Here is a 71,734-nt window from a genome sequence, read left to right on the forward strand (position 1 = left end):
ATGTCTGGAGAGGGTTAGGAAGGGCTGTGTGGCTTATGGAGAACATTTGCTGTCACTTGAAGGTAGAGTGAACCTGCTTCAGTGCAGGCTCTGAGACCACAGCCGAGTTTAGGAAGATAGAGGAAAATATTCTGTTTTTTCATGCCTCCATCCTGAGCATTTGCCACTTTCCTGCATGCTCTATGATGAACAGGAGATGGCCATGGCTTATCTAGACATAAAGAGCTCATTGGAAATAGAAAACCACCATGTGTTTGGCTTCTGAGAGGTGAGTAAAATAATGTAGATCTCTACAGAAAGTAATGCCCACAATCTGGACAAAGCGGTTTCTGTCCAAGCACATGAACATTAACAGCCTGGGAAGCAGGTATTGGTCATTGTATATGGACTGATGCAATCAGTTCACTAAATTTGATGTGGTTTGGATTCCAGGTTTCGGTAGGGCATGTTGGCACTTTTTTGGATGTGTTGTCTGTTGTACAAAAATGAGAGGGAGAAGCTTTGACAGTGATGTTTGCAAATGAGAGGATTTGGACTAGAAAGGAAAATGGTTAGGTATATCTTTATTAATGCACTTGAAACCTGAGAGTTATTCAATTAATTTTTTGAAAGGCAGTACAAGGGAATAAATACACTTTGCCAAAGCATGGAGCCATCTCATACAATCCAGTGCTACAGGACAAACAGACATGATTTTGGTGTGGGTGTTGTGTTTGGGTTTTTGGTTGGGTTTTTGTCAGGGGAACTCCTACACACTTTTCCTTGCCAGCAGTAAGATGCCGTCACAAGACAAGGTGCATCAGCAATACAAAGATTTTTCCTCGCTAAATATATATATTTCTTTTTTTCATTGCCCATACTGTTTATACCTAGAATTAAGTTTCTTATGTATGTGATTTGGTATAGTTGACTTCAACACAAAGTACAATATTGTTCTAAAGTATAAGTAGAAAAATGTTCTGTTATGTTTTCTTTTGTTTAGAATTTTGAGCTACTTTTATTTTGGTGGGAGGAGCAGGGAGAATTCGAATCTCTTAATTCAGATCCATTAGAGAGAAGGAGCCTGCACCTGTAAATCAAAGGCTATGATTAACAGATGGTATTTTTCCTCTTGAGTGGCAGGCACACTTAGGCATCAGGGATACACCATTTTCAGCTTGGGAAATTGTACCTGTACTCGAAGTTTGGCAGTTCTGCTCAACCCTGGACATTTCTAGAAAACAAAGATGCTCCAAATTCAAAGATGTACTGCAACCCAAAATTGTAGAAGCAAATTATAACACGTACATAATTCCTATTTACTCACCTGGAGTGCCCAGAAATTTGGTGAGAATGGCTTAACCAGAGAATTAAATGGAAATCCTATCCTTGAAACTGCCTCCACCACTCCTCCATCATGCCAACATGACCAAAGTGGTGCAGATCATAGAATCACACAGTGGTTTGGGTTTGAAGGGACATTAAAGATCATCTTTTTTCAGTTCAACTGCTGTGTTCAAGGGCACCTTTCTCTAGAACAGATTGCTCAGGGTCCCATTCAGCCTGGCATTGATGTGTGCTCTCTTCCTGAAGTGTTAATTTAAACCAGATGAAGAACAGCTCTGGGCAGTCCTGGGCTGTCCCTCTTGTCTCCTTTTTGCTGTGGGGGAATGAGGACAGAGCCAAGGGCTTGCTCTGCCTAAAGGGGCTTAGTAACCTCTTGGCCAGGATGCCTTCCCAGGAGAGGGAAGCCAGCCAGGGTAATCTGCTCATGAAGAGGGCAGTGGAAAACAGTGCCTTGTATTCTTTCTCTCATAGTGAAGAAATTTATTTTTGAAATCTGGAGTTGTAAGACCCTAAAATGGAGAAGGTAATTTTATTTATTGCTTTTTTTATTACATCCCACACAGAAGATGACTGCAGGCAGACACCTGTTGCTGAAGCTGGTCATAATTTCAGTTGCTGGTATTAAATCAGGATTTATTCAAAGGCTGTATGGTACATTTTTCTTTATTTAAAGAGAATGACAAGTTATTTTTCAGGCTTATTTTTTGGCATCAGCTGTTGCAAACTTCTCTGCAGGATTATCTCTGTTTATAGAGGATTTCCTGCCATGATTGACAAAAAAAGGCAGCTAATGTATTGCTAAACAATCTTAGCAGTCAGCATATCCAGAGCATGGAACTTTGTAACCTGCATTCATTCTCAAATATTACAGTGGCTTCTAATTTGATATATCCAGTTGTAACAAGATAAAGGCAAAAACCAGACCAACCACTGCTTTAAAAAATGTGGTTATATTCCTTTTAATTCATTGAGTTTGGAAACTAAAGAAAATACATCAGGTATCAGTGACCACTTAAAAAAAAAAAAAAAAAAAAAGCAAAGCAAAAAACCCAACAAAAAAACTCCCAACAAATCAAGCTATAAAAATTATTCACCGAACATTTTCTGTATGACTTCCCTGCTATCTCTGTGTGTGTGTGTGCGCACATATATTTGAGTGACTTTCATTCATAAGGAAATCATTGCAGTGTTGAACTTGAATATTCAGGAGAATTGCCTTGCATAACAGTGAAGGTAGTAAATGTTTTTACTGCTTTGCTTTGTTTCCCCATCACTGCCCCTGTTCTGAGGCACAGCAAAGAGCATTTCATCTGTAGCAAACAGAAAAGGCAGACAGATTTGTGGACCTGTAGTCTTGCAGAATGGGAAGTTTCCCCTGCTGAAGTTAGCAGCTCCCTTGAAGGGATGTGAAGTGCTAGAACACTCCTTTCATGAAAATAATGAACTAAGAAGCCAAGGAAAACAATCAGGGGGTATCACTGATGGACTTTTCAGAGCCAGACTGCTGTGTCTCTGCAGCTGCCATGGGGGAAGGCATTGTAAAAACCCATTTCTGCTGAATTCCAGTGGTGTGAAGCTGTAGCAACTTGGAAACGCTTGGAAACCCCTCCTCTGGGTTCTGCCTTCTCGCTGTGGCAATGAGCAGAGCCCCAGGAAAGGAGAAGGGCAGGAGCTGAGGGACACACAGAGACCTCTTCTTCAAGAGGACCTGCTGGGCTTGTATGTTCATCTCCTTCATAGAGACCTAGAGGATTTGAAACTTTTCAAAGTTTAGGCTTCTGCTGTCCTGCATGAAAACACTTCCTCCACAGGTGCAGTGTCTTTTGAAAGTACCAATTCAACCTTTCTGATGTTTTTGTATCTATAATCTGAAATTTGTGTCTTATATGATCTAAATATAGAGTTTGGGATATAACTCACCCTCTATCTTGAAAATCTTTGCTTCTACTACTTTGTAAGTAACAGAAAAGAGACATCTTGATGGTTAGAGTACCCTGGGCTCTTCCTGTGACAGATTTAATCTTCTGGAGGGTAAAGAACAGATTGTTCCCGTTGACTTGTGTTTTGGATTCTGTGTCTTGGGGAGATGACAAGGAGGAGTACTTTAGTCTTTTCATAAAAACACTTTAAGAGTTCAACCAACGTCAGTTTTCCTGCTCCTGCACATTTTAGTAGCATTGAGGAGTCCCATCTGTGGGTTACCTCAGGTGTTTTCGCCTTGTTTGCTTATTAACTGTATTTATAACATGAATGACAGAAATAAGAAATCGGTAACTGTCCTACAAGAAACAATAGAAGAAATTAAAGTTTGTGGGGTTTTTTTATCTTTAAAAAAAAAAAAAAAAAAAAAAAAAAAAAAAAAAAAAAAAAAAAAAGTTTTCAAATGGCTCTTCATCCAGGGATCTTAAAGCTTGCCAGGAATAAAGGCTTCCTTTCAGAAACTGAGCAACTGAAGGCCAGACACACAGTTAAAATCCCTTGTAGAATACAGGAAAAGTCCTAAAACCCACCAGTCACTAATCCAGGTGCCCCCCTCCACCTGCTGCCTCTAAGGACAGTGCTTTGGAACCAGAAGCCTTTAGAGGAGTGTGAGACACACATGCAGAGTTGGTAAATATTTTGCTTTTCCCCTTGAATATCCTAGTTTTGTATTTTGGGACAGTATTCATATTGGACTATATTTGGGATGGCCTGCAAACTTGCTCTGCTCTCTGGATCTCTGCGAAGATTTTTGGTGAGAATGCCAGTGTTAATTTTGAGTTTGGTTTGTGATCTGGACACCTGCCTGTCAGGAAATTAGTTGGAACAACTTGGTCTTACACGGATTGAGCTGAGGGAGAAAAACAATCTGTCGGTTTCAATCAGTGCTTAAGTCATATTTCTTGATTTGTACAAGAATTAATTTTATAAAGTCCAGATTCTGAATTGATTGAGAATAACATCTATGGGTTTCAGTGGCAACAGGTTCTATTCCTGCACATCATAAACAGGAGTGTGTGAGGGCAGAGTAACACAGAATTCAAGAGAAGGCTGCTTCTACACTGTTTCCTTTACTGTTTTCCTGAAGAGAAAGCAGGTTTTTAGCAACTTGACAGCCCTGAAGCCCAGGGGTCTACAAGGCATCCTTTAAGAGAAACAGTGTCTTGTACATTTTCTTCGTTTTGTAGTTGGTTTTTTTCTTCTATGGACTAACTCACCTTCTGAAAAACACCTGTATTTGCAGCTTTGCCACAGCATTTGCTTTTAACTGAGAAAATATTAAGCAGAAGTTGGAACATTTTCTTATCTTTATTTATTCATGGTTTTGCTTTTTTCTTTGCTTCCGTGTAAGAGAATGTGCATTTGGAGCAGGGGCTGATGTGGCAAGCATTTCACAGTCTACCTTCTGTTGTTTTATGAACCACCAGCAGTCCATGGACTACAGGCTCAAAAACATTTCAGTGCACTGGGCTGGAGCCCTCTCCCTGTTTAACCATGCAGAGCAGCAGAATAAAAACTGGAGGGAAATAGAGGGAGAGATTTGACTGACCATATCTGCTGGTGTGCCAGGAGTCCTGATTTCTTGACTAGTAGGGAATAGCCATCTCATTCCCTGCACAGCTAGAACTGAGGTGCTGATTGGAAGGTGCACACATTACTCTGTGTGTCCTTGTGCCCATTTCCCTATGCTTTATCCAGCTTTAGATTCGTAAGTAGTGAGGATTGTTTTATAACAGTTCCTGTTTCCCAGACTTGGATATTTGTTAGGAATATTCATTTTCTGATTCTCTTTCTTTAAAGCATTCTGGATGCAGGTGCAGCTCTTTGGAATTGTAATTCTTTTCTTCATGAGCTGGTTATTTTCCCAAATCACTAAGATTCAGAAAAATGTTCTTAGAATTTGATATAATCAATTGTTGCTACTACAATATGCACTTTGCTGCTGCTCTTTTTCAAATTATATTGCTGAATTTCCAGGAGAGTAATTTCTGTCAAAGATCTACTTTCAGTGATCAAAAATGGTGATTATTTCTAACTCTGTAGTTGGGAAGAGATCACAGTGCAAATGAAAGAAAAAGCAAGAGACATGTCCCTGAGGGAAAGGGTTGGGGAAGTTAGCTGAGCGTCAGGAGCTTCCAAATCTAAGGAAATCCTCAGCAGGGGAAACCTGAGGATCAGAATGGTAAAAATAGGACAGATGGTGCTCCTTGTTAAAACCCTGCGAAGCTGTGGGTTTCCTAAGCATCTGAGCTCTGGTTTTTATTCTCTGTGCCTACCAGTGTGACATGCTTTCCTGATCCACAACTAGAAATCACGATCCATCTGAGAAGCAGCAGCCCTCCAGTAGCAAGAAAACTGACTGGATTTCCTTGGAAAAAATCTGACTCATTCAGCCAGTCATGCCCTTTGAAATCATGAAGATAGTTATCCATCTGCAGGAACACTTCAAGGAGAAGAAGCTTAAGAAGTTGTCATGTACAGTCACACAATTTAGAGTTGATCCTTGCTGTTGCCATGCTTTATATTCTGGAAGAGAATTGGGAAGTGTCATTATCTAACCAAGATGGAATCAACTGAAATATATTTAGACTCGATCCTGCCTTACTGAACCTTGAACAGATGAGGTCACTAAATAGCTGCTTGAAGTACAGTGATTTTTTTTTTTTTTTATGTTTCCAGGTGGACAAATATCAAAAATCAATGACTGAATACCAGATGAAGCATCAGTGGAGGGAAGACAGAGTGTATTAAAATGGATTCTGTGCATGAGAAAGATATTACAGAATGATGAAGGTAAATACAAGACCAACTGAGATGGTCAGAGGTTTGTCGTCTCTTATATTTATTTTTTTTTTACTGTATATAAACACTGTTTTCAGTTTTGCCTGGTAAGATATTAAAGAAGATGGAGATGTGAAGAGCCTAACGTGGTAACAGAATCAACAGAATCAAGAACAGCTGCCCTGAACATTAGTCCAACCCTTAAATTAAGATATTGATTCAGCACATCAACTTAGCAGCGTGGCACTGCAACTGCTGGAGCTGGAGTTCAAAACACACACACTCTTGCAGGACGCTTGGGTTGGGATTTTTTTTTCTGCAAGTTCCTTGCACAGTCTCTAAGTTTGGAAGAAATACTGTAGTGACACAGGACAGACCAGGGGACATAGACTGAAGCTGTGCCAGGGGAAGCTCAGGCCGGACAGCAGGAAGAATTTCTACATTGGAAGGGTTGTTAAATATTGGAATGAGCAGCCCAAGGAGGTGACAAATTTACCATCCCTAGAAGGGCTTAAGAAGCAACAGGAAATCTCACCTAGTGCTGTGGGCTAGTTGACCAGGTGGTGATCTGCCAAAGGTTGAACTCAGTGACCTCCGAGGTCTTTTCCAAGCTTAATGATTCTGGGATCCTAGGACAGCGATCACTGTAGGGATAGAATACCCTCTTTTCAGGCATTGCAAAGATTTATTCGGTGTTTACAATCCTTTTTCTGATTGTCTGCAGAACAATAAATCAGTGCTGAGCAGTGTTAGTTCACGTTTTTAACAGGTGTCCTACTGCTTTTAGGAAGTGAGAACTGTACCCCACATGGGATGCCACTGTCTCCTTGCCCTTGACTTTTCAATAGGAGAAGTCTTTTGAATGGTTCACTGACATGTCCACCACTCGGCTTCTGAAGCATTTCATTCTTGAAGCACTCTCTTCAAAATGTGAGTGTTCACAATGCCAGCACATGAGATGACAGTGTGTGCTAGGTGCTACTGTGATTGAAATAAATACTGTATTGAAACCTGAATGGACAAATTGTTATAATTTTGGTGTGTTTAATTGGATGGATTAAACTATTCCCACAGGTTTATCGGCTTATGATGAGATAGAAATGAATATATTAAGCTAAACATCATGGATAAAGAAACTTTTCTTCTCAGTGAGCAATATGCTCATCTAAGAGCAATTATGACTTAGTTCTGCAAGACATCAGATAAATATAGCTTTGAGACCAGTGATTTTTAAGATTTTTGAGTACTGAACCCTTTATATTCAGAACATAGTCTAAGCCTGAGAGTTTAACCCATGAGAAAATGAAGTTTTTCCTGTAGTTCTCTCACAATTTTTACTATTGATATGTACATGAGATGCTTCTATCAAAGGATTAAATCAAATACTTAGAGGCTAATTCTCTCAGCTTTACTCAGTCAGTCAGCTTGATTTATTGTTCTTGGCTTATACAGTTCTCATCAGTTAACTTATTCTATCAACAGGTGGTCACATAATTAAAATGGATTTTTATTGCAATTAAAGCATGCAGCTTTTTCTGTTTGCCAGGAATCATTCATATTTTAAACCAGTGTATGAGAGGAGTAAAAGCACTGAGGGTGGGTGGTGATGAGAATGGCTTGAGCGAGTTGGAGAAAAGTTTTATTCTTTGGAGTACCTTTCTGAAGATGCTTTTTAACTTTTTTTTCCTAGTGAAATGGAGAGACACTTGATAAGCAGGTGGCTGGGTTGCCTCTGAACTGGAGATGTTAACTGTGCAAAGAAATATTAATGGCTTTTCAGAGTTCCAGGGAGGGAACTTTCACTGAGAAAATGTGTATATAGGCCTGTTATGTCCGACCTGGCTGTTCTGGATTTGTTTTGTGGTCAATAGAGAGAAATAGGCACTTTTTGTTCCAATTCAACTCATCTGGGGGGAAAAAAGAACGTAGTCTAAAAATGGACCAGACGATTGGCCCTCAAGTACTTATTTCTCACTATTGATTATAAAGAGAGTCTGAGGTGCCAGGCCCAGCTTCTGGCATCTTCACTGTAGATCTCTAAAGCTAAGTGAAATAAATCAGCCTTGGAAATATATGGAAAATTAATCCCACTTTGGCCACAAGCTGGTTTGGTTCCTCCTGGCCCCCTATTCTTTACTCTGATTTTAACAACTAGGCTGGTTTTTTGTACTTTCCTCCACCCTGAGGTACCCACCCAAGACTAGCCAGAGGGCTGGAACCAAACTCTGCTCCTCTGGCTTTGTCTCTTCCTTACAATCTGTTGGTCTTTCGGGGGGGTTTTGTATTGTAGGATTTGGGATGGCTTTGAGTTAGCTGTTTGTTTGTTTCTGCTTCTTGCTGGATGGTTCATTTGTTTGAACAAATCAATTCTCCTAAATCCTTTTGAGCTGGCAGCTCCGATGGGCTGAGCTCACACTGCACCTCCCTTGCGGAGCTCTGGGCTCAGCTGCTTGTATGTTGTGTAGTCCAACCTGGAATAATTTGTACCACTGGGAGAGAATTCTTGGTGTGCCAGCAGATGTGCACACACAGAGCGCAGCTGCAGCAGCCTCATCCTGCCGGGAAACCGGGATAATGCTTTGCTGGGGCTGCTCCCTGCTGGCAAGAACAGCCAGAACCTGGTTTTCGCCTCCCACGGAAGCACAAATGAACTGCAAAACTACATGAGTATTTCCTCTGATTAAACTTTTTTTTTTTTTTTTTTTTTTTTTTTTTTTTTTTTTTTTTTTTTTTGTGTGTGTGTGTGTGTGTGTGTGTGTAGTTGGTTGGTTGTTTGTGTTGGGTTTTTTTGTTTTAGAAATTTGTTTTGAGTGTGGCTAGAGTTGCTTTTCTTGAATATAATTTGTGTGGGTTTGCTGCCTGTTTATTTGCAGATTATGCAAATTGCCAAGTATTCAAAGAGCAACACTTAAATTTTATAAAGTGCCAAGACTCAGTTCTAGTTTATTGAAGGTTTTTTTAGCCACTTTAACAACTGATTTTTCAAAGGGACAGACAGTCCTGAATTCAGCAATCCAGTTCAAACTCCAGGTTTTCAATTTGCCTATAGCAACTTCAGAGTGCTCATCCAGAGATGCATTTCAAAAGCTGGTCGGGGTGAAAGGAGCTGGGTTTTTGTGCCCAGAGTTGAAGCCAGCATTCAAAGGAACCTTGTGATACACAGCCTTTATTTTATCTGAGGGGGATGTCCCTCTTGTTCATGTATCAATTTTCCAGTGTAACGCTCCCCAGAGCAGGACTAAGGTGACAGGCAGGGGTAAGTCCTCTGGATTTCCTCCTGGAATTAGGCGTGACCACCGAGCAGCCCGTGTTGTTTGAGTCTCAAACTCAAACACACAAACTGCGCTGATTTGCAGGTTGTCACATTAATGGTGCTGCTGCAGCCCCTGTCCTGCTCCAGGGGCTCACTCTGCCTGCAGCACCTCTGCTGCCTTGAAGATTTTCTGCACCACATGGCACTGAAAGCTTAAATCCATGTTCAGATTCAGAGGCAAATAGTGCCAGAGGGCTGAGGAGATGTTCTCTACTCCAGAAAGGTGTGGGATGTGTGACAGCTCTGTGCTGGCCACTGCCAGCCTGCCCCAGGAGCAAATCTCATTTTCTTCTGCATAACATGGGTTTTGGCACAGCACAAGAATTGCCAGCTGTCTCCTGGCAGTTACTGAGGTAAAACCTGTGGAGTGTGTGCCATCTGCTGCTTGAGCAGCAATTTGAAATCTTGGGAAGGTGAGCTGGGCATAGGAAAGGTCTGACACATCCCTGTGGCAGCCACAGGGAAGGAGAGACTTTCCAAGGTATGAGTCTTGCCTTTTTCCCAATCTGGAAACGAAACTCGAGGTAATTTTAGTAAAGGAAATAATACAAAAGTGGATCTTTAATGAAGGCCTTCAGGAGCAGTTATGGAAAGATGTCCACAAAAGCCCACCCTTCTCAGGGTGAGTACATGTTTATAGTTTTTAAGAAATTAGCATAATTGATAAAATGCATAAATTAGGAGGACAAGTGGTGATGCAATTCCTCCCAGGCCAAGCCCTTTCTCTGGAGCTCCTCTTCAGCACTAGCTGTACTGTGTCCATGAAATGGATCTGGAGGAGTTGTTCTCAGCCTTGCTTCCCAGGGAGAACCAAGATCGCACTGGAGCCTTGTACATCCAAGGGCTTGGAGCTCTGGAATTTGTTTTGTCTCTCTGCTTAAGGAAAGGCCATGGAAAATACTGAGAAAACTAGCTACTGATACAATAGGAGACAGGGTTACAAATATATGTATGAAGAATGCAGAGAACATATAAAACAAAAAAAGCAAACCCAACCAGTGAAGACCTGCAGGGCAGGTGCTTGAAGTGGACTTGATGTAGCAGAGAGGTTTTACTGAAGGCCAGGAAATCTGTGCTCTCTGGTCCTGCTCAATCCCGTTTTCCATGCCTCTCTTTTGATCCTAAGCAGCACGGATTTAATGTTTGGTTAGATTGTGGATCTGGGCCCATGGGACAGTTCTGCAAGGGGGACCTACTTCTCCTCCTTTCTGTGTGGGTATAAGGCCAGGGAGCACACAAGTTTCTCTCTCTCTTGGTTTTGCCTTTTTTCCCCTCTCTCCCTCTTGCTCATGAAAGAATCATTTTCTACTTCTGTCCCTACCTTCCCATTGAGGTGTGTGGGCAGTGGGGATGAGGCAGGTGATTTCTTGGCTTTTAGCTGTTTCTTTAAAGACATTTGAATGTCTTTTTTTTTTCTTTTCTTTTTTTTTTTTTTTTTTTTGTCAAGACTTTTGAAAGTCTGTTCATTCAAAAATGTGTTGAGCCATAACCTGTTTATTAGGGCTGTTGAGACTGCCCTAGCCTTTGTTATGTTTGCTGTTCTCTAGTTGCCTGGCTTTGACACCTCAGGATCAAATATTTTTTGCTTAGAGGGAGTCTCAGATTTAGAGGGACATCTCAATCTCAGATGAATATTTATGGACACTTTCAACAATTCCACGTCTATGAAAGAGCAGGGGAAAATTGCTTTGAATTAAAAAGTCCCACCAAAACAAAAAAAAGCATCTTTTCAATTGCATCTATTTTTCTCCATGCTCAAAATTTGGAATAAGGATAGATGTCTTTTAATACCTTTGGAAACTGTTTTTAGTCAATGAAATAACACTGAAGAGACACAAAAATCCCTAAATCTCTGCATGTTAAAAGCATGCAATAATCTGTATTTATTAATATGTTTAAGAAGACAATGAGCAGCCATGATGAGACAGAGATATGGGAATATAAGAAAGGAGCAGGCTAGAGAATACAGGACAAGAAGAGGTCAAACATATAAAGAATCAACAGAGAAGAGCATCATATTTGTGTCTTTCCCAGAAGATGTTTGTTTTGATGTGATTAGGTGAAGGCATCCTTAGTTTTGAGGTACCCACATTTTGAGCTTCAACTTTGTGGATAAGGTGTGTGCCTAGGCTAGAGCAGAAAAAGGCTTTGATTTGCCTGTAGCTATTAGATCCATGCTAAACAATACAAGCGGATCCATTAATGCATCAGAAAACTTATCCTGAAGATAGGATTTATTTTTTTAAGGAGGATGTCGTGTACTTTCACCTGTACTTTAAGGGTGGAATGGAAGGCAAATCATTCTTTCCTTCATCGAATGCAGATGAGGCACCTCTGTGAACAACCTAAATAATTACCACTGAAGGCTAAAACTGTACTTTCTAAGAACTTGACCTATATATCATGAAGGAGAGGTATTCAGACAGAGCAGCTTGTGTGTGATGTTGGGAAGGAAGGAGTGTGGGACACTTGCTAAAGCAGGAGGTCGGCAGCTGGGTGATCTGTCTCCATTTCTGACTACCACTAATTATTTCGTGAATCATGACCTCACTTCTGAAGAGAAGTTTCTACCAACCCTTGGGTAACAATTCCTCAAATTGTGAGGTCATTGGGTGCTGGCACAGCACAAAGAATTTGTTGCTTCTGCCTGAAGCTGGCATGCAATTAAATGAGAAGGTAATGAAACAGACTGATAATTAAGTTTTACGGTATCTGATTGAATTGAAGGACTGAAACCTTGCTGAATTGTTTTATCCCCTGTTGTTCTTAAATGAAAGGAATAATGGTGCAGATGAACACCTAAAATCTCTGTGGGGCAATTTTTCTGGCCCTCTATGGAAAAGCAAGATGAAACCTACATGGAGTTGGACATTAAACTGACTATGACATTAATTTATCCACTCTGCTTTAGTTTGAATGGAGAGGCAAAATGCCTGCTGACACAAAGATCCCTTACTTTTGATTTATGATGTGCCAAAAATTCAAGCCAGTGTTATGGAAAGAGTACAATGCAGAGGTTTGTGTGTGTGCATAAGCAACAACGTTCTTTAATTGGTGTCTTCATAACAACTGATTCATTTTTATGCAATTTTTTTTTCTTATGACAGAGTGCAGTGTGTTGTCAAATCTGCAATTCAAGACATACTGAATGCTGCCAGCTACTTCTTTTTATGAAAGATGAATTTTGAAATAGATTTGAAGCTCCTTTTTTTAATTTAATAAGAAAAAAATTCTAAGTTATTTATATTAACCTTTCATTTTTTTCATTTAACTCCAAATCACAATCTTTTTCCTAGTTTTTTATATGAAACTTTGCCTGTCATGTGTTCATAGGTCCATGCTTTTCCTAGAGGTGACCTTCACACTGAAGTATCTGAGCATCTTTTTTTTTTCATTGATCACTGTGGTGGTGTTAATGAATGTTAATTCATTAATAATAATAATAAAAAAAATCTTAAGAATTTAATGCAGGGAAAAGTGATTCTGAGAAGCTAAGAGGGAGTTTAAATGAATGTGCATTTTACATTGGAAATATAAAAGTAAATGGGTGCTAAGTAAGTTTAATTTTGTGATCATTGTGTTGAAGTAGGTGCTAAACAATTTTGTGTGTTGCATAAATTAATTTTATTCTTCAGTGAGATTTATTCAAAGATTACACTTTGATATGACACTGAACCTCAGCTCTTGCTCATTTTTGAAGCATGTTTTTAAGTATCATATTTAAAGCTACAGCTGTCACTACCAGAGAACATAAAAAGGTGGCAAAGTTTCAAAATGGAAGGTTTTAAAAGTACTTTCTTCTTCACAGTAGTGAAAAACTATTACTTCAAATATTAACACACATTTAACTTGCGCTGCTAGAAGAACAGTAAAAAACCTTTCATGACAAATGGATATTTATAATCTGTACCAGTTATCCTGACTAACACACCCTGGTACCAGGGTTTGTTTCTCATGTTCTGTGCTTACTGATGTGGCCAAAATGTGTCCCAGGAATTTTATTTTATCATTCCACTATGCCATTTTTTTTCCTAATACTTTTGTTTCTTCAGATTTACTCAAAATTGCTAATATTTATGAAAACTGAGAGAATTGTTAGAGTGTCCTTTTGTGGAAGTAAAATCATCTCTATTTTGCAGGAGGCTTTACAGATACTGAACAGCTTCTGTGTTTCAGTTGTAATATAAGCACACAATCAGCTCTATCCCTCTGTCCAAAGCAAGCTGTGTATCCTTTTGCATATAAACAAATACATGCTGCAAGTTTTGTCCTTTTCCCCATGGATTTCCTGTGTTTAAAAGATGTTTTTCGATCACAGAAAAATTCTGATCCTGCAGAAGTCACCTTCTGAGAGCAAAGCATGCCGCCACAACTGCTTTTAGGTTGGTAGCCCTTTTTTTAACATGCAATTTAATGCAAGAACATGGAAATCCTCGCCAGATTTTTGATGTGTTTAAATCCAAACTCACACTAAAATGGTGTCTTGTCTCCCTGTTTGTCTATGACAAATAGTTTTGTGTCAGCATATAACTCCTTTCTACTATTCCTTTCTAATATCACTCTGGCATCTTTCACTACAAAGGGGATATTTTTGAAACAAACACAGCCCAGTGTGATAATTTGGTGGATTATAGAATTTTTAACCATTGAGCTAACAGTGAAAATTAAATAAGCAATCTTTACCCAAGAATGATTATTTAAAGCAAAGCTATTAATAAAATCCTCTGACAGGTGGAGGCACTTAGTAATATCAATTAGTTCTCTCTTTAGATATGAAGTATTCATTTTATAAATTTATTTATTCTCTATATAAAGTTTGTTGCCTCTTGAAAAATGGCTTGCTATTGGGAATGCATCTTGCTATTCATTTAGAAGGATATTTTGTAGGTGATATCGACAGGATTTCCACAGTTTGAGGGGAGAAAAGAACAAGTGGTTATGTTTTGCAAACATGAAGATGAGACTGAGTGTTGGATTAAGAAAGAGATTAAGAGATGGCTTTGTGGAAATCTTCTGTTCAGGTACTGTGTTTGCTATGTGGAGATGAGTAATTATCATAGCTATTGCTAGAAATGTATGCTTTTTCTGTAATTCCCTATTTCTTAGTTATCTTTCTCTGTTAAAGAAGATTAACATCCTTAATCTCTGTTTAAATCTTTTGGGAACTCAAAGATAATTTGTTTTAGGCTGGTATAGAAGAGTCATGAAAGGGCAGAAGTAGAATTTAATTGTAGGGACTTAATTCATCATTCAGGTTGCTCGGCTGATGATCTGTGTGAAAATTGTGAAATGGAATAAATAGCAATAGCTGCTAATTGTATCAGCATGGCGATGTTTAAAAAACTACATGCTTTGGGACTTCTTTTTTCCCCCCAGGCATTTTACAAAGTCACCACTCTCTCAGTGTACTGAAATAGAGAAGAGAGATCTGATTTCATGTTCCTTTTGCTCTGTTTTTGGGCTGCAAAGAGGGAGGCAAGCCACCTGTGTGCTCTACAAAGGAGCAGTCAGGTGGTGCACCAAGTATTTTAAGCAGCTCCAACAGGACTGGAGTTAGAAAGTTGGTGTCTATTCAGTCTAAGGAAATCTCCCTTCTGCAGGGAAAGTAGATATTTAGTCAGTCAGAGAAAACCAAAGGGTAGTTCTGCAAAAATTCCACTTATATTTTATGAAACTAGTGTCAAATAAAAGTGATTGGGATATGATGGTATTACTCTGATCTGCTTCTAATAAATGCTAAGAGGCAGAGAAAATGATGGTGGTTTTTTCCTTGAATACAGTTTTGTGATGAGGATGTGCTGAGTTTTTTATTATTTTCTTATTTCCCTTGAAGACACAGTAATCCACCACCCAAATTCACTTCTAGTTAAATATAACCAAGTCAGACTACGCCTAATCTCTGAAAAAATTGTGCTAATATAGACTTTCTTTCCAACATGCCATGCTTTTATTTAATATGCTGTATAATTTTGTTCAACCTGTGGTTTTAAGTTTCACTGGGCAACAAGAAAAGCATGTTGGTCTCCAATTCAAGTGATTTTCCACCATGTGGTTGAGTCAACTGTGTAGCTGGAGGGAGCTTGGAAAAGGGAATTATAGCCAATTCCAAGTCAGGGGGAAAGCAATGTCTGAAAAGAGAAGAAAACAACTAAGAGAATTAATAAGCTAACAACAGAAAAGGGAAAAATTTCCACATGTGTTTGATCATCCAAGGAGCTTTGGGAAGATGCACTCATCTGAATTACATTTTTCAGGGTAACATGTTTAGTATAGATGCGTAGCTTCAGGCTTTTCTTGTGGTTTATGATGGATCATGTCACAGGAAGGTTTGTAAAAGTGGCCATTTTTTTTCTGATTTTATTTTAGATGTATTATTTACTGAAGTTTGTTGGGGTCTCTTGAAGTTTATTTGTGTAAACACATTTTATAGTCCAGTGGTGAGATCATGGCACCTTATCAGCATAGACCTTGAGACCATAACGGACCCAGAGATGCTATTGACAGATCATGTCCCTGTGCTTGCTTCCCCTTTGCTTCTGAAAATACTCATTTGTACTGCTTTGAGGGGAAATTCTCTTGGAATTCTTCCTTATGCAGCGTTATGTGGATAAGGGGTTCCTTTTATTCCTGCACCTGCATAGCCTTGGTCCAGTGTGTGGTTAGGAAAATTTAGCATTTCCCTGTGTATAACACTTCTGGAGCATGTAGTCTGCACAGAATCCTCTGTGATGCTGACTTGTTATTCAGCATCACATGTGAATAATTATTATTCCTGTAAAATAAAATCCAGTAGTTTGACAGTGATTTATGAAGAATGTTATTCGTGTTAAGTTATAGCAAGGCTTGGCTTATGTTTTCCTTGCCATAACTCCTTTATTTCTCCTCATCCACCGCAACGTCCTGGTAAATGGTGTAAAAGATTTGTCTTCTTCCTTCCCCTGCCAGGAGAGGCTGCAATGACTGGTGGAAGAATTTCACTCTGGTGAAATCCTTGCCCACATAAGAAGGAGTGCACAGTGAAAAGTCATGTTTAAAATCCCTGGGTTTTGTGTGTTGTGCTCTGTACTCTGGGAACTCCCTGAATTACAGCAGCTTTTGCAAGAATGTCCTAACAGAAACATCATTAAAAGCCCAGCTCCTGGAGGTGCTGTGCAGTCCTGAGTTGGTCATGATCTGGAAGGTGAAGGAAAAGGGTATAGTCAGGAAACATCCATTCCTCTAGGGGCCACTTCAGGCACTGGGGAACATGCTGGGGGGAGCTTGACTGCTCTGGAATGGAAAAAAAAACCCTCCAAAAGGGAATTCCCACTAAGTTCTGTGGCTGCTGCACTTCTCATGTGGAATGTCAGAGTTCCTGGGTGGCTGTGTCCCGTGCTGATGCTCCCTGGCTGCTTGTGGCCTCACAGGCTGGTCAACAGCCCTGGAGCAGATGGAAATTGTCCCACTGTGCCTCTTCCTGATGTGGTGGCCTTCCTCCTGCACCATGGCCATTGCAGGGCAGCTTCAAGTGTGGTAAAAGGGAGGAGGTCACCATGGCTGAGCCATGCTGAGAATCAGGCTCCTTACCCACAGCTCCTCCTACTCTCCCTGCATGAGAACAAAGGGGGATTGATTCCAAAGATCTAAATGAGGTTGAGTTAAACCTAGGATTCCATTTCCCTGGAATGAATGGTGTAAGAGCAGACGAGACTCCCCCAATTCTGCTTTCTCCCTCCCATTTACTTATTTCAGTTGTGCGGTTTTTTGCTTTAATACCTGGAAGATGGTGTGATGGTCTTTTTAACTCGTGATTCTTTAGGTCAGACCATTTTCTGATGGAGAGAAGCTTATAGCCATAGGTTAAATGTACATGCTGTCAGACTCAAGTGCAGTGCTGGGATTTAAAAGGAAATTTCAAAGCCCTGTTGTTCCTGCCTCTGACTGCGGTGTCTGTGTGGTCGGGCTCTTCAAAGGGATTTAGCAGACCAGTGATGTTGTGAAGGAGCTGTAGACACAGATCCAAGGAGAAGCATTAAAATATTCGCCTTGGGGAGAAATGAAAACATCTGAACATTTTCAAAGAGTAAGTAAGTATTCTACACCCATGCAAACTGTAAATAACAGTTGTTCCAATCACTATTGTTTGAGTTGTGTTTTGCTTTGGGAAGCTCCCACTTTCCATCTTTTACCTGAACAATATTTTGAGAGGTGTGCATATACAAGTATAATTTTACTTCTCACCTTCAAAAAAGCCAGAAAGTCCCCTCTCCCTAATGCCCAGTCTCATTTATGTTGGAAAGGAAAGAATGCTCTCTCAGCTGTCAACTTGCATGGAGACTGAATCAGCTCAGGTCTTGGACAGTGGCTTCTGCATTGTGAAGACTGGACCCACATGGTCCTGGTGTGGACACACCCCAGAAAGTGGAATTTCTGAGTTCTTATCTCAACCTAGTGAGAGGTTTTACACTTTTCCACATGGCACAGGCATATGTTTAAAAGCTGCCCAGTTTTATAAGTGCAGATCTGATCGAAGTGTCATCAATAGGTCTGGCTGCTATCCCCAGGCTGGCCTCTGATTTCGTATTTTCTTGGGCAAGCTACTTAACACATGGTTTCCTCACCCAAAATATTCAAGCAATACCTTTTGGGGACAAAAAACCGAGATCTTTAGGTGACAGGAGACACTGAAGGGCAAAAACTCATGCTCTTCCATGATGATTATTCTTCTCTTGAGAAAGGTGCACTTTTCAGTTTTAACACTGCTTGGTGATGATTAATCGAGTTGTGTGGATTAAATTTTCAGTGAGAGTTACGAGATACTTTCCTGAAGAATAATGCATTTTAAATGTTATGTGAGATTTAAGAATTAAAATTTTATCTCATATTTCAAGGAATTTTAAATGACCTTCAGACTGAGCCAGCCAGTGGTTTGAATATGCTAATGAAATCACTTTGCTGGCAAGATGTTTTGTTTCATAATGAAACACAAAACTGCTGACCGTGTTGAGCTGCTGCTGTTTGTCTGTCTAAGACAGTAATATTCATCCATGCAGTGTGTGCAGGCAAAGTTCAGGGATGAATATAGATGACCAGGATTTTCTGGGAGCTCATGTAATGGTGTCCTTTAGGTTTTGATGTTTGTAACCAGCTGATGACCTTTATTTTACACTGATAATGAGAGAAAGTGGCATTACTCTATCACTCGTCTCCATGAATACAGAAATAATTGAGTTCTCATCACTAATCATTTTAGCAAAGCTAAATGTGGGCAGTAGATACAGGCACTTAGCCCACATCTTGTGCTTTTACTGAGTAATGCTTCTGAAGTATTGTGAGAATGTTTACTGCTTAATTCACTGTTCAGTGAAGGTATCAAAGTCTGACTCCAATATTTTGAATGAATTCCAGTCTTTTGGGGGTTGTTTTGTGTTTGTTTGGTTTTTTTTTTCTACTTGACTGTTCATTTTTATTAGACTCAACCTAGAGGAATGTAAGTAAATTTCCAGGTCAAAGTATGAATATTACAATTGTCTTGGTAAAAAAGGGCAAAATCTATCTGCACAGGTGGTGATCTAAAGTATTAAAGTTATTTTAAAAATTTAAAAGCCAAACCTCAGGAGATTCAATTGAATTAAAAAAATCCACAGATTTCCTTTTTATCTTGTGCCTTTATTACTGTAAATCTTACTAAGTAACATTGTATAAATTATCACAAATCTGGATTAATTCCAAAAGAGTGGATGCCTAAAGTTGCAGTTTGGTTTGTCTGGAAGGTTTTCCTCCCACAGTTTATTCTGTTTGTATGATTTACCTCATACAGGGCTCACAATGCTGCAGATCAAAAAACTTGGATATTTTTTTCTAAAATAACCTCAGGTAGTCAAAGAAAAAAAAAAAAAGAAAAAAAAAAAAAAAAAAAAAAAAAAAAAAAAAAAAAAAAAAAGCACTCACAAAAGATGCCTAGAGCATTAGGAGAGAACTTTGATACAGTTTTTTTGAAATTCTGAATTACTTTTTGTCAAAGATGAAAGCTTCCATTTAAATTTGTTGATTTGATTCTATGCCAAGACTGTTAAAACTGAAGACTTTGCTGTTAGTTTTGGAACAATTTTAGAGCTGAAAAGTGATCATCAGTTCTGCTGGTCAGACATCCAAATATAATTGGGAACATATCATCCAGTTTCTCCTTGCTGTGACACATAACAAGGGAGGAGAAGGGACAGGAGGCACAGAGCAGAAGGGAAGCAGATGAGCACAGCAGAGGCTGATTTTAATTCCAGGGGGAGAAGAAGGAGGGGGTAAAAAAGAGCAACCTCATTATTCAGTACATTTCCTGTGAATTTTACCACATCCTTGTCCCAAGCTTCCAATAAAATTGAACAAGTATTAACCAGTGTCACAGAACCTTATTTTAGTTGTTGCCTATTACATGCCCCTGACAGTCCCCTGGAGGGGCTTGGGCAGGTGAAGCACACACTCACCTCTGCCTGTGAACCACAGAAAGTTGCTGGCAGCTTTTAGGAAGTGCCTGAGATCAGAAATTTTCTTGGTTATTCCTTTTAATTGAGTTAATTTTTAAGAGCTGGAGCTACATATGTGGCATGGAGATGGTCATGAAGATTGTCATGTAGCAGAAAATTTTCTGTGACCCACCAAAGGCTGGACCAACACTGAGACCATGCAGTTCTTTTCCCCAGGAAAAATCAGAAGGTGCAGGCTGTTCAAAGGTGGGACAGGTTGTAATGCAAATGCATGTTGATGTGGCAAACAGCCATGGAAGAATGTTTTGAGCCTTTAAATGTACTGTGAACCTTTCAGGATTTTTGACCTCTGCAAGGAAACTTCTGAAACCCTTTCAGAAGATGGTGAGGGTGATATCCAATGCCCTGTCCGGGAACTAAAAAGAAATTTTGCTTTTGGGGACATGTGAAGTAAAAGACAGTTACAGGAAAAGTATCTGGGGGGTTGTTCACTGTCCTATTTTCATCTAATTGCTTGATTATGTAAGCCCAGTTTCCAAGAAAAAGTTGTGTTCAGTAGATTTTTGCGCTGTGGGCAGTGGACTAGCAGTATTACTTCTAGCGCTGGTTTTCTGACTGAAACTTTTTTTGCCAACTTAAGTAGTGAAAGGACAAATTCATAGCAGATATGCAGCAACAGATGATGTCTTCTTAGGTTATATGTAATGTTGATGAATTTCAGTATTATTGTGGTAGATATTCAAAGGGCTGACTTGGGAGGTTCCAAAGCATTTTCTAGGGCCAATTTGTCATTTCAGCAACCTGGCTTAGAGCTTTACCCTGGCAAAATATCTCCCTTATGTCCTGTTCATTTCCTGTACTTTTTTGCCCTGCTGGACTTACACTCATTCAATTTTTCTCTTCCTTCCATCTTTGAGCTGTCTCAGGGTATATCTGAAGGGGCATTTCTGTGGCATTTCAGATGTGAAAATAGTCAGCTTCCTTATTTCCCTTTTTTCCCCTCCCTCTTTTTAAATAAACAAGACTTGTTGATTAAAACCATTTGGGAAAAAAAATGTTCTGCTAATGAAAGTATAAAGTCAGAAGCAGGGGATGCACATTTTGCTCCATTTTATCTTACGTGAAGGGACCTTTAAAGTGCATGTGCAAGATTCAAAGAACCATTTGCACTGCATTCTGTGTACAGGAATACTTACCAAAGCTTTGTGGAAGCTAAGTTTGTCTTGGGCCTTGAAAAACAAAACTGTGAAAGAATTAATGGTTCTGTATCATGATGAAAACTTCCTGGGATTGCAGATCCCCTTTCCGAAATGACATAAGAAAAATGGAAAAATTCATTCAGAGAAGAATAAAAGCACTCCCTGCAAAGTTAGGTTTCTAGAAAGAGCATAATGTGGATTGAAATTCATAACTGGGTATATATATTTCTTTTTCTTTGTGGTAAAGTTCTGGTTTTCCAAAGGAAGCTGTGGGGGCAAAAGTCTTTTGCAGCCGAAGTTGTTGTTACATTGTCCTGAAAAAACTGAAAGTGAGTAAATTGTAATACATGCAAGTTTTAAACCTGGTCTTTAACAAATGTGAAATCACTGTCACTAGTAATATTTTGCAAATGCTTTAAAGTTGTTAAGCGAAAGTTGATTTTTTTCACATACTTGACTAAATTCATTCCTGGTATAGGTCCACTGCCTGGTTCCAGCCATGACTGTTTGCAGTTATGATCCTACCCAGTTTTTCACTGGAATAAGGCTGGAATGAGCTTGGATCACTTCCGTGAACTGTCAAGGTCTCCATCAGTATATTTACAATATTATCATTTTGAGGACCAGCAGTCTGACTGGGAGCACAAAGAAAAGCAGTGAAATTTGTCTCTGTTATTTCAGGTTGTAGCTCTTGTAGATAAGTTTAACCATATTTTATGATGGGAGCGGCTGCCCTGGCTCACTCAGGTTGTTGTTGGAGAGCCGTGGGAACACCACCTTTCTCTGCAGATAACAGATCATGTCTGTGCTGGACGTTCAGGGGGCTCTTTTCTGCAGAGGTGATCTAAAGTTGAGGACAGGTGGCTCAGAGAAACAAGTAATCTTATGTTCTTTTTGGTCTTTATCAAGTAGTCCCACTCGCTCTAAATCAGGCTTTAAGGCTTTTGTTTGCTCTAATGCAATTGCACATGTTTTACTCAGACTCCAGTGAGCCAGACTTTGGCAGCAAGACTGGATAAGCTTTCTATAGGTTTTTAAAAGCAAATTGCATTGTGCTGCTCCCTGGGAAAGTGTCTTCCTTGAAAATGTTTAATCCTCCCTCCCTCCCCCCGTCAGTTGTGAATGAAACTATCCGTGGCATACACTGACAGTTTGTGAGTCAATTTGTGTCTCACCTAAGAAAGAAGATTTATTTTCCCCCCTATGCACTGTGTTATGCACTTAGAGATGTCTTTTTCATTTACATTGTGGGAAGTAAACCATGGATCTATGATATCCCTCTGCCTTGTGGGGATTTCAATAACATCAGCATGGCCATTCCAGTTCAAGGAATTCCTGGATAGGAAAAACAACGGGAAAGTTGGGTGAACATGCAGATCTTTAGAGCAATTTTATAGTTTTTTTATCCAACCTAGTGATAAATGACCATGGAAGTTAGAGAAAGTTAGAGAAACCCGGGAATTTCAGTATTCTGAATAAAATGAAATGTGACAGAAATATTCACACACAAGTACATTGTACAAAAGTGTATGGGATGACAGGACACAAATTGCAGTATTATTGGGGAAAAAAAGAGGTGAAGATCACCCTCTCCATGTGCAGTGAAGGCAAAAATGAAGCTCACTTCTCAAAGAACCACAATTTCTCTGAGATGCATTGTTGGGATAGATAGATAGATAGATAGATAGATAGATAGATAGATAGATAGATAGATAGATAGATATAGATATAGATTGATCTAGATAGATATCAATAGATAGATAGATATAGACAGAGAGACCCTCACACCCACTCCTCTCCAGAGTGTAGATGTATAAATGAGTGCTGTTTCAGTGGGATATATTTCAGCTGCAGGACTTGTGCTTAGGCTTGTACAGACTTCCATCCCTGCAAGCTCTTTATCTGAACAAGCCTTAGAGTTTTCAATTTATCTACAAAAGGGCTTGGAGACCTGGGATGCAGCAATGTTGCTGCCGAGGCTTGCACTGTGCCAGGTTTTCTTTGTAATTTTGTGGTTCTTGGCAAAAGTGAGGCTGGAAATCCATGTTGTCGACCAGCATGGAATCATCTTTTGGGAACAGAAATGCTGTGCTCCTGTGGAGGAAAATAATGGTGTTCCCCTGGCCAGACCTGAGATCTTACAATGAGATGCTGTTTCTGAGCTGAGAAAACCACATGAAGAACCATCTTTTTGCCACTAAAACAGACAGTTTAATGCTGTCTTAAAAACCCTCACTGGGTTTTTGATGGCTTTCTTCACTATTTGGGATTCAATCAGGACAGATTTATGGGGCAAAGAATCAGTCTGCTGACATGAAATAACTATTGGAGTCAACCCGAGGAAAGATATTAAGGTAAGCTCAGAATTATCCAAAAAAAGGACAGTGTAAAAAAGGTTCAGTCATTAAAATCTTCTTTTTCCCCCATCCTCATTTTAGAAGTAATTGCCCCCTAAAAGCCCATGTCAACTGAGGATTCAGCAGGAAGCAGATGGGATTCCCTGCGACATTTACCAGCATCCAAATGGAGAATGGGCTCTGGGTTTCAGGGCAGAAAACTCCTACTGAACTTTTGAGAGCACTGGTAAGTGTAGAGAAGGAATGACCTCTTTCAGCCAGTGGCCCAAAATTCCTGCCAGAGGCCTTCAGCTGAGTTGTGTGCTGTGGAGCAGAGCCTTAAAACTGACCAAGAAATTACAATATGTGGAGCCACAGGGTAACTTTGGGCCAGGCAACCTGCAGCCTTAGCACAGTATCCACAGAGGGTGGTAACTTAACTTTATAAGAGGTGCTACTTGTGTTAGAAATGAGCTCTGATGAATGGGAAATTTTTCTAATACCTAGTATTGGTAACAATCCAGCTTTCCAGGATCCTCAAAAATTATGCAAAAAACCCTTTATCTGAAACTGAATGCAACTAAAGAAACTTGGTCATAATCAAAATGGAAAATAGTAAAGTTACTAGCAAGAAGTAAGTGATATAGCACAAACATGCAACATTAGATTTTTTTTTTTTATTTGCCACTATAAAACACAATAATGAATAACCAAGGCATGAAAAAATTCCTTTGAGGTGGCATCTGGAATAGTGTCACAGAGCACCTCTATACTGCACTCTGAGGGAAAGTTCAGTGCCTTATGACTCCTGGCTGAATTTACTTTCTCAGTCCCAATCAGTCCCAGCTTCTGTGGGTGAGCCACACCCATGACACCACAGCCATCCCCTCTAATGAACTCCATAGGTCTGGAAAACCTGGGCAAAGCTGGGCAAGCTTCTCCTGACCTGGGGAAGAAAAGGAAATCTGGAAGGGAGCTCCATCTTTTACTTGGGGACAGGCTACAACTTCTTTGCATCCAGACATGAGTTTGCAGTGAAATTGTAATTTTACTGTTTACTGAATGCTATCCACAGTGGTACTTGCTGGGAATTGAGAAAAAAGAATTGTCCAAGACAGAGATGTAAAGTTATTCTTTTTCTCACACAGCCTCAAAACTCTGGTATGTGGAGGGGAGCCCCTGTTAGATTTATCCTGCCCCTTGCTGAGGGAGAAAAGGAGGTGAAAAAAATTAAAATTTGAATATAAATCCACAGACATTAGGATATATTGAGCCAAGCCCAAAGTAATGCAGGTGGGAGTTTATTTGATGACAGGTACCCCTATAATATTACAATAATTATTTTGATGGGTTTTGTATATTTTTCAATCAGAACATGCCTGTATAAGAAGTAAATGACCACTGTTGAAGCACACGTGCAGTTTGCCATATGCAGTAATTCTGAAATTCCTCTACAGTCTTAGACACAGCCTTTCCCAAAGCACACTTAGAGATAATACAAAGGGTTCTGCAGAATGGCTCAATGCAATGCCACTTTTCTTCAGTAACACATGAGAAATAGTGTAACAATAAGTCTGATTGCTCCCATCTCATGTATCTGAAGCTGGTGGTGTCAAAATTCTAGTTCAGACATTTAACCCAGTTTGGAATATGAAACACATAAAAAATATTGTCATCTTCACATAAAATATGGCCAAACATCTTTGGTAACAAAAACCAAACCAAGCCCACCTTTGCTGTATCTGCACAGAATATGTGACTATAGTGTACTGCAGAAATTTTCACCATTTTTAAGGTAACCTGTATGCTGTTTAATGCTCAAAAATTATTCCAGTCTCTTGTCAAAAATCACTTTTCTTCTTTGAGTAAGGATTCTGATTTTACTTAGAATCTTCTAGAGAAGACTTTACATGCTGCAGTAGCATAAATGGACAGCATGGACTGTCAAGAGCTCATCTTAGATAAACATGTAGAGAAACATTTAGCAGATCATGCTTATGGAAAGTTCTATGTTCAAAAACTACCTTCTGGCTACAGCTGCTTCATTTTACACATCTCTGATTTATACTGTATAGGTCAAGACAAATGAGCACTGTGCAACTGCTGGGCATTAGGTTAATTCAGATTATTTTGCTATAGGTTCTTGACTGTTGCAGACTTCTGTTTGAGCTCTCAGACAGGTTGCCTTCCAGACAATTGCCTGGATGAAATTTTGGAGGCAGGTGTTAACTGTGGAAACTTACTCAGTATTAAACTCACTTGTCTGTTGCCACTGACTTTGGAGACGATACTTTTATTTATTTTTTTTCTGGTCATTGTCCTCCACAAAAGACCTAATTGAAAATATCTGTCAAATCATGTCTCTGGTTTCCCTCTTCTTTCCCCCGCCCCCCCATTAATTGGACACGTATTGTGTTTGTGTGGGAAGGAAGGAGGCTCTGTGGCAGGGTAGCAATATTGCTGGGAAAAGAACATTAAAATGGATAAAGGGATTTCCTAGTGGTATAAATACCTGCACACGACCTCCCTGTGCTCTGGAGCCCTCCTCTGTGTGTATATCCAGGTAAAATCCTGGAACAGACTTTGAGGTGCCATTAATCCTGTGGGATCTGCTCTGGTAGAATAGGGGACAGGCAGCTCTCTTGCCTCTTGGAGGGTATGAGCTGCCAAGCATTTGCTTCCTCAGACACCTTTGTGCCCTTGAATTCTGACTCTTCTCCCTCCCTGCCTCTGATAATGCATCACAGCGCTGCAGAGTGCCTGCAGGTCTCCAACCATGCCACCAATGTTGTGTCTACAGGTACTTTTTGAAAATACTCTTGCTCTCGTTTGTGATTTTTTTGGGTAATATACGAGTTCATCAAATTCTCAGTATTTAAAGTGTTCAGTATCAGTGTTGTGTATGATTGGGACTATGCCAAAGCAGAGGCAATTTCACAGAACTCTGCATTATGAGTGAATCAGGAAAAGCACAAATGTTCGTGTTTTAGCTAAATAAGTAATTTTCTCTAAGTTTTTTCAAGATTAGACTCAAATATGCTGCCAGCTTAGAACTGTCATTGTTGGTATAACTACAGTCTTCAGTGACAACTGCCATGTAAATTAATTGAAAGGTTGTTTATTATGCAACCGTAATTTAAAATATTATAAATTACTTTAAATAGGAAATTTATTTATTTATTAGCTTGGGGGAGTTTTAAAGAAGGAAAAACATTGATTTGCAAGGCATGTTGCAAACTGAATCAAGACTAAGGTTTAAGTGGGATGTTCAAAATGGGTAGTAGAAACCCTGTCAGTATTTTTGAATCTTGTATGCTTGTGTATATAATCCAATTAGATGCATTTAAACACTAGGACTATTTAATCACTGCATATTTGAGCCAAAGAGAGTTTTCTGGCAGCCTTAATACCGCAGAAGTGGGATTCTGGAATACTGGAATTGTTGATAGAAAGCCTTCAGAAACAGAAAAAGAAATATTTGATTTATTTGAAATTGCATTAATATTAGAATTTTATTTGGAGTCTTAACAAGAAACCGTATTTTTCCTGAAAAGCATTACTAATAAAGCATTTTAATGAAAAGAAAAAGCATATCAGTAGTGAAAACTGATTGTTGGTGACAGAAAACAGGATCATCTTATACATTAAGCAAGAGGCTCAAAATATCCTAATACAGCTGTGGTTTAGCAATGGTGGCAGGGAATAGGAGAATTTAAATTTTGCATGAGGTCAAATTTATGTATCTGTATTACAGCAGTATTTTCTAGATTGATCTGACTTTTAATGAAAGGAACATCATCAGGATTGGCCCAAAACATCCGCTCCCCTGTTACAGGTTTAGGTTTGGGTGTTTTGTATCTGCCACCCAAGGACAAATGCCACTGCCTTTGTCAGTGGAAATTTTGATTACAGGATCACATCCAGAAGATGATCCGGTGAGAAAATTACCTTGGGAAAGCAGAGACAGAGGGTGATAACTATAATGAGTCAAGATTTACAAATTTCATGTATAGATTAAGGAATTGTCATAAAAAGTGCCCCTCTGTTTAGTGCATGTGAGGAGAATTTGTGTAGAATGTAATGGTGAAAGGATTTTGAATAACAACTTATTTTAAATGTCAAAAGTTTTAAAAATGGATGTAACAATTCTTCATCACAAGAAAGGTGAAAATACTTCTGTTCAAATAGTATGCCATTCACCTGATGCTCTCCAGTATCCTCAACACTTTAACTGCTATTATTTCATTTAAATAGCATCATGCTCACTATTTAGTTTTCAATCATTATTAGCAAGTCAAAAACTGTATTTTCATGCATAAAAATTATAGTATGTGGATTATGAAATAGTGGAAAAAATGCAACCAGTAAAGACTCAGATCTTAAGAGAAAAATTTAATTGCTCTGCATGCCTTACAGTTATTAACACAATCTTTATTTTCACTGCATCTACGTTAATATAAGCATGGTTGTGTTAGCAGAATTTATATACATATATATATTATTTTATATATTATTTTTTATATACAAGTATATTTTAACAGAACACTTTACTGTTATAATTACTGTTGTAAAACCCAAAGATTCTACTCCCTAATTAAATAGATTGCTTTGAACAACAGGAATGTGTTCTTTAAAATGTGGGTTTACATACGTGAATGTTCATGAACATTAATTTTTAATATTCTGTTTTATTGCAGTTGTTAGAGGTGGCAGTAAATGCATTTTTATTCCTACTTATACATAAGAAACAGCCGTATCTCTATATTGCATTGGGCAAAAAATGGTCTCATTCTTCAGGCACTGGCTATTACTGAGCACAGATCCAAAATACCCCTGTGAAAACACCAGAGATAAATTAAAGCGTGTTTGTTGGTGCTGGGGGTGGAAAATGTTTATTTAGGCCTGACATTTTAGAGGAATCCATCTTGTTTCTCTACCACCTTGTCAAAAGACTCTGAAATGCTTTTTGTTGCTTGGTGCTCAAGAAATGGTGATTTTTGGACACATCAAAGCAAATGTCCCAAACTGCTGCCTTTGGAAACCCAGGCCTTCATTCACTGCAGGGTTTCCTTGACAGTGAAGGCAATTTCCTGAGACCACAGAATTAGTTTTTATGTGAGATTGAATGAATCAGCCTGTAGAAGCTGTGTGAGGAGAGGAGCAGGTCTCCTCCTTAACCATGCAATGCTTCCCCAGCTCAGCAGTTTCTGTAAACTGGGTTATGCCCATGGATTATGCTAAAAGCAACCCATCTAGACACAGAATGACAATTCCTAGTCCTGCCTCAGAGGATGTCCACTATTTCTAGTGACAGTGCTTCCTGACAGGTCCCTGTAAACCTGATGGTTGTGGTCCTGTGTTAAATGCTTTCAGAAGAAGCTACTACTGCAGAGAAGGCACTGCCTGCCTCGAGCTTAAAGTCTTGAATCTTGAATTCTTACATAATCACTTACAGAGTCCCATCTGTTTTCCCTTTGCTCCCTACTCGTGCCTGTTGGTGCAATGCCTCTGCCACGACAACGCTGGGACACCCTTGGCCAGGCCTTCACTACTCCGTGCCCTCCTGTCACTATGGGAATCAGCCTTCCACCTACGGGGTGATGGCAGGTAAGAGGCCAACCCTCAGCTGGGTGAGCTGTCAGCATGTGGATTTGAGCCAGTTCTCCTTTAGAGGGACCAATCCAAGCCAATTGTGTAAAGAAGGTGGGATTTGGATTAAGGCATTAGGAAAGGGGTTGGGAAATTAGGGGGCAATTCCCAGAGTTTCCCAAACCGCTGCATCTCTCATGAAATTACTCTGTATTTTATATCTCCCTTTTTTTCACTTTTTGAGGGACCAGAAGTGACATACCCAATGTATCTGTGTATTATTGCTACCTGGGCTGATGAAGCCCTGACTGCAGCTATAAAATAAAATGATGGCATAATGAAGGGATAGCTGAATTCAGCAGGCAGATCAGCCATGTGATCATGGATTTTTACTCTCATGAATGCATGCTAGCATCCTGCTCATTCTTCCCTGTCCCAAGCTCAGTAAGAGTGAGGCACTTTTATTCTGTGCAAGTGTAAGTAGCAGTCAATGAGGTAATGACATGAACCAAATTAACATAACTCCTAGGAAATAACTGGGACTTGGAAACAACCCAAGATCAAACTCAGAATTTTATTTCATTTAATACTAGAGTAAATCAGCATAGACTAATACATCTGCATAGGGACAGAGTGTAGACTTCCTTCATGATGTGCAAACTTCTAAATGCTCCTATTTTATTGCACATTTCTGTGTCTTTTGCAAACATTCTTGGCATTTTCCAGATCCCTGGGAACATTAATAAGTAAAAATAAATTATATTGCTCAGAAATTAATTGTCTCTAATTCCAAAATAAATACATTTTTATTTTTCTCTTTCTTTTCTTATTTTTGTTTTCTTCCTTTACCTTATTTTCTTAGGCATCAAGCCTGCCACTCCAGAGATGCTCTCAGCAAGTCTCTCCCAGACTCGCATCTTACAGACATGCAGCATGCCTCACCCCAACGTGGTAAATGGTGTCAGCACCCTGCAAAGCAAGTCCCCTTCTTTTAAAGTATTTTTCATTATATTTTGAGAATTTTTTCTGTGGTTATCCTGTGTGAAGTGAATAAAATAATTCTATGGGGTTAGAACCTCCAACATTGATGGGAGTATTGGGGCAGCGAAGAAAAACCTAACCCTAAGGAAGGAGGAAGCAGTGGGAACTTAATGAAGAAGAACTTAATGAAGTTCTTCTACACACTTTCGTGTAGTTTAGAAAATTGGGAAGGATGACCTGAGAACCTGGAAATTACTGGCTGCGCCAGATACACTGAAGAGTGTTAATATTTCTCCAATAACTGCCCCCATGCCTCCATGAAGTCAGAGACTTTTTAGCTCTATGTACAATATCTAGGGAAAAACCAGCCTTCACTCTTAACTGAATCTCCTTGTGAAATCTGACATTTGTGAACAAAAGGTAGCAAAAGATAGTTCTGTTCTTGAGCAATTTCTTTTTTGAAGGATCGTTCAGAATGACTTCTGGTTTGTATTTTTTTTTTCCTTTGAGCTCTTACCAGTGTACTTTCATCAAAGAAATTTTATGCTACAGCTAAGCCAAGACAGTATCTTGTCTGAGCACCAAATGGCATCTACATGGAAATATTCTCTGTACCAGAAAATAGAGACTGGTAAATTCTAAGTGACTCTAAATGACACAGATCCATCAGTCTTCTTGTGCCACTTAATTCCAACTTAGAGGATGGATTTTTATTTGTGTAAATTTAGCCAATTTTCCTTTCCTTTAAGTGCTTCACAGTTTGCTAAGTAATAGCATGGCTGTGGCTGGTGAAAGGGGCTGTTGATAGGTTTCCATTTGTTGGGACAAGAAAGAAAAATATATATCCTAGGAAATTCTAACTCCTGGATTCTCTCCTGCATATTATATTGATGCATTAAGTTTTAGTTTTCTTGGTTTTCAGATTCTGTGCTGCCTAGGGATGTAGTTCTGAGCCTTAATATGATTAAGTGCCAGTCAGCTCTCATCACAGAATAGGTAGACAAAACAAATCCTTTTCCTGATGAACACCAAGGACAATTTTCAGGCCTAAAAGCATAAATAATGGTGGACTGAAGGGAGGAACAGGATGGATGAGACATCACAATCTGAAGCTGTAATTGGACAATTAAACCCCAATATGCAAATGGACCAAAACCTATAAAAGTGTAAGACCTCGTGACCACTCAGCCATTTTGTGACCATTCTTAGTCCACCTTTGGTGTAGCCCTGGTCAGGCTCTTGTCCTGCCCAAGGTAGATCCTGAAGGCCTTTCAGTAAATATCTACTCTATTTTCTAGCTCTGTCCAGTCTCTGTTCCAGGTCAGCCTTCCCAAGGCGTCAATATAATTAACATGACCAGCATTACCCGGCGGCGAGGGGAGGCTTTGACCGCGTAGCAGCGGCGAATCCCTGCCATGAGCTTTCCCTTTGGCCTTGCTCAGGTGGCCTGACGCCGTGCCTCTACAAATTCCCGGAGCACGCCCTGAGTGCCAGCCCCTGTGCCCTGGGCCACGGCTTGGCCCCCATGGGCCAGCCCCTCCTCACCGACGATCCCGCGGCCGCCGACTTCAAGCAGGAGTTCCGCAGGAAGAGCAAGTCCGTGGAGGACCCCGTGGACATGGACTCCCCTGAAATCAGGGAGCTGGAGAAGTTTGCCAACGAGTTCAAGCTGAGGAGGATCAAGCTGGGTATGTGCTTTATGTCCTTGAGCAAAAGGGTGAAAGGTTCCAGTGAGAGCCCAATTATTTCTGAGTGTTTTATGGTCTGGCCTCTGCTGTTGGCTGGTCATAACTCTGATCCTGCCTTGCCCTGCAGAACTTTCTCCATTCCTAGAAGACTTGCATGGAATTAATGAACCTCAGCTTCTAATTTACAGAAAGGGAATTTAAGGTTTCCTGCCCTTAAATTATTTTCTGTTAAATGAGGAGAAAAGTTTTGCTGTTCAATAAATTCCATGCAGTGTCAGGTGCAATATTTTGCACAGCTCCAAATTATCTGCATGTTAGGGCAGGACATGCTCTAACCTCTCATAACCCTTTTCTTCCCCATGGAGTGTTTCATCTGATGGTGTGCTGTCATTTCAATATACACTGAGTGACATCCTTCACTTCCTTCCTGGTTTATTTTTTTGTGCCAGGACACAGTTGGGAAGCAATTGATATCTTTGTTGCTGTGAGATAACTGCTGAGGACAAACGTGGGCTGAGCCCTGTGGTTCTTCACATTATCACTTATAACATTGCATCAATACTATAGGGAATCCTTTTATTTTATAAACCTAAAATTATAAGGTTATTTGGGGTATGTGTGCACTATCTCAGTAGCTAGAAAGCCAGTATGTTTCATTTGCAGTCTAAACTAAAATAAAAGAAATTAGGGTTTCAAAAATATTTGGCAACTGATTAATTTTCCTGTATATCCTGTACTTGATGTCAGCCACAGTGATGGAAAGCATTTTCCAGGCCACACATAGTTAATCACTGCACCTTCATCCTGAATTTTTGAGAGAACAAAACTTCCTTTGGTAAAAGCAAATGGCATGGAGCCTGTAGAAAGAGAGAAATGCAGAATGCACAGGAAAAATAATCGGAGTTTCAGCTTTACAAGACAAAACAGTATTGGGGGTCTGAGAGACACAGGGTTAGTGCAGTCTAAAAGCAGGTGCCTAATGGGACACTGAGTGCCTTAAGATATCCTGCCTTGTCCTGGCACTGAAGCAGGAAAGGAGGATGAGGATCCAGTCCCACAGCCATGGCAGATCCACATTCATGGAAATAAACAGGGAGCTGGTGACGCAAAGTCAGAGTCTGCATGGAAACTGCAGCATTTCTCTGATGACTTCATCTGAGTTTTGCAACAAATAACAGGAGACCCGCAGTGCCTCTAGGGATTAGTTTATTGCTCTTGCACCATCTACAGAAAGACATAGGGTGTCTGGATTGTCCTCAAATCCCTAATCCTGAAGTGTGAAACTCCCCTAACTCCATGTCACACTCCACAGGAACCACCAGGAGACTGGACACAGCTCTGAGGTGAGCTCAGACACCTCTGCAGGAAGCTCAACCTGCAAGCACACGCTGTCCACGAGAGAGTGAAGGGCTGAGCATCTCAAGGAAAGCAACCCTCCTAGAAAGCTTCAAAGCTGCTTTTTCCTCTTTACTTCTGGCAGGTTATACACAAACCAACGTTGGGGAAGCGCTGGCTGCTGTGCACGGCTCTGAGTTCAGCCAGACCACGATTTGCCGGTTTGAGAACTTGCAGCTGAGCTTCAAGAATGCCTGCAAGCTGAAGTCCATCCTGTCCAAGTGGCTGGAGGAAGCAGAGCAAGTGGGAGGTAGAGAGCTGAAATCCTCTAAATATTGATTTGCACCTCAAGCAGAATCTCATATAAACATTTTAGGACTATTATATGTCTTCAGCAGACTGAAGATTTTGTTTGACCAGCTTTAAATGCTGAGGTGTGCTTGTGTTTTTTTGTGTGTTTATTTTTTTTGTTTTTTGTTTTTTTTTTTTTTTTTTGTTTTTGTTTTTGTTTTTTTTTTTTTTTTTTTGGTTTTTTTTTTTGTGATGAGCATGGAAGGGAAAACTGAAATGCTTGGAAACATCTCTTGGGCTGCTTGAAAGAAATTTCTTCTAGTCCCATCCCAGCAAACCAGTTCCAGTAGAGAGCCAGAGTAGAATCTGCAGGACAGCCCATTTAGCACTGTACAGGGATTTTCCACTAGCAAAGGACTTTTGCTTCTTACCATTTCTGCCTATAATCATTCATAATTGGAGGTAAAACAATGGCCAAACATCCTAACAATGGAAAAATCCTGTGTGATAGTTCTCTTATTCAGCAGCACTTTCTCTTGTGCTTTCTTCTTCCTTCAAAGACAGTGACTAATTTTTCTGGAAATGATTGTTCTTGTTTTCCAGTCCCTGTGGAATGTAACTGCCAGCTTTTGTTGTTTGGCTTCTTCTTTTTTTAATACAGCTTTGTACAATGAAAAAGTTGGAGTGAATGAACGGAAGAGGAAGCGCAGAACCACCATAAGGTAATAAATATTAAGGTCATTGCAGTTTAGAAACAATTTTGGATAAGATGCTTCTTTTCCTTCTGTCAGTGTGCTGTTTTCTATTAATGAATATCTACATCTTGTGCTTCTAAAAGTTTCAATATTTGGAAACCTTGCAGAGGAAAAAAAACCAGCATAACCTCCAGACCCTCCAACTCATTCCAAAGATACTATTTTTTCCCAATTAAAGACTTTTGTTCAACCACACACTTTCACATGAAAATCTATTTTTTTCTAATTCAGTCAAAATTTAGTCTATCTGTAAAGTGAGTAAGGTATCAGAGTACCTTTATTTTCATTTTGGGAGATTCTACATTGCACCAAAATAAATGGCAGGATGTTGGGGTAATAGATAAACATATAGATTTTGATACAATAAAAAACCCCATATAAATTTGCCAGAGAATTGAGGTCTGGGAAGTTTGAGAGAAAGCTTTTGTATATCCCATTGCATCCCTGTCATGGAATTCTTTGAAGTTCCAAAGAAACACTTTAATAAATTAGAGGAAAAATGTTGCAAGAGACTCTAATTAATAGGGGGCTGGACAGAGCAATGACACGTCCCAACCGATTCGGCCACCATGTCGTTCTCCCATTTATTGTTTTCCAACAGCAGATTATATAGATTCACAGTGTAGTTTGCCATTACAGGTCATACAAGGAATGCAAACCAGCCTTATTTATCTTAGTCTTAAGGTGGCTAAATTGCCAGTGCTACAATTCTACATTTAGAAACCCATTATTCTCCGGGACACCTTAATGTGAAATGTGAAATCTTGCTGCGCCATAAATGTGAATTTTTGCTGTGCCATGGAGGCCTGCAGGCCCCCGGCCCCAGGGGCCAAAGAGCCCACTCTGGAATTGCTCACCCTCAATCAATCCAAATATAAATCATGCCCTCGAGCTCTAAGAAACTCTGCAACAGGAAAAAACCAGAGTTGTTCTGGAAACTTCGTTTTCTTGTTTCTGACAACTCTGGTGGCCAACATCTACCACCTCTCGAGTCTCAGCTCCACATGGAAATTGATTAAGCTGGCAAAATATATTATAAGAAAAATATTACCAAAATTGCAAATGAGAGTGGAGTATTTCCTTCTCCTCAGATATCCCAGATTCTAATTAAAGGTTCCTCTGAAGGGATGCTTCTCAATTAGGATGGAAAAGTCCCATGAACTAAATAAAGGTAGACCACAGCAAAAACTTCTAAATTTGAATTTGTGGAAAGTAGTATATTTCATACTTTGCTAAAAACCTAAGAAGTTGTTAGTCAAAAGTAATGATGTTTCTATACTTCTGTATGTGCAGAATCCCATGCTATTAATTAGGCAGTTTTGTTAAACATTAGTAAATATTGAAAAACTGACCTGTGAATGAAAGACCAACAGATGAAATAACTAGAAATGGAGCAGATACTGTAGTTCTGTAGAGCAAGTACCTGCACCTCACTTCCAGAATAATGCATGAAGTGCCCTCTCGTGTCCAAAGAAATTACAGCTACTGCTGAAACTTCAGGGTGCCTCCCGGTGGCACATGTCACAGAGGTGTTTTTTAGAATATGTAACAGAAATTGGAAGCTAATTCTATCTGAAAATAAGAAAAAATAACGATATTAAGTTATTCTGTTTAGTGAACCACTCAACTTTGGTCGCTGCTGACTCTGAGAAACAGATGAGGGCAGACATTTGGAAAATGTGATGATGGCTAAAACAGCCGGCCATAATCTCTCTGATTTCTAGGAATACTCTAGTGCTGACTCCATAATTAGTGAGACGCAAACCACAAAGTTTTCCCAAACATAAGTGCTGCCGCTCTTCCTCTCTGTAAACCCAGATGATTTGATACAACCAGGTAACACCACTGAGGTGCATTTGCTGGTGCAGAAAGGTGGTCAGGCGTGCTCTAATTCCTGTGACCCTACTCATAACTAGTTAATAGCTGTGTAACCTAGATAATATCAAGAAGCACAAATATTTTATGTTTAACAGTGAAATGGCACTGATTATTTTTGCCTTTTGATCACCCCATGCCAAAATTCCGTGTGATGTCCTGCTGCTCACATCAGCAGTGAACTGAGAGTATTTTTAGTACTTTGGGTTTCCTTTACATAGAGAAAAACTAAAGAATCAAGTCACTGCCTTCAGTGCTGTTACTTGATCTTTCTCTTGAACTAGTGGTGAAAGCCTGAATGTACAGGAAAGTTATTAAAGGTGAAATTTTACCCCTGTATCCAGCATTGCTGCCAAAGAAGCCCTAGAGAGGCACTTTGGAGAACAAAGTAAGCCGTCTTCTCAGGAAATTATGAGGATGGCTGAGGGGCTCAATCTTGAGAAAGAAGTCGTGAGAGTTTGGTTTTGCAACAGAAGACAAAGGGAAAAAAGAGTGAAGACCAGTTTGCACCAGAATGCTTTCAGTTCTATTATCAAGGAGCACCATGAATGCCGGTGAAGTACAGATGTGGATTTCTGTTTTGCTTTTCTGTTATTATTGTAAATACTGTGTTGTTTAAAAACAAAACAAAACAAAACAAAACAAAAAAAAAAAAAAAGAGAAAATCAGTTGTTTCTCCTACAAGATACCATCCTCAGTTGCAGTGTTTGTGGAGGACCCAATATTAATGTAAAAAGTTGGAAACTCAATCCTGCAGTGTCTGTTTAACAAGTTGGAGGTCTCTGCAAGGAACCCATCATGCTTTGTTCAACTAGGAACGCTCCCCAAATTTCATGGCAGCTGCAGCTTCCCTGTGCTGTGCCTTCCTTGCCTCTGTGGTAGGAGTTAATGACTAAATGTGTGTGTGTTGGACAATCAGAAAGGTGGCAAAGCTCGGTGTCAGCAGTCCACGGGAAGGATTTTGCTGTCGTTAATTAGGGCATTGTGAGCTCACCAGGACAGAGGTGTCACACTGCTCCTACTGGGTGCTCTGTCTCAGCCCAACATTTGCTGTCTTGAGCTGGTAGAAGTGTTGTCAAGTAGAAGTGGCTCGGAGAATGCTTGTTACCAAAGGTAATTCTTTGGCCAATTTGTTCTGTATCTCAAAGTTTAGTTTGGGTAGGCTTAGCTATAAAAACAGGAATACAGTTTATCTGACCTTAAGACTTCATGGCCTAAGGGGAAGAAAAATAATTATCAGGGGTTTTATTACATTGGTCTTTTTCTGCATTGTACTTCTGATTAAAACCATGTGTGGACATACTTTATTTGACTTATTTCTCATCCTCAAGCCTAGAGATAATCGAGGGGAAAAATACCAGTGCCAGAGCTCCACCTATCAGGGAGGCACTGATAAAACTGAATTAATGTCTGTAGTACCCATCAGGGATAGATTATCCAGCCATCTCATCAGCCCTGCTCATTGTTATGGGAATTAGCCCATTACCATGTAAGTATTTTGACTGTTTTCCCAGGACTGAAATTAAGTGAGTACACACAAGTAATACTGGCCGGATACATTTTATTTTTCCATAAAACAAACCTGATGATTTAGAAAATGTCTGTGTAATAGGCCCACAGAAAGCCAAAGGAGTTTAATGTTCAAGACCACTTAGGAGCAGCATGTACAAGTTAAGTGTTCACTCTCTAGTGTACACTAAATTATCTCTGATACTTATTACAGTGACCGTAAGCGTATTCAGCAATGGAAATCAGGCTCCTGGATTTCTAAAAAAATACATTTTTATGGATGAATGCACCACTCTAAGCTCTTAACTAATAAGAAAACTTCAATTTAATAACTCAAAGGGGAGAAAGTGTGGCTATGTACTCCCTTCAGGCTGCTCTCATCACTAGCATAGCTCACCCATTATAACACAGGGGCATACTTTTATCTGCCACGGGTTATCAGCAGGTCATGAACTTTACAAAAGAAGTTCAGCTGAGAGGATCAACACTCAGCAAAGGTGGTGGCATGCATTGATTGGTGTACCTTTCATGTGATGTGGTCAAATGTTATGCATGCTGAAATTACTATCTGATATATAAAACCATTATTTATATTCTAAATTATTTTCTTAATTATAAAAGGCTTCCTAGAAATGCTATCAGCCTGTACTTCCCAACTTCCTCATCCAATAAAGTGTTCCTATACATTTGGCACTCCAGGCAATGGTTTGTAGTTCTGTTTTGGTAACACTTTACTCTTTTTAGCTGTGTGTCATGCTAAAGTGTATTTTAGAATGCTCTAAGTTTATTCCTCACTGGAACGTGGTGGTCTCTTGCCCCTCAAAAAGTCTCACAAAAAGTGAAAGTTAATTGCAGCAAGAGTAAAATAAAATGAAAGGTGACACATAACAAAAGTGTCTTGCAAAGGCCTGACAAGAGTCCAGCTGGGGGAAGCAGCCACCATTTAAACACATCTACCTGCTGCCACAGAAATACAAACAAATTAGAATTATTTGAAGAAGAAAAGCTGAATGAAATCAATTTCAACTGCTGGAGCTATTATTTTCAGAAAGTGGCAATCTTTTTTTTTTTCTCTCTCTAGGAACAACTTAATTACCACCAATTACTCTTGATTGGGTGGGGTGGGCAGAAACCAACCTGTATATAAGGTAGGATTTTCAAGGAGTAGTTCTATAAACCTGCAGGAGTTTAGCTGGCCACTCAGCCAAGCTGGGCTGCACTGTTTTTCTTTGAGATATTTGTGGGGTTTTTTTCTTGCTCTTCTTTTCCCCTGGTAACTTTAGGCAGAGTGTTAAAACCACACTAGAGGGCTAAACAAGGTGTTATCACAACCTTTAAATCTGAGGTTCAACTGTCTCTGAAGAACTCTGTGATGTGCTGCACCCTCATGAATTATGCCCAATTTTGACAGTTTTTTAAAAAAAAATCCACTGCACACTTCATTCAGGGAGGACACAAACACTGGTGTGCAACCAAACTACAACCAACCACTAACATTTTATCCCTGTGTTCACATTATAATTTTTCTATCAATACCACAAAGCAGTACCTGGGCATGAGGTTCCAGACAAGGGGATGCAAACTTGAACAAGTCTTTACTGAATATTGAGTCAACTGCAATAAATATTATGGTGCTTTACAGCTCAAGTCAAAGGAATACATCAGAGCTCACAAAGAAAGCCTAGTAAGAGAGGCATGTGTAAGACTAACCCTACAGAGGACAGAGTCATTGTGGAATAAAAAGCCTTTTATTAGATTTTTACAAAATAACTTGTAAAAAAAAAAAATCCACCCCGTATTGGATATATGCAATATATTAATTTACACATTCCTACCCACTACCTGACAGATTCAGTTTGTCCATTATTTCTTTGAAAGACAGAGAACACCTACAATTCGAGGCATAAAACCTGAGGCTCTCCTATGAATTCTCTGCTGACTTCAGTCCTAAACAGTAGATGGTGCAACAACAGTAGATTCACTGAGGTTTCCTGCTACACTTGGCCAAGCAGCAAAGTCTCCTTATGAGGTTTGTTCCCCTCCAGTTTTCCTGGTTTTGCATTTGGGAGGCATTTTGCTTTTCTCTTTTTAAAGCCAAGCTGATTGTTGTTTCTGTTCAATGAGCAGCACCACTAAGTCAACACTGAGAGGTAAATATCTCCAGCGGAGTCAGGGCTGAGGACTATCACACCATCTAGGAAGTAATAACTGGGAACTGCATTCCCAATTTTGTTTATTTCAAGTATCAACAGTTCTTATTCCTTAGCACAATGCACATTCCACTTAAAGCTAGAATTGTGTTGATGCAGTTCAGAGACCATAGCAAAACCATCACAGAACCAGAACGCTTTTATTATAGTGTTTAGGCAAGTAGTTATAACTTATGATCCAAAATTGTTCTCAAAACTAATATTTAGATTTAGTTTATCAATGTGATCAGTTGCATCGTAGCAAACAATACAATTATGCACAGTTATCTTCCATTAAGAAATACTGTAAAATATATACAAATGTTGCTTCAGGCAAATGTCCTTTTTGCAAGTGCACAAGTTGCATTTCTGAATGAGTGCATCTCTCCAGCACTGAGTCCCATCAAGTGTACAGAGAGGTCTCACCAAAGCGTTTTGTGAAACCACCTTAATTATCAAGTTTACTCACCTTTTAAAGACTCATTCTGAAAGAAAATCACAAAGGTACAAGATTTATATACATAAAGGCACAGCAATTCTGTTGAAACCAGCTATGTTACAGTACAATGGAGTTCAATCAGTGCCTTTCATGCAACAAAGTTCACTAACAAATGTAACTCCTCTTCCAGAAAATTCACTGCACGAGGAGTGTATCCTTCCCTTCTGGTAAGAAGAATAACAAGCTATTATTTCATCAGCCCAAAAGGAATTTTGAAGAAATACATAAAATGCCTTTTCCTTCTGCCTAAATTAGCTAGACTTTCAAACCTATTTCTCATGGAAAAAACAGTTTCCAACTAAGAGCCAAGCTGAAGTTTCGTTTGTGCTAAGAGATGACAGACTAAGAATGTTTCTACAATGATAGTTTTGTAAAACTTATAAATATTACATAGGTGCTGTCCTAGGAAGTGGCATGATCAGCCACAGAATAGCCAGTTCTTGAGATAGATCAGGAACTGAGATGGAAGAAAACTTTCAATCCAAAGGACAGATCTGGATCATGTGTAAGGGAATTTATTGTTAGAACTATACTCCTGGTTGGTCTAGAGTCAAAAAGACTCCATGCAATGGATGAAAAAAAAAGTACTTTTCTCTTTAAATTGATCCTCAAGTTGTCATTTCTGAGACTTCATGGTTTTCCTAGAAATCAGTTGCATTGAAAGAGTATTTGCACTTTGCACATGTGTCTAGAGCTGAGCACCCAGCAGGCAGACTCTGAACTGGATAAATTAATCCACTCCCAAGGCTTTGAGCTGGCGCTCGATCTCCTCATCCGATATGGTGGTGGTGGTGGATGCTGACGCAGATGGCAAACCTCTGGCAGCTGAGGGAGCTTTGGCCATCTGGAAGGAGACAGAAGTTTTCCTCAGTCAGAACAGTGCAGGTTAAGACAAACTGACTTTAGAATAAACTATTTTTAAGAAATGGAATGTAGGGGGAAAAGCACATGAACTGTGCAGAAATAGCCGTACCTTGCCAGAGATTTCAATCCCGATCTCATCAAGAACTTGGTTAACAATATCTTGGCTTTCTTCCTCTTCATCAGAAGCATCAAAAATATCATCCAGAGTATCATTAACTTAGAAAAAAAAGAAAAAAAAAAGCAGAGTGCATTAAGCAAAAAGATGACTTAACAAGACCTAGTACCACCTTTCTACCCTCCCAGAACACAGCAGAAATACCAAAGTGTAAGATACCAGCAGAAGACACCTGGGCTTTAGAGAGGCTTTCTTACCTCTGCCTTTCAAAGCCTGTGAGCACAGCGCGGGCAACAACAGGGTCAGGCATGGCTGCTTTTACAAAAATGTTTAGCTCAACTAAAGGAGTTCAGCTGCTCTATCTCCCCCCATATTAGGTTTTAACATTTCTGCAAGAAACCTATAGTTTCATAAAAATCCCCTTCCTCCCTTCTTCCTCCAAGAACGTTGCAAAGTTGTTAACTACTCAGATATCTGTGTGCAGTTGAGGTGCTTCCAGATTGGTCAACAGCATTGGTTTGAGTCCACACTACTTCATATGACCAGGAAAGGGGCAGGAATTCGGATGGGAAGAAGACTGTGACCAACACCAGGAATTAGCTGATAGTGAACTCAGGAGAAAAAACTTGGTGCCTCCCCAAAAACTTGTTTGTGGCCTAATTTGAGAAAAAGGAGACAGAACCACCATGTGGAGAAAGCTGACATTATCAGCATCTAAATTAAGGCAATTTTTCAAGTCCCCCTACCAGTTATGCCATCAAGGCCTTGAACGGGTCCCAAACCCTCTTTCCCCCAGAATGTTCCTTCTAAAAATATTATGAATATTTTGAAGAAGATAGGAAGGAATGGACTCTAGATTTAACACCTAGAGCCCCTAAAAAGTCTAAGGCTCAGCTTTCCTGCTCAGACATACATTGTTTTGTTTGCTTTACGTTTTTGCTGTCAGTCTCATTAACTATAGAAATAAACTTCAAACATCAATGGTTTTAGGCTGGTTCTCCCCTGCCAAGAGCAGCCAGCTGCCCCGTGCAGTGCAGAACTTACTCATTTCTTCAGTCATTTCCATCTTCATGTTTTCCTTCTGGAAATTCTGCATAGTTTGTAGCGTCTTTTGTGGATCCATTTTCTTATTAACTGCTTGCATTGTCTATTAATATAGAAAAAACTCTTAAATCATATGATGAGACATTAGTAAATATCAGTGCATTCATTAAGAAAAACGCTTTAATCCAAATTTCACTTTCTCTGTCTCTTTACACCCCATGAGAACTGTTGGTAAGTGACAGATCAACACTGCACTGCCTGCGCTTTGAAAGAAACACTGCTATCTAGTGTCCTAATTAATAGATAGACTTTTAAATGTGTGCCTCTTTCTTGCACCATGACCTTCCCCTGGCCTTGCGTTAGGAAAAATTTGACTGATCTGAATGAAAAGAATGGAGAACATTTCCTAACTTGAAGGGTACACACATTAAAGAAGTAAATGGCTGCAGGTTCTTATTCAGAAAGGGCCATTTATTTGAGCCACCACTGGAGGACTGGCTTAAATTGTTTCTTAATGTTACAATTTAATGGAAAAATTACTTTTCTCTGGAAAGAAAATATCTAAGTGTTGAGGAAGTACTTGTTTAGGGTTCACCAGTGTGATGGCTAGAGATCTTGCTGTGACAGTGAAATAAACTTCACCCATTTTACTACAGGTCTACAGTGCTGCCTTTGTGGGCACTGCTATGGGGTACTTTCCTCTTCCCTAAAAAGCAAGTTATTGATACAAGATTTCAGAATCTAAATACAGACATGAGCAATTCAAATGTAAGATTTAACCATCTTTGAGAAGATAAAATACTTGGTTAATTAAAAGAGGTGTTATCAACCCACTACAGGCTTCACAGAAGGTCTTCTGCCTTCCTGTCTGAGTTTGTTCAAAGTGATAATGTATTATGATACTAATGTTACTTGAATTTCAAAGACTGTACCCATGGTCACATTATTTGAATTTAAGAAGTTGTTCTGGAAATGGAAGGTGTTGGTATAAATGGGTATCAAAACTATCTGCACTAATAGGGATTTTATACATCTTCAGAAAATAAGGGTCAGATGTATGATTAAAATAAACAGGTAACTTAATTGGACTTTACTATGTTCAAAATTAGCAACATATATGCTAAGGATACACTGAAATTACTTCGAAAGCTTTGCATTCACATATTTGCTTTGCTTGTTAAGGCAACTGATCCCATACATTTTTCACTGATATTTTATGAGATTAACAATTCTTTAAGCTTCCTATGTTAATAAGCAAAATAGTCACTTAAAAAGTGATCAAAAGAATTTAAGACCTTTCTCTCCAATAATGTTACACAAATTACAGATACAAGTACCTGCTGTGTTTCAAAAAACATAATTTTTCTGAATGCTGGGTAATTGTTTAAAAAATATTTTTGGATTTCTTTTTCCTACTGACCTAATCTTCATAACTAACTTCAGTGACACTTTGCTTTTGAGAAATTTAATCCAAGATCTATCACAGACAAAAAACAAGTCACCCATGTAATAATTAAAAAGCAAGACCAACTTGTTCACATGAGCCCTGTTGTCTGAATACTGAGTAAGGTGCTGAACCTGATCAGTCAGACAAGTCCAATTTGTAAATTTGCTGCAAAGCCACAATTCTGTATCACTCATGCTGTGTCTAAAAGGCACTTGACCACCAAGCCTTTGTGGTTTCTGCACCGAGTTGCATTGCTGTGTTTAACTGGATTTAACTTGGACTGGGATCAAAGCCCAGCTTGGTCTACAGTGATGCATACTAATTCTGCCTCCTGCACCTCGAGCTGAACAGTCCTCCTTGCCAAAAGCCACATCCCTCTTTATCAATTCAGGGAAAGAGGGGAAAGTTCACATTTAACACGGAAAACTGAGATTTTTCTCTCTTTTATGACATGAGATTTGGGAGAGAACTTAATGCAATACTCCTTTCCTGAGAAAGCCCAGAGAGAATGACAGCGAACTCCAGATTAGATTTTTTTAGCAACTTTAGATCCAAAGCAATAACCTACTTTTTTCAAAAGCCATAAAGCTACTGTGACACACTGCCTTGATTTCTAAACTAATCATGCCCTACTTTTTCCCCAGTAAAAACTGCTTGTGACAATAAATACAGGCAAGGCATTGTAGCAGGGTTTGGGGGTTTTTATGTACTAAAAGAGTTCATTCATTTGCACTAATTTATTTTTATCATGCAAACACTTCACAAATGTCTAGCTCAAGAAGGTATGTAGGTGCCATGTGGGTAGACAGACCAAACAAAAATGTAATAACATAAACTCAAATTCTATTTCTCTACTGTATCCTCACCACCCCTGTGCAGTGAGTTTTAGCCCTGCAATTACCCAAGATAACACAATTTTTGCAGCCATATGCAGCATTTGAATATAAAAGAATATCCTGTGGTGCCTTACTTTTGCTGTAGCTGACATAGCTCCTGCCATCTTCATCTGGGAGTTCATGACCTTGGTCTGAGTGGACATGGAAGTGACTTTGGAGCTCACAGCATAGGTTCGATTCTTCTGCTTCCTCAGCTGCACCAGCTGCTTTGCCAGCACTTTGCAGGCCTCTTTGTTACCAGTCTTAGCCATTTTCTTGATTTCCAGTTCCTGTGAAAAAAGGTGTCAGATTAACTCCACAGAATTTCCATTTGCGCAAAGACTATAATTAAGCCTTAACACTAACAATTAAATTCAAAAGCTAACTACCCTCCTGAATCTTTTTTAAGACATTTTAAGTTATATAAATACTTCTTTGCTTTTTTAACAAGGCTGTTTAGTGGAATCAATGTCACGCTGGTGTGATCTGACCACAAGGAAAAATCTCAATAAAACTGAATCATAGTGTGGTAGCACACAGCTCCCTCAAAGACTTCAATTTCTGCATGATGTCACATTCACTTCTATGTGCACACTCAATTCTATATCTGGATAGGCAGCCACACTTCAAAAAAAGCCCCCAAAAGTGAAGGAATTTTACTATCAGCTACTGGTACCATTACTCTAATCAACTTTGATTTCTTACAATCAAACAACATCACCAAGTAAGAAATGGAGAGCTCTTTTCAACACTTTTTCAGCCTCAAGAGAACCTCACAGCCTTTTTGGGGAAGAAGTAGAAAAAAGTTAGATGACCAATAATTATAGGCTCTTCACCCTTAAAATTTAGCTGGACTTAAATCATAATAAAAATAGCATAATTTAGCATGTGCTAATGCTGTAAGAAAGACACTTCTGTCTTAGAAAACCAAACCCCAATCTGTCAATTCAAAGAGAAATAACAATCTGTTTAGCCCAGAGGTACCAGGAAAAAGCCTGGCACAAATAATCTTGTCAGCTGGGACTCTTCAAAGCGTGCCTTCTGATTTGTGACTTGGTAATGTAAGCTTTGCAACTAATTTTTTCCTTTACAGCCTTTTTAAGGAGGTCTTGTCACAGTGGCTCAGTTTTCTGTAGATGACCATTAGTCCATTTTGATTTTTACCATTAAGTAAAAGCAGCTTTTAAAGACCACATTTCTGCTGGATTTTTCAGGAGAATATGCCTGCCACAAGTATGCAGTGGCTTCACTTTATGTGCACTGGTAATCCAGAAAACTTCACTCATAAGAAGCTATGAAAGGATAAATCCTAGTCACCAGGACATGCAGAACAGTCACTTTTAAAGGTGTAAACTGGCCCACTGCATTATCCTGACTACCAGAAAAGTTCATAGTTAAGTTTATTACAGCGATGGCTCTGGCACAAAATCTCCTCTGCAGATTCATAACTTCTAAAGGGTGTGTCATACACACTATTTTTAATCCAGGAAGGTACCGAGTGGCAACGACTCAGCATGAGACTGTTAGAGGCCTGAAATAGAAGTAAAGCTGTGCTCTTTGAAAGTAGCTCACAGAAGCCACAGAAATTCCTATAACATCACCAGAATATTATTTCCTTTCTTTTTGTATGTAAGGTATTGTGAAGGTTGGAGTGATTAGTCTGCACCTCAGAGTTTTCACAGCAAACGTTGGAAAATAGGGATTTTCTCAGGAAGTTGAAAGACCTACATAGCATTTATAACCTGATTTTCTTCAAAGCAAAATACAAACCACTGCTAAATCACTGCAGATAATCCACCTGCAGAAAACAAACCCTATATGCAGATGATTTTATTCTCAAAAATAATCTGGTTAAATTTGGGGTATGTCATCTGCTTTTGAGAGGTCTGGGGCAAGCTTACTGAAGTCAGTTATGTTCTTCTGGAAAAAAAAAATCAAAATTCATATAGTTATATCAGGTTACTGAACTGAAACAGAACTGTCTGCATACATTAAGGTATTTTTATCCATAGAATTAATATAACTGTATAACTGGGTTTTCTCAGAGTAGTACCTTAATATTAAGGGGGGAAAGAAAGTCTTTTTAGAGAAAGCACATAATGAAGTGTTTTGAGATTGACTGATAAGCACCAGATCCTCCTTCACCTGATCTGACACTGAAAATTAATATTTATTGTCCATTGCTCCTCTCATTCCAGCAGCAAATTTTAACTTTTTCACTGCTATTTCATATTCATATCAAGACATATTTCACTTCTCCTTTCTTCTTCTCCTCAGAAATCCAACATTTCTGAAATCACTTAATGTGGTAAGTAATCAACACTTCAGCCTGAATAGTCTCTAAAATTAAGGTTATTTCCATATTTGGAATATTTCATACTGGAAAAATGCCTTATTTATGAGCAACCTACTATATCTTACATGTCTAAGGCTTTCAGAAACATTTTTTCTGATCTTTTAGTTTATTATTTCCAGCTCTTGGTATTCATGCAACCTGCTGCCATGAACCACCACCTCAATAGCTGCTGGAACGGGCTGGATTTGCACAGCTTTTCCCACAGTATGAACATTCTTCATGCATCAAACCCCACCATCTGGCACATCCATTTCTCCTCTTAGAGTGCCACACACAGGTGCAGCATTCAGCCACTGAGTACTTACTTACACAGTAAGTTCTGAATACATCCTAATTTAGGCAAACAGTCCTACCATTATTGGCCAATTTTAGGGAAGTTTATCTGAATGAAAATAACTCCATGGGGTATACTCATGATATCCTGTGCTTTTTCAAGTACTCTCTCCCACTGGACAGTCATGACACCATGTGATAGCACTTCTACTTCTTTTAATTTTTACACCACAAGACAACAAGGATTTACAAACCTTTTAGAAAAAAAAAAAAAAATTCTGAAGAAGAGAGAATGCCAGGAATTGCAGGGAAAACCCAGTGTGGTTATTTTATCTAAACACATTGTTTCAGGACTTTCCTATGTCAAAGGCCGAGAATCTCTCTGAGACAGTAAATATTTTCCAACACAATTTTAACAACTGAGAAATGAAAAGGGGAAGACAACTTTTTTAGTATTCCATTATTATGCGCTGATTTGTATCTTTAAAACCTTGCAAAAAAACTTCTCTATCAAGTGTGTGTGTGTGTTTCAAAGAGCAAAAGAAAGTCCCCTGTCATACTTACCAGCTGTTTTTCCTGTTTTTCAAGTGCTGCTCTATCTCTGCTTATAGCCCTCTGTGTACCTCTTAACTCTCGATTTTGCTCCTTTATTATATCTGGAAAGAAAATATCGATATAGTTGGGCAAAGTTTTTCAATACTCCGTAAACATCTGCTGAACACCCTGCAGACATGCAGCACGTTTGACACCTCCCTTTGTTCAGAGTGAAGTGGCAGCATTTCAGATACAGAAAATATTAGCAAAATACAACTTGGTGGATACAACATCATTGTGTCAGCAGTGTGGGCTATTTCCTGTTAAAAAAAAAAAAAAAAAAAAAAACAAACCTGTTTTACCTAGAATGTTACTTTGCACCATAACCATAGCAAGAGCCTTAACCCCACAGTAAGACATCTGTATACACACTTTCCTGCAAGTCCAGCACTAACTCAGCAATATCACAGCCACTGCCATCCCACTGCTTTTCCCCCAGCCAGGCCTAACTGCAACAGGTAGAGCAGCTGAAGGAGCTCTCAGAGCAGGTGAGGGGTTCCCAGCTCCACAAAACAGTGAAAATAATCCCAGGTGCAAGTCCTGGAGCCTGCTCTTCTCTGTCCTTGTTCTGCTCTGGGGGAGCTTCCTCTCCTCCCCATCTGTCTAGCCCTTCTTCAAGTCAGTCTACAAAGAACAGTCTTGGAAACTTTTCAATTAGGAGATGCTTGAGAATAGTTAGGTAGGAAAGTGGAGGATTTCACAACAAATTTCAGTCTACTGACAACAGACACAGCAAACAAAGCTTGAACCCTGTCAGGTGAAAACCTATCATCCTTTATAGGAGTTTTATCAAAAATTATACACTGGTAACATCCTCTTATTAAAGCAAGTATTATTTACAGTCTAGGCAGCAATCATGCTAGCTGCAACTAACTTTTGCTAGGATTTACAGCACATGCTTGGGTGTGATTCACCTGGGCAAAGGCAGAGCAGGACGTCTGCATGTGACTCAGCATCCCCTGACCTTCACAGGGGAAAGCAGTTATTATCCAGGAGAGATCCACCTACTCCTATTCTACGTCTGTGCTTTGGGTGGGAGTTTGAAAGGAGCAGACTGCCACATAAACTTTCTTTAGGACTCATGAAGGATAAATTCTAGGATTGCAGGCCACCCTTTTTCATTTTTTAAGGTTTGAGGCAATTTTTCTACAAACAGCGAGGAGCATTCGCATTCTTAATTCCCAAGGCCAGAAATACTGTAAAACATCCATTGCTGAAATTATTTAAATGGCAATAAGGTTTGAATCAGGAAAAAATGTCCCAAAACTTCAATGGCATTTTAAAGACAGAATATACAGTTCCTCTTCCAACCTTGCTGGAGATTTGCTCAGTTCTTGGGCAAAGAAATATATATATTATAAAGAAAAATGTGAAAATGACACGTTTTTACAATGCTACTAACTGCTGTGAGTACTACACGAAAAGCATCTTTGGGACATGCAGACTTTTCAGTGGACAATAACTAAGAATTGAAAGATGGCACGGAATATAACTGCATTCTTCACACTGGCAAAACAGCAGAGAAAATCATTCTGAAAGTGCTACAGGCAAGTAATTTTGAAGGCAGATAAATGTATATTACTTGCACAGCTGCACTTGGTGAAATTGAAAGAAAAAGCTTAATAGCTACATACAAGACTAGGTTTTCTAACTAGACTATTAAAAAAAATCCTTAGTATAGTGAGCTTGAGAGGTAGGAACTTCAAGGTGATATCAACAAGAACAGTACGATGCTTATTTCTGTAGTTTCTGATCCCCCATAATGGCTTCAACTAAGGACAGCAATAAACTGAAAACAACTACCTGCAGTTACAGACTGTTTAATTTGTATTTAGAAGTGAGGGCCAAGATAAGAACCTGGTTCTTGTTTCTCTCTGATAACCGAGGGAAATTCCCAGCTACCAGAGCAGACAGAATAGGACAGGTCATTCTGAGCTAGCATTACACCAGTCGCCACTCCTGTGTGTCACACACACCGGGGCGAGCAGGAAGCAGCTCCATTCCTGAAAACAGGCTGGACGAGAGACACCCAGCAGGGCCTGACCTGGCTGCTGCAATCCTTCCTTGGGCACGGAAGCTAAATGCCAACTCCCCTTCTTCCCTTCTCAGGTGCCGCATCCAAGATGGGAAGAGCCAGGAGGGACCTGTGCGTGTCCCCCCCGGTGACACGACTGGCGGACGAGCAGCGTCATTCTCCGCGATCCCTTTCCAAAGGCGGAGCCGCCGGATCCGACACGGGCACCCGAAGTGCCCGAGAGCCGAAGCGGGGGCTGGCCAGCCCGGGGGCACGGCGGTGTGGGGAGCCGAGCATCGCCAGCGGCCTGCCGGCAGCTCAGGCATCTTTTGGGCTTTCCTTGGAGGATTGTTATTGCTGCTGAAGTTTAAGCCTTTTGATGCCGGACTGGCTACAGAGAACAAGGCCAAGTTGTTCCCACACCCGCGCGGAGCCCACGCCCGGCGGTGGCGGCTCCCAAAGCCTGGACGTGGCTCCCGCACAGCGGCACCGCTCGAGTCCCGGCTCCCCCTGGGCCCCAGCAACTCCTGGCCGGCCTGTTTGGTCTCCCTCACAGCCGGCCAGAGATGCCGCTCCTCCTCCTCCCTCACGCAGCTCACCCGGGCCGGCCGGGCCCGGCTCCCGCCCCTCCCGGCGCGCCGGGCATCCCCCGCCCGCTGCCAGGGCCGGCCCGGCCCGGGGACTGCCCCCGAGCCGCCGGGGAGTCACGGCCGGGGCCTCCTGCTCCTCTCCTGCTCCTCTCCCTGCGAGCCCCCGCTCCGCCGGGACGCGGGGCCCGAGGCCGCGATCCCCGCCGGGCTCCCGCTGCCCCGGAGCCCCGGCCGGGACCAGCGCCGCTCCCGGGGCCGTGCGAGGGCTGGCGGCGGCCGGGCCGCGGCGGGGCCTCCTCGGGCGAGCACTCACCGTCCACGGTCTTCTTCTTGAAGAGCGAGGCCATGGCGACAGCCGGTCCCCGCGGCCGCCTCGCCGGGCTGCTGTCGCCTCCCGCTCCGGTGACCAGGAAGCGGCCGGGCCGCGATCGCCGCCCGGCTCCGCCTCCCGGCTGAGGGCGGGCCGGGGCTCCGCGCTGCGCCGCCCACCCCGCGGCATCGGCCGGCCATGGGGCGGCGAGATCGGCCCCGGGCTCGGCTTCCCCTCCTCCCTGCGGGGTTTTTCTGTCTGCCCGCCCCCGTTCGGCCACCCCGAGCCGCGGGAGAGGTGCTGCGGGACCGGCCCGGCCATCCTGGGGGCGAGCCCGCAGCCGGGACCGGGCGGTGATGTCCCCGCTCCCCGCCGCGCTTTGGGCTCTCTCCTTGTGCCTCCCATTGCTAAAGATTACAATGCAAACATGTAAAAAGTTAATGCGGCAGCGTGGTGCTCTCCGGGTTCGCCGCTTGGTTTTCTGAAAACACCAGTCTCGTTGGAATTAGCAAGTTTTCGCTGTTTTTCATGTGACCCCTTTAGTTATTTTTATATTTCATTTATATGAAGTTATATGAAATCCAGCTGGTGTGTGCACAGACACTATGGGAATTCAGCGAGCTATTACAAGGAAACCTGGTGCGTGGGCACAGCTCACGATTAAACCCACAACTGAGCAGTGGGGTCCCTGTCTGTCTGACAGATGAACCGTGGGGTTCAGGATTTTTTGTCCAGGAGCATCCCAGCTCTGGGCCCTCACCCCAAGCCATTGCTGAATCTGGAGAACTGATGACATGTTAGTTTTCCTGGATATGCCTTTGTCTGAGGGTCACAAGCACCGCTGTGCACAAGAGTATGGAAAAAGGAACAATAATTTTCTTGGGTTTCAATATGTAATTACAATCCTTAATTTTTAATAAGGTAGTTTATAACATAGCTGTGGTTTCATCGTTGGCGATTAGCTACATATGCATCATGCCCTTAGAAAATAAAGAGGACCTTTATTAAAAAAGACAGAGCTGTAGGTTTAAATACCGGCCAGATATAACTTCGCTTACTTTGAGGTGTTGGGAATGATTATGTTAATGTGCAAGGAAAAAAAGAACTGACTGGAATGTAGTAATGCATTTTGATGGCTAGATATAAATTCAGCCTGAGAAACAATTGTAAGTTTATGGTTGCAGTACCCTAATAAACCACACTTTTATAACCTTGCATGGAGAGACAATCTATCAGAATATTGTAATAGCTGTGTTAGGGTGTATGTAGACATGGGAAGGTACAGATTATGTGCTTGCTGTCAGTATTTCTTGATTTTCTGAGGACACTCAATTTTCTGAGTACCCTAATAAACCACACTTTTATAACCTTGCATGGAGAGACAATCTATCAGAATATTGTAATAGCTGTGTTAGGGTGTATGTAGACATGGGAAGGTACAGATTATGTGCTTGCTGTCAGTATTTCTTGATTTCCTGGGGACACTGATTTTGTTGTAAAGAGCAAGTTTTCATTGTTCTGCATGTGTCCCTTTAGTTATTTTTCACTGATTGTTCTAGGCTGAAATCCAGACCATGTGTGTTGACACCGATACTGTGGAAAATTGGTGATTCTCTATGAGGCAAGTTAAATAGAATACACTTTACAAGTTTATTCCTGCACATCTGTACTCTTTGTTAGGTTAGATCAGTCAGACATGGGTTAGTAAGCAAGACTGAAATCCTGTTTTGAAAATGCACAGATGAGGGGGAGGAGAGCACTTGTAATTTAGATTCAGATCCCCACTTTCCTTGAGAGAGAGGCTGGGCAGCTTAACTACAGGGTACTCTTAAATTGTGCTAATTAGCTATGAGACCAGAAATGCATTTTTCCATAATACTTCTTCATGAATGTTTAATTGTGATGAGATAAACAAAGATGTCTGTAATAGGCTTCATAACTGCAATAAATACAGTATGTCCGAGCTTTTGCTTGCCAAGACTTACTTTTCTGTGTTGTAAGCCTGGATGCTGGAATGCTATTGTATGTATTGATAGTAGTGATCAGAGAAGCTCTCAAATTTATCTTTTAAATTAATAATGCTTAAATATCAGTGTTTCTTTTCGATTCTGACTTGGTTCAGGATCTAATCACCAATCAAAATGTAAAAAAATATCTTAGTTCTTTTTGCTACAGACAAACTTTAAAAATCCATCAGATGGAATAAATAACCTGTCCTTAGTGACAGTATGCAAATATCACTACCGGAGCAGGGACTGTGTGTTTCCTGTTTGCTGGATTTAGAGTGAAACTGGGACACAAAAACTGGTTTAGCAGGATAATACAATAACCTGTATTAATTTGAAAATGGAAACCTTCAAGTTAGAGTATGAAAAATGAATGCATAACAAAAACAGATTAAAGATGGTGTTCAGTGTTCCAGAGTTGTACTTAGAAAATGACAGGAGGGAGGGTTTGTTTTTAGAGATGGAGATAAGCTATTCTAGCACTGGTGCACTGGAGTATTTAAGCACATAGTTAATTTAAACCAGGTGATGAGGTTCAGTCTGCTTAAATCTAAACATGTTCATGTGTTGAGATAAAATAGTTGCGCCTGAAGAGACCGTTCAAAACTGGTGCTTTCAGATACTCTTCTATAGAATAGCAGATAAATTGTCTGATGTGAAAAAATATTCTTTCCTGACCATGCTCTCAGGAGAAAAAGGAGAGGTGAGCTTTCAGACGTGTGAGCCTTGAAGAAACTCTTGAGGTCATGCTTTAAATCTTTTAGCTTTCTGGTCTAATGAAAGTTGCCAGTCTTCTCTATCTCCTTTCCTACTGTGAGTAAAATGTTGCAAGTGAACTTACACTGACAACTAAGGCAGACTGTCTTGGGATGCCTTGTGGATTATGACCCAAATCCAGCACTGTTTGATCTATTCTGGGCCTGTCTAATTCCTGCTCTGCAGATATAAGGAAATTAAATGAGGTTGTGTATAGTGAAGAATGAAGTGGTTAAGTCGAAAATTACAGAGGCCTGAGAAAGATAAATGATCAAAGACTGTATAAATGTATTGCTATATGATATGCACAGCACTTTACATGGGAAATAAAGTTATGAGGAGAAGTGTCTTTGGTGCCTCAGCAAGCGGCGACTTTCCAAATTCTGCAATGCTTTACCTCATCCTGGGGGAGTTCCATGGGAATCAAACTGCTTACTTGTGTAAGAGTTTGTGAGATTGTGCTAAAGGCTCCATGACTTTATACCTTGTTGTGTGAAGGTGGGCTGAGCTAGGAGAGGGGCAGAAAGGAAAAAGCAGGGAGAAAATTCCAGACCCTAATGAAGCTCAGGCTGCAGTTCACCCCAATATCTGGATCTGCAGTGGTGCCACGGGAATGTTGTGGCTGTATTGAATGTGGTGGTGGTGTTAAATGTGTAGCTCTGCTGAAGTCTGGGTGCACGTCATTCTGTTATCTCTAATTGCACTCATTAATAATGGAACCTGGAAATGGGACTGTGCTCTCCCATGGCAGGGAGGGCATATAAATACAGAGGCACAAAATCTGGGAGGATTAGAGGAAGGTGAAGCAGAAAAGAGCAGGTGAGGAGTGGTGGCTGGCACAAAACTGGGGTGTAAATTTTTGGAGAGTAAGGAGTTCAAAATGGTAGCAATAAATTAAAATAGCCCTAGGAAAGAGTGTGGAGAAGGTGAAGAAGAGCAGTCAGGGAAATGCTGTGGCTGTAAGAGCATGGGGGTTTCCTCTAGGGCTGCAGTCTAGAGGGTTCAAATGAGTTCAGATTCATTTGCCTGCTTTATTAAAAAAGAAATCACTTATTTATTTGTGCAAGTGTAAAACCGTGTTTTATACAGCATCTCACCCTTGCCTTGCAGATTAGACCGCTTTCCAACAATGTTTGTGGAAAGCTCATGAGAACAGAAAAATACCTTATTTGTAGTAGGAAAATGAGGAGTCACATGTAGCAAACACACAGGTATGAAATAACCTTTATAAATGCTGAAAGTGAAATTATTGAAATAAATTTCATAAGAGAAAATTAACTGTCTAGAAATAACACCCATAGTGAATTGCTGTCCAGTAAGAATAATGTCACAATCAATGAGGTGGCAAAGGGAAACAAGTGAGTAAGCTAAAGATCAGTGGACTGCCTATTAGGAAATAGCTTATAATTCTACACACATAAATTTTTAAAAGTGTGTTTTTATCGACCTAGAAACATATTGAAGAATGTGGTGAATCTGAAATATATGAGAATGTCTTCCTTTCCATCTGTTCACAATTTAAGTTGAACTGGGGATGTGTGTGAAGCAGTGAGTGTATGGTTGGTTTCATTCATAACTTAATTGGTTTTTTGCTTTCTTTGCCTAAAAAGAATCAATAGCCAGTAGACTGTTACTCTTCTAAGCCTTACATCACACAAAGTGCAAGGAGGAGTAGAGGGAAATACATATTTAGGTGTGTAAGCATGGCTTGATTTAATTTGTTCTTGTGAGTACTTGCTGACATCTATGGAGATTGTCTTTTTATGAGAGAGGGTATTTGTGATGTGCATGTTTTGCTTGATACTCTGCTAAATTTGCTTGACAGACCTATGAATAACTAAAAACCAGCAAGAATGAGTAGAAGGAAAACTGTAGTGCCTTAAATGTCAAAGGTTACTCTAGTTTGCTGAAAAGCTTTTAGTGAACTGAAACCTTGAACGTATGAAGGATGTTGTCCTCATCTCAATTTTTTTTCTCCTAAAGGCATTTAGGAACAATTCTGGGGGCAAAAAACTGTAACCCAAAATACCCCCCATGCCTAAAGAAATCCCCAACATCAAAAAGAAAACTGCCAGACTCCCTCATCCTTAATATATGGGAGGGTAGGCATGTTTTTTCTGTTGCACAGTTAGCCTAACAAAGGAAGATACTTATGTATGCAAGAGTACACCTTACTCTTAGTCACTTACAGCATCTTCTTACTAAAGTAAGAGTACTTTGAACTGTTTATTATGTGCATGAAGTTCAGTACTTCGTGAGGCCCCTTAAAAGCCTACCCCCTCCTTACAGAAATCTAGTCTTAATTATCACCTTGATTGGTGCTAATAGGACACTTTTGACTTGCAGACTGCATCTTTTATAACCTTCATGTCTGATTACAAGGTTTTTGCTTCGTGCAAGAGCAAATGCTTCACTATAAAATAGTGCCATTACTTTATACAAGCAGAGTCAGTTTTGCTTCAGTAATCAAGTACAGTAGGACATCAAATTTCTGTAGGGCATTCATGAAATCAGAGGTTATACTTTTAAGAGCTTTTGCTTGCAAATATCATTTCTTTAAATGACTTTTCCCAGGGAGAAATGGAAATACAGGCTAGCAACAAAATAGGTAAATACTGTTAGCATTTTATCACAAGCTTCAAGACTTCCTCAAGGCATCAAGTTCAGAAAAAAATAGAGTAAGATATTATGGGGAGGATATTTATTATTACAAACTGCAAAGTCAACAGGGACTGCTAAATGTTCTTGCAGCCATAATAGCCTATCTCATGTTAATTCTAGCCCAAAGCTCTGTGACTCTTTATGTGCAGAGATAATGGGGGGTAAAACTGTATTTTTAGTTTAGCAGCAGATTCCTCCCAACCATGGAAAATAAATTAGGGAGCTTCACAAACTAAAAATGATTTGGGCTTTGGAGGAATTCCCAGCAATAATATACAAGACTTATTACCCTGGGTAGTTAGAGGGTCCCATATGTTTATGGCTGATAGTAGTCATTTTGATGGAATATTGCCTCAACAACTTGTTTTCAAATAATTTCCCTGTAATCCAGGGAAGAGAAGATCTTAGGATCGTAAGAGAAGATCTTTTTGGTAGTGGTATTCTTGTTTGTACTCCCTATGTGTCTCTTAGATAAAATACAGTGTATTTTGCCCAGGAAAAATGCTGCATTAATGGTCAAGTTTCTATATTTAATTTAGCTGGAGTCCACTACATATCAAAGTTAACACATCAAGGTTATATAGGTTTAGATTTGAGAATATGTATATATATATACATGTGTGTATATATATATATATATATTTTAGTTAAAGACACTACAGGTAGTTCTAAAATAATACCTTAAAAACCTAGAATATTTAGCTTAAGGTTATTGCTGTTCCTTATTTGTTTGACCTTATCTAGGAACATGGCTGCTTTGGATTTGGAATACTGTATACTGTTGGGGGGAAATATCAGTCCATCCCCCAGAGAATATATTGTCCCAAAATAGTAAGAAATAGTATGTGAATGTCAACAAACTGGACAGTGCAAAGAAAGCAGAAGTTAATTTATGTAGCCTTACATATCATCTGTGCATAGCTGTCAAGGTAAAAATAAATTTAGCTTAAGAAAAAACCCTATCAGTAAGAGGAAGACAGAATATGCTTGTTAGAAGCAAAATTGATGACAGTGTCCTAAAAGCTTAACAATAATTGAAGGAATCAGTGTGGCCTGTGAGGGTGTGGAGTCTGGGATAGGCCAGGGAAAGCCTTGAGGACACCTACACTGTTTGTGTTGAACAACCAAAGGAGCCACCTGGAAGGAGGCAATGAAAATGGCAGTGTGGTCAAAGAAATGATCTAAAGAGATGATCTTTTGGGGTTGCGTTTATTGAGTTGTGATGGTATTCTTGCAGCCATGTGAAATAAAGTAATTTTAATTGTATTTAGGAAAGTTAACATTTCTTTATATTAAATATTAAGAGAATAGAAAACTATCTTTTAAAACTGGAAATGCCGGTTCAAGGAGCTCTTATCTTGGTGTTGTTGGTAATGATTTATATTTTCCCTGGGATTCAGAATGCTTGTCATTTACACTGTCCTTCGGGTACAGCTATAGCTGCCTATTGCCCAATCCAACAAAAAATATGTTCAGTTTCTTTCTGAAAAAGTGTATATAAACCTCAAAGTCAATAGAATCTGCTCCGAAAGCATACACTGCCAGAAAGATATATTTTATATTACATTGGACCCTAAAGTGTTATAAAAAATGGCATATCCCTTTTTTCCTTTTTTTTTTTTTTTTTTTTTTTTTTTTGGTAGCTTTATGACCAGCAAGACAGCATCAAGCAGTTTATTGCAGACCTGGTTTATGCCTTGCAAGAGAGCAGTGGAGTAGACCCTTGTGCATGCTTTGTTTTCAGCACCAACACTGGAAGCAATTTTGAATCTCATTTGTTTTTATTTGAATCTATGCTCTTTGTTGTCTGTGTGAGAGCCAGTATTTAAAAAAAATAAACTAATACTGTTTTCGTTGTTTAAAAAGGCATTTAATTTATTTTTATTATCCTAAACTGTATTTTCACATCATGCTTAACAGTTCCTTTCTTAACCCTTTAATGCCATCGTCACTTTATACAGCTAGGATAAAACATATACCATTTCTAGGGATGGAAATGTAAATGAGGATTCAATCCTACAAAGCCAGGAAAGACATTTGGGCACATTAATTTCAGCAGGAATTCGATGGATAATCCCTACAGAAGTTAATTGGGATGTTTCTCCTTCTGGGAGGCTCCGCTGTCAGTGACAGAGGAGGTGTGAGCAGCCTCAGTTTTGCTCCTACAGCATCGAGTCTCCCAAGCTGAGCCTTGGAATCTCATTAGATCCTGATTCAGGGAACTCCTCTGGCTTAACCTTTAAATTGGTTCTGGAAATGTGTCTTTCTGTGGTGGCTCTCTTTTCCTTTGAAATGGGTAAAGTGGCAACTGTTTCCGTATAAAATATCATTGTTAATTTCACTTGCTTCTTGATTCTGATAGAGCTGTAATTGCCAAAAAAGTGACAGTTATAGACCTTGGTCCTGTTTTAGAGGGGGAACATGGACCACAGACAGTTCTGATGTCCCAGTCCCTTAAAGTTGTTCTGAACCTGCACTCCTTCTTTCCGCAGAAAAGTCCTTTTATTGGGACTTGCATTATTTTCTTTGCTGTCCTGGAGATTTGAGGCTCTCCAAGTAGGAGAGGGTTTTGTGGCTGGGGAAAATGCAGGTGGCTGGGAAGTCGGGGAAGAGAAATAGATGTGATTTGCTTTTTTTTTTTTAATACAGTGATTTCTGATTGTAGCTGCTCCTGGGAATTAGATATTTTGGTTTAAAGAATAGTCCCTGTATACCAGATATTTTACAAGACAGCGACAGCATTTTGCATGGGCTGTTTTGTTCAGAGTTCTGATGACTACATCATTTAATAAATGATGTATTTCATTATAAAGTGCCTGATCAGAACCAAGGAAATTTGTAGCGTTGGCCAAATTCACTAACTTACAGCTTAGCTGTCACTGCAGCATCAATTACAGATGGTTCTTGTGGTTTTTGTTGCCATTCACATTCATGGAATGCCTTAATAAAGGGAATAAAAAGAGGATTATCATACACTTTCCTCTTGTAGAGAAATAGATGATACAAGCACATCAATTTTGTCTCACTTATAAATAGCTCCCGGAAACAGTGGTCTGTGAGGGAATAGGGCTGATTGACTCATTCGTTGTGAATAATTTAGCCTCAAAGATTAGCATTTTTGTACATGCATTATCCATGGAGGACTGAATTCATCTATTTGTTATTATAATCTTCCATTTAATAGTTTATGAATTGCTGTCTGAAAATTTTGGAGATGTGCTTAATTCACTGCTTTGTTATATGTGGTGTGTGATGGTCCTCTGAGTCATGGAGGATTGGGACATTCAGCTAGAGGACAATGACAGGGTCCACAGTTCTTTGTGGCCACATGAGGAGATGAAGAGGACCCATATGCCAGCAGTTTTAAGGAAATGATTGTCATGATGAGGGGAAACTCTTCAGACTTGCAGTGGTTGTGAGGGCTGTTTTGCAGTGCCTTTTTTAAATTCAAATTTGTGCAAGACCTTGCACAGAGCAAGTTCCCGTTTCTTTTGTGAGGATGCAGAGCATCAGTGTGGGACTGGGAATGTGAAGTCCAGAGTTCCAGCTCCCAAGCAGGAAGCCCTACATAAAGAAATAATTGAGAGCTTCTGAGGAAGGTAGTGCAAGTGCCAGAAACAAGCTGTGTACATTAGCATGGTATTCTACATATTAAAAAATAAATCAGACTTCTAGTTCCGGAATTTCTCAGCTACCTGAATTGAGTTGTATTTTGTGTGTGCACGGTGTGTGTGTTCTTTGTAAATACACAGGCATACAACGTATATGTGCCTCAGTTTCCCCCTCACTCATTTCTGCTCTGGGTGAGAGTGGCCTTGTTTTTCAGCAGCAAAAAGTAATAGCAATCCTTACCCACTTCCTTCTCACGATTGTTATACTTTAGTCCATATTTTTGAGGTGCTCTGAGCATGCTGACCATTGGTATGGAAAACCCAAAGGTGCTTTGGATTGCCAGGGTGCACTGAGTATCAGGAGGAATTAAAGTTATAATCACACAAGCAAATGTACAAAGCCACTGAATGTTAGTTTTATGCACGGTTACAATCGATGTCAAAGCTATGAGATGTTGTATAATCAAATAATTTATTAGGCACAGCTGGTTAAGTGCTTACAGCAAAACAACCTGTAGCTTAATTGCTCCTTCTATTGCACTGGTTTTCTGCATGGTCGTTCTGGCCCCAATACCCAAAGCAGAAAAACCCTGCCTTAGGCTTCCTGAGAGTTGTGCAAGACACTGTGGGTCATAACTCATCCATGTCAAATTAATGTTGTTGTCATGGGGCACCAGTGGCATAATGAAGGGAGAGTAAGGGCATTACGGAGAGTTAGTCCTTCAGTAGGACTTCCCTTCTAATTTCATTGATATGCTAAATAGAACTGTATCTTTTGGGGGGTTTTTTCCCCTAAGAAATGATGATTATGTTAAGTAAATACTGTGAGGAAGAGATGTAAACCTTGTAGTTTTAAAGTGTTAATAATTAGTTTGTTTCCATGCAAAATGGAATTGTTCTATACATTTAGAAATGTAATAAGGAAAGTTGCTACATGCCATCAATTCTAAAATTTCTTTTCCTCTAAGGTTGTTGTTGATAAGTTCTATTACTTTACTCTATAAAGTACAAAGATAAATGTCCTGCCTAACCTATATTCTGCAATGGCTGTTTCTCATTTTGTTTTCACTATATACAGCCAGGTAGATGAAGAATGCTGGTCCTTAGTCACTTGCATGCTTGGGGATCACTTTGAGTAGAACCAGGAATGTCCTTGATTGGCAATGAGAGGATTTGAGAAATAGTGCTTTATTTAATAATTAAAAACTTTTACATATAGTGTTGGATTTTCATAATAATCCCCTGATTAGGTGCATGAGTCTATTGTAGGGACAAGGGATGCTCAGTCAAACTTATGTCTTCAAGTTGTTAATTTACTGTAACACCAGAAACAGTTCTTCAGTCCTATGGTATAATGGTAAATAGAAGATAAAACCTTTTCCTGCTTTACTTATGTCTGTATATGAAGGTTATGTCAGTTTACCTTTAGCCTTCACCATTAGACATTTCAGATTTTGTGGATAGCTCTAGTGCTAGATGTTGGGAAAAATGGGACAGGAAGGGTTTATGGATATGATTGTCTGGTAAAAAATACTGGAGATGTAAAACTTGTGAGTGAAATAGAAATGAAGGCCAGCTTTGAGATGTAGGCATGGCAGGCAGGAAGACGGTGATTAACTGGAGATAGGTTGAAGGACAGAAAACAAAAGGACCCAAGAATGCAGCCCCTCTCCACCCTGCAAAGGCACCTAAGAAAAAGTAGATAAGAAAAGCAGTCTTTAGAGTTTAGAATATAGGATGATACGGTAATTTAGTAGTTCTCATAGGTTGCATGCAAAGTTTGTAAGTTTTGTATCTTGAGCCGGTTGGTCACTGTAAATTAGACTATTCAACACAAAAGGAAATATAATGTATTGTAACAAGGTCCTCATTCTTCTTGTTCTACCTCCCTCTCTCCTACCGCCCTGACCCCGGCACTCTTCTTACCTCTCTTACCCCTTGTAGCTTTTTTACCTCCCTTACCTCATACCCCCTCTCTCTCTCCCTCTCTCTTTGGGGCTTCCCTTCAGCCAAGGCTGGTGGCTGAAAGCAGCCCTCTTTACACACGACCCTTGCAATAAGACCACTTGCTTCTAGAATATCTCGGGTCTGCAGAGTTCCTTCTCCCTGCCATCCACAGATGCCCCTATAGCTAGGTACTGTTGAAAGTGTGTTCATACATCTTCACATTTTCTGTCTTCGCGTTTAGAAGCAGTGATTTCTTAAACTAGTAAATACATAGGGATAGAAATAAAATGTAACACTGTATCAGGTAAAACTGCTTTTCATTGCTGTTTTTATTTTTGCAATGGTCATTCAAATGAATCTATACTAATTCAATGGGACTGTGAGTTCCTACTGCTTTGCAAAAACACCACTTGGAATGGGAATTTCTTCTGCTACTGAACATTGGGATTGGGCAAGATCAGTTCCCACATTTCTTGTCTATATTGTATTTCCTAGCCCTCCCTCGTGACATTTTTACTATATGGAAGCTCACCCTCTGTGCAGACCACTTGGCACCTTTTCCTCATGTTTTGTTCAGCTCACATACATGTATGATTCTCCAGTGTAATTTCTAGGTCATATCACTTATCACTATCTTGTCTCTGTAGAACCAGAAGTGAGAAGCTGTGAACTCCATCTCAGCACTTGCGCAAAGACGCCCTGAAATTTGATCTCATGCCTTTTGCTTTTACAGATGTGTCTGCCTTGAAAGAATATGGCTGTGATCTTGAACGTTTGGTGGCTTCCTAGTTTTCAAATATGCATTTAAAGGAAAGGAGAAATAAATTGAAAATTTAGTTTTCTGGGTTAAGCTGACTTAAGTAGTTGAATATGACTAATGTACTTTGTAATTTATTTGTCCCTGCTAATTTCTTCCAAGATTCGCTTTTATTCCTGAGAGGTGTATTTGTTTATTTCAACAAAGGGCAAGGGGAAACTGGAAAAAAATCTTCCTGTTCATTTGCATGGTGAGCTGTAAGTGGAGTGATTTTGTCAGGAAAAAAGTAAATATTCTTATGTAGCTCTTTCCAATTTGTTTCCAATTTGTTCTACAGGTCCCTCAACAAACCTGAGGCCTGTTTCTAGCACATCCACAAAAAGTTGGTCAGAAAGATAAGCTCTGGTGGGCTTAAATTGGTTTTGCAAGTGTTCAACACTTTTGTGGTAAAATCTTTAATGTGGCTTCTAAACAAAAAGTGGTTGTGAGCCAGAGCAAATGAGTTGGTGATGCACACCAAAGGCTGTATGTGTTTTACTTATCTGTGTATTTTGTGCAGCAAACTTAATGGCAATATCAAATGATAATAATTTTCCTTTTGACTATTCTTCTTTATCCTTGAACTTTTCTCAGTTGGAGACCCGGTTTCCCAGTTTTTCTAAGTAGTTTACCCAGTGTAAATACTTCAGCAGATCTCAAGGAGATCGAGCCATAGATTTCTCACATAGATTATTTGCCTTTATTTCTCTTCCCTAATTTCTAAACAGGAGGATTGTTCACAAAGTGCTGAGCTCGGAGTGCCACGAACACAGCTCAACAAAACCGAGTTAAAAATCACATGAAAGGGGAGAAAATAGGTTAACATGCTGTAACTAGTCCTGAACAACAAACACTGCCCTTAAAGATATTTAGAAGTAGATTAGAGGGAACACAGGGAAGTAAAGAAGAGCTAAAGGGAATAAACTGCTGCAGAGGGAGGATGGGGCCACATGATTCCTCCCTTTGCTGGTATCAATGGATGGAGGAACAGTGTGATATATTCAGCGTGCTAACATTTGCATTACAAATGCTGGTACTGGGTTTAGAAAAGACCTAACAGATTGTCATTGCCCAGAGCACTGGCATTACAGTGATTGCTCCAATACAACACGGGCTGGTAAAGTTTTTCTTAACCCTTGTGCTACCTCCGTCCAGCTTGAAATAGAGTTGTTTGCCCAGAGTTGGCTTTCCTAGACAAGTGCACATTTTCGTGCCCACAGAGATCTGGATAAAACGGATCTGTTAATCACTGGCATCTGGGATATTGGGTGATTTGAGATGTGTGGATTTTCTCAAGTGCTGGAGTAATAGATGATGCACAGCTCACTCAGAGCACTGCTGAGATTGCACCCTGGGCTGGCGGGAAGATGAAGTATTATGCAGGGCTTTTCACACATTCTGTGTTTCTTGTATTGCCTCCAGTTTTCTGAAGGCTGTGGCAATAAAATTAACAGCCTTTTTCATTTCTGCTTTTGTTACAATGCTGCCATTTGGTTTAATTTCTGTTGTTCTAATTTAGGTTAGTGGAAACTGGAAGAGAATCTTCTCCTTTGAATGAATACATCTGGAAAATTGTGAGGGCTTTTTTTGTGAATATTTTATTTTTATAAATTCTTCTGTTAATGAAAAAAAAAATCCCAAATTTCATTTGCCTTGAAGTGCTACACCTAGTTTAAAAGCAGTGAATCCTACAAAATTTTTAACTTGGTGTTTGGATCTAGAATCATAGAGTGGTTGGGTTGGAAGAGACCCTAAAGATCACCTCATTCCTACCTCCCTTTCATGGGCAGGAACATCTTCCATTAGACCAGGTTGCTCAAAACCCCATCCAACCTGGCCATGAACATTTCCAGGGATGGGGCATCTACGGCTTGTCTGAGCAACCAGTGCCAGTGCCTCATAGTAAAGAATTTCTTCCTAATATCTAATTTAAACCTGCCCTCTTTCAGCTTGATGCCGTTCCCCTTGTCCTCTTACTGCATGCCCTTGGGAAAAGTCCTTCTCCAGATTTTTTGCACGCCTCCTTTAGGCACTGGAAGGCTGCCAGTTGTTCTTCCTGGAGCCTTCACATCTCCAGGCTGAACAATCCCAACTCTCTCGTGTTTTCCTTCCCACTGAAGAAAGGCAGGTCTGTGTAGACATCCACAAGCCCCAAGAGTGGTTTTAAAAGTTATTAATCACTTCAGCAAAGTATAGACAATTAAAAAAAAAAAACCCAAAACCAACAACCCCACCCCAAATCCCTAAATCAACCTCTTTGTTTTATTAACTCAATGAAAGAGACATTTTATATTTGAAAAAAAGAAAGTAGGTTTTAAAATTATGTAGTTCTCAATTTAACCAGTTGATCAGTGATTTGTACTCTGATGTCATCTTGCATTTAAAACTGATTATATACCAAAAACCTCCTCTGCATCAGCATATAAAATATTCTTAATATTGATGTAAGTTGCATCAAATATATGATAGTTTCCAACTAAATGTAAATGTCCTAAACAGTTATCTGAAAGAAGAGTATAAAACTTCAGCATTTAGAGGGCAACTAACATGTATTTAGTGGGAAAGACACAGAAGTAGCTATTATTATCTGGAAACCACAGTCCTTCTCTAAAGGATTGGTATGACATTTGAAAAATCAGACATCAGAAAGTTGCTATACAAACATCAGAAAGTTGCTATACAGATCTGTTTCAATGCATCTGAAACAAAGTTTCTCCTTGCCATAAGGACGTGAGGTCCAGTTTCATGACTGGATAATAGCACATCCAAATTAGTTCCTTATTTTATTGAGATATCCTTTATGGAGTGTGTCATCATGTTAAAGATTCTGAATGTATAAAAAAACTTAGGTTCTCTAAGCAATCTCTTTTAGGATAGAAATATCTCTGATAGGTTGGTATTTTGTCTAAAGGAGCATCAAAGAAGTTTCTTTGAGAAGGTAGAATTTTATGGGGGCTGTTTTTTGGCTCTTGGTATTACAGTCTATCATTATTAATTAATTTATGACTTGCAGTAAAAATCTTCCATAAATATTCTATGTAGAAGACAAAAGGGTCTAACATGAATGTGTTTCAAAACACTGTGTGAAGGAGGATGTAACAGCATGGGAAAAAGAGATGGCATCATAAAGCTGCATTCCAGAATTTGTGCAAATGTCCTAAGCAGTAATAAATGGGATTTTGTGAGTGACGGATGGTCATAGTATCCTTTTTATCATCTCTGAGAGAAATGAGCTGTTTCTGCAATTATCTTGCCTATTTCATCAACCTAAAACAACCTTTCATTCTGAATTTTAAGAATGGGTTTTGGCTGAAAGAAAAGGGCAGATTTGTGATTATCTAAATCGTGAAAAGACATAATATTTTATTAGCAGTCTTGGCAGCAGAACTCATGTATGCAAGCTGTAGCGCATTCTATGGTATTTGTTACAGTAAAATCTAATTAAAAATTAAACTGAGCTGATGGCACACAAACTGCCGTTGGAGAGGGGGGATTGGATTCTGTGGGTCTCTCTGTACATATGTGTGCTGCTGCCTTTTTGTTCTGTGGCAGCCAAACAGCTTCTGCCCGAGCTCAGAAGTCTGTCTGCAGTCAGTCTGTGTGCTGTTAGACACACCGCCCGGCGTTTGCCAGGGTTTTGTGTGATCCTCCATAGCTCCTGTGGTCCTTGGTAACATCTCTGCCCAGGCACTTTTGCGGCTCAGACCCTGGAGCCCTGCTCTGCTCAGCAGTTTTACTCAGCACCAGTCGTGTTGGATGGAGGTTTAGACATGCAAAATGGGGTTTATTGTGGGTTTCCTAGATAAGAGCTAAATCAAAGCAGCCAAACCACCCGCTGCTGGGGTTGCTCTACTCTAGGTCACTGAGGATGGCAGTGGGAAATCTCGTGTTTCATTTTTGCATACGAAGAGTGACAGCTCAGTAGAATGTTTTCCTGTACAATGTGTTAGTCTGGCATATAAATGCACTCGTCTTCTTGATGTGCACCCAAGGCTTGAGACAGGATTACAGGAGCTGAATAAAGAGCAGGATGTGCCATGGTTTGCTTTCACGGACAAATGTGGCTTGTGCTGTCAGCAGGGCTTAGAGACAACTAGCTTTCAAGTCAGGACTCTTGTACATTTGTAGTAAGCCACCTGCTCTTCTGCAAATTAACATTACTCTATGCAAGCTTCCACGGTGCCACTTTTTTCCGGGTTCAATTCCTACAGTTTCAGCTTGATGTGATCAGCACATTATCCATTTCCTTCTCTGTTTTCTATAATATTTGTTTTGAAAAACATACCAATTAGGGTGGAAGGTCTGTTTCTTTGTGATGTTTATTCCTTCTTTTTGATACTTCGCCAGAGAAGACTAACCCAAATATATAAATGGTGAATTCCAAATATTAAGTGAAGGTAAACTGTGTAGCAGACGTAATGAAGTGGTAAAAAATAGATTTTTCATTTTATTTAGATGCTTAACACAATTGTTTTTCTTGATTCAATTTTTTTTCTGTGTTTAAAGCTTGAAAGGAAAAGAAAAACCTGTTAAAATTTCCGTGATTCTTGTTAGATTCAAAACACTGTGGTAGTAGTATCTGTAGCACTGTTTGAATTTCATGTCCCCAGTTTCAGTATTTTCAGAGATGCAAGATAAAAGAGTGGTTCTGTAGTTGGTGAAAAGTGCCCTCTAGACAATGGAAAAGTGAAGACTGACCAAAAACTTGGAACAGTTTTACACCATGGATCTGAGGGGGAAATTGTAAAGAAATTGTGAAATAATACAGCAATCTCTTTTACCACCTTTTTTTTTTTTTTTTGGCTGCTGTGATTGTTTGTCTCCACATCAGGGAAGTTTTCACACCACAGAATTCTTAAAGTGTTTTGATTCAGAGTGGGTTTGTGTTTGCATTTAAATGTTTTCCTGTGCTCTAGAATATAATAATGATTGTAATTATTAGCAGTATGATTGGGCGCAGATATGGAGTCTAATGGAGTTTAATGAAATTTTGGTATAGACTGAAATTTTTTTCAATGGAAACAAATATAGTGACGTTCTTTCCTGGTATCCCACAGGAGTATCTCCTGTGATTTTTGCATCTATTAAGGTGATTGGCAGCATTTTCAATCCATTTTCCAATTATCTCTCCAAACACTTTGGAAAATTCAATTGCCTAAAGCTCCTTTCCTTCCCTGTCTCTGCCCCCCACCCTCTTCAATTTATGCTACTCCTTATTTACATAAATTGAAGAAAGAAAAAAAATGCTTAGTAACATTTGCTATGGAAAATGTAAGAGGTTAGATTCTTATGGAGAACAAACTGAATTTGCTGAAATTATGAAAATACTTTTCCAGTCCTTTATGTACTTTGATCATTTTACCAAAGCCTGTTATGGAGTATAAAATGCTTCGGTGCTCTCCTGCACTTTGTCACAATAGAGTGCACTGACAGTTTCTTGTGCAAGAGACTGTTGTATGTATTTTGAGTTGAGAATTCAAAACTGTGATATTTTAGAGTTATTTACTTCATGTACTTACAAAGGGGAAGTTTGTAGGGTGGTTTCCTCTCCCTCTCCCTGCTGGGACTTCATTTTACATAGACAAGCATGCTAATAGTCACTGAAAAGTTATTGTACTTAAGGAGAAATAAGGTAGTGCGGTGGGATTTTAAAAGGTTTTTTTTGTTTGTTTTGTTTTGTTTGTTTGTTTTTGTTTGTTTTGGGTTTTTTGTTGTGGGTTTTTTGTTGTTGCTGTGTTTTTTTTGGTGTGTGTGCGAGTGGTTTTTTGAGGTTTTTTTTGGATGGAAATTAAATTCATAACCAGTTAATGTCTGTTTTATTTCCTTACTAATCACCATCCTTCCACCCTCCTCCCTGTCAATACCCATGGCCCATGGCTTAGCTGTAAAAATTGTCAATGGATGGAAAAAGAGAACAGAGACCAATGACAAATATAAATACGTAAATGCATTTCAGAAGTGACATTCCTGACATTAAATCTGTAAAAGAGCCTCAATCAGTCTTCATATCATGCTGTTGACCAGCATCCTACCTAAGCCTATTACTGGTCATACTTGCTGCCAGCATATTCATTAGCTCTTTAATCTTTTAATTCCTACGTGACAGAGAAATAATGCTTGGCTGTAATTATATATATATGTTCATGGCGGTTGTATGCCTATGCAACCCAAATTTTATTTCTGTCCTTCCTTTTGTTGTTGCTGGGCTTCTCTTCCTGCATCTTTACAAAGTGCACCATGGTGCTACTCAACAGCCTTCTGATGCTGAGCCTTGGCACTTGGCAAACAGATGTGGGAAGTGCTGACTACACCTTTATTCCTCATGGTTTCCTGAGTTGTGTACTAAAGTTGTCCACATCTGGACATAGAGATTGTGCTCTCATGGCCAACCAAATCGGCTTTTTTGTATTTAATTCTGAAATGCAATCAGATTGTGGTTGCCTTTCTGTGAGACATGATGTCTATGACAGTGTGCCAACAGCCTCTATGGATGGCTGGATTTGAATGTTCCTTTACTGGCCGAGCTCTTCACACCTTTCTCCCATGCAAAGATTAAAAACATCTATTTGGAGAGTGATTTTGCTGTGGCAGCCTCATGACAGCCCATTCCATTTCCCTAAATCCTCGCTACTTCATTACAAAGAAAACACCTGCTTGGTAAGGAGCAAAGGCCAAAAATGTGATTGGGAGAATCTGGTCAGCAAAACTGTCCACAGGAAAATTTCATTTCCAGCAAGAGCCAGTGTGATTCTTAGTGTGTGTGGAAACGAATACAGACAGGGCACAGGAGGTAATGGGATGTGTGAAGAAGGAGACATAAAAATGGTGTGTGAAGCATACAGCAAAACACAAACATTTCCATGGGTGCTGCCATGGCCATTCAGTCGAACTGTAATGGCCCGGGTGCCACTTGACCCTTTCCAGAGCATAAGGAGTGCTTTGGGATGTTGTATGAGCTCTCAGCAGTTTGAGAGATGCCTGTTGCACCATGCAAGCTGGCAACATGCTGGAGGACTTCATGGTTGTGTGGACTGCTCGCTGTTTTGGATGGTTTTCCACTCTTAACCCTGGGAGTGTGCCGTGTGTGCTCCTGGAGCATGTGGCTAACACAGGATCAGAGTAGGATCGGGTGCTCTTCTCCTCCCAGCAAAACCAGTGAGGAAGCCCCACTCTTGAAAAGCTGCTCTGAGCACGTGGTGTAGCCATCAAAACCCCCACTGTTAGAAATCTCTGAAGGTCAGCTGTGTGTGCCCCAATTCCCTGACTGTGCTGGCTCTTGTGGCTCTGCTGTGCTCTGCACACACTGCTGGTTTGAGAAGAGTGAGAGGCACAATTAAGATTGCTCAGATGTGACCTTGCTGGAGTTACCTCCGGTGTAGAGACCACACACCTCCATTAACCATGTCCATTTTAAATTGACCAACAGATGGCACCATCAGTCTCCTTTTCTCCTGTGGCTCAGCAACAACTCCTAATGCCAACTTTTGTCCAGACCTCTCTGCTGCTAAATCCACTAATTGCTTTCTAATTAATATTTCATTTAAATTCCTAGTGTCTTATAATAGCGCTTAAAATCCGTGCATGCCTACATGTGCAGTGAAACAAATTATAAGGATACTTATTCATAATTTAACCTGTTATGTTCCTACTAGTGTGTTAAATGACTCTTGATTTTTGAGAGGTTTCTAAGTCAATGCTGAATTTGAATAATTTAAGTAGAAAAGGCACATATGCATACAGTAGTGAAGAAGTAAGATGCAGTTTGAAAATTGGTGTAAAAAGGCGAATTTCTTAAAAAGCATACTGCACAGATTTCTGAAAACTACCTTTCTCTTCTCAGATTTTACAGTGAGTTTTTGTTGTATTCTGCAGCTTTAAGATACATCCTCAGGATCAGTGGAGAACCCCATCAACTGATAAAAATAATGACATTGCAGCTACCTTCTGTATTATCTGAATTGCTAATTAGATTTTCAGAATGAGACACTGCTGAGAATGTGTCAGGAATAAGATCTGCTTGGACACAGAGAAAGCAAAAAGTCACAAGAAAAGAAAGTTGAACACAGAGTTTAAAGGAGCCATCATAAACTTTTGGAGGGATGGATGTTAAGCCATGCAGACATCCAGCTTTGATTAGGTAGTGTGGAAGAGAGAGAAAGCTGAGGCTGTGCTGTGTCTACCCTCCTTGCAATGCAAAGGGTATTTTTCTTCTGTTTAATTGGAATTTCCTGTATTTCAGCTTGTGCTACTGAGAGGTGTCTGCCTCCATCACCTCATCTATAATATAAATATATATTGATAATATATATATTGATAAAAATATATATATTGATAATATCCCCCTTGAATCTTCTGCAGCCTGAAGAGTCCTAGCTCTCACAGCCTCTCTTCATAGGAGAGATGCTCCAGTCCTTTAGTCATCTTTCCTGGACTTGAGCCATATGTGGGGAACACACATTTTTGTTCTGAAAGGCCAGCCATGCTATAAGGATGTTTATCAGCCTGAGTGGTTCACAGATGCCAAGGTTGTCGTCCCTGTGTGATCCATGTGTAACTTGTGCAAAGCGTCTCTAAAATACTACTACTACTGAATTGCTTGACTTCACCAGTTGTTGACTGATTATGTACAAAAATATGTAACTAAAAAAAAGTCAGTAAAATTTGGAACAGGGATTTTTTTTTTCTTGTAGGAAAATAGCAGTATCATTCCAAATTCTTTGTGGTGACTGAGCACAAACACAAGCTTAACCTGCAAAGCACCAATGTAAACTCTGCTGTTAGAGTGCAAAAGGCAGAGAGAGGGTCTAGTAGCAAATGTAAAGTGAACTTCCTTTATACTCAAGGCTTTTTTTTTTCCCCCTTTTTTTTTCCTGGAGGTATTTTTATCACCACAGGTATTTCATTCATGCTTTAATTAAGCCATATGATTATAAGTGCTTGTCATTGAGGATATGTAGCTGGGTAATTAAAATGATAGTGCAAGGGATAATTAGAGAATATAAAATGTAGCTAAAAATGAATCTGTTGTGATGCAGTTGAATTCTGCACAGCTGCTCTGCTTTCCCCACCTCACTGAGTGCTTAAGTCACTGGTTTGCTGTCCATTCACACTACATTACTTTAAACTGGATTAGGGAAGAGTTTAAAGTGAAAACTTAATAAGATGGAAATCCAGCAGGGATGTGAATGGAGGGACAGCAACCAGAACACCATCAAAAGCCTCTTGTGGATCATAATGAAGTGTGTTCCATGACAGACAAATCTTTCCTTAGCAGAAGTGAAATAAATTGTGAAAGATATTGTTCCATAATAAATCCTGTTTAGAGATCCCCAAGGCCTGTGTCAACATGCTGCTTAAGCATATGTTCAA

The 71,734-nt window shown here is 39.8% G+C and overlaps 2 protein-coding genes across 7 annotated transcripts; one reads left to right on the top strand and one right to left on the bottom strand.

Moving 5' to 3' along the window:
• The first annotated feature begins 14,338 nt into the window (after positions 1 to 14,338).
• POU1F1 (POU class 1 homeobox 1) lies at positions 14,339 to 36,574 on the top strand. 6 transcript variants are annotated; one of them, XM_066340901.1, is made up of 9 exons: positions 14,339 to 14,428; positions 15,392 to 15,451; positions 24,180 to 24,189; positions 28,937 to 29,002; positions 29,847 to 29,960; positions 31,408 to 31,653; positions 33,134 to 33,298; positions 33,941 to 34,001; positions 36,254 to 36,574. In XM_066340901.1, the coding sequence occupies exons 1-9, from the start codon at positions 14,339 to 14,341 to the stop codon at positions 36,465 to 36,467; spliced, it is 1,026 nt and encodes a 341-aa protein (XP_066196998.1). In that variant the 3' UTR covers positions 36,468 to 36,574. The 6 variants fall into 6 exon arrangements, with proteins under 6 accessions (XP_066196998.1, XP_066196997.1, XP_066196994.1 ...); XM_066340900.1 differs by lacking the exons at positions 14,339 to 14,428; positions 15,392 to 15,451; positions 24,180 to 24,189 and adding exons at positions 26,054 to 26,182; positions 28,673 to 28,688; XM_066340897.1 differs by lacking the exons at positions 14,339 to 14,428; positions 15,392 to 15,451; positions 24,180 to 24,189 and adding an exon at positions 26,054 to 26,195 and having other exon boundaries at positions 28,853 to 29,002.
• Positions 36,575 to 39,147: 2,573 nt separating this feature from the next.
• CHMP2B (charged multivesicular body protein 2B) lies at positions 39,148 to 50,723 on the bottom strand. Its single transcript, XM_066340904.1, has 6 exons — positions 50,592 to 50,723; positions 47,645 to 47,736; positions 44,547 to 44,741; positions 42,130 to 42,232; positions 41,080 to 41,186; positions 39,148 to 40,950 (listed from the first exon to the last, which is right to left on the bottom strand). The coding sequence occupies exons 1-6, from the start codon at positions 50,623 to 50,625 to the stop codon at positions 40,837 to 40,839; spliced, it is 645 nt and encodes a 214-aa protein (XP_066197001.1). The 5' UTR covers positions 50,626 to 50,723; the 3' UTR covers positions 39,148 to 40,836.
• Between the last annotated feature and the right edge of the window lie 21,011 nt (positions 50,724 to 71,734).

Source organism: Sylvia atricapilla, chromosome 2 (genome assembly GCF_009819655.1).
Source record: "Sylvia atricapilla isolate bSylAtr1 chromosome 2, bSylAtr1.pri, whole genome shotgun sequence".
Taxonomy (NCBI): Eukaryota; Metazoa; Chordata; class Aves; order Passeriformes; family Sylviidae; genus Sylvia; species Sylvia atricapilla.

Bases quoted from the DNA above. Each gene is read 5' to 3' on its own strand.
- CHMP2B (XM_066340904.1), bottom strand. From the start codon at position 50,625: ATGGCCTCGCTCTTCAAGAAGAAGACCGTGGACG. The intron at 42,233-44,546 runs GTAAGGCACCAC...CTATATTAATAG, and splicing joins CTATGTCAGCTACAGCAAAA to ACAATGCAAGCAGTTAATAA. The intron at 40,951-41,079 runs GTACGGCTATTT...GTCTCCTTCCAG, and splicing joins GGATTGAAATCTCTGGCAAG to ATGGCCAAAGCTCCCTCAGC.
- POU1F1 (XM_066340897.1), top strand. From the start codon at position 26,054: ATGAGCTGCCAAGCATTTGCTTCCTCAGACACCTTTGTGCCCTTGAAT. The intron at 31,654-33,133 runs GTATGTGCTTTA...TACTTCTGGCAG, and splicing joins GCTGAGGAGGATCAAGCTGG to GTTATACACAAACCAACGTT. The intron at 34,002-36,253 runs GTAATAAATATT...CCCTGTATCCAG, and splicing joins AAGCGCAGAACCACCATAAG to CATTGCTGCCAAAGAAGCCC.